The sequence below is a fragment of the Phacochoerus africanus genome, chromosome 2, assembly GCF_016906955.1.
Source record: "Phacochoerus africanus isolate WHEZ1 chromosome 2, ROS_Pafr_v1, whole genome shotgun sequence".
NCBI classification, from domain to species: domain Eukaryota; kingdom Metazoa; phylum Chordata; class Mammalia; order Artiodactyla; family Suidae; genus Phacochoerus; species Phacochoerus africanus.
In genome coordinates this window covers 109,024,870-109,096,958 of record NC_062545.1, presented here as the reverse complement: position 1 = coordinate 109,096,958, position 72,089 = coordinate 109,024,870, and the positions used below count along the sequence as shown (strand labels likewise).

Sequence of the window (72,089 nt, the reverse complement as noted above, 5' to 3'; positions counted from 1 at the left end):
TGCTGCCCAGATGTATAGTAAGTAAAAACCATTATCTATTGATGAGAATAGCAAAAACAAACCAAAATGGGTAAGGACTACCATGCTTGCTTAAATTTATTTTGATTTCAGTGGTATTATTCTTGCCAGGAAAAATATAGGCTAAGCAATAGAAGACTATTTTGGAATTGAGAAACCTGGAGTTTTAAAAAAAAAAACATATCCAAGGCAGCATTTGAAGAGGCACACTGCATCTTGAATTGCATTTTTAAAAGGTTTAGCATCTATTTTACTTAAAAAGAAGCTTACGTCCATAATGGTTACGGGGATGTCCCGAATTTTATGAGGTTCCACATAAGAATTTTGACAGTTCAGGGTAAGTCTTGAAGCCAGTTCACTCTGACCCAAACTTTCCAGCTGCAGAAAGAAACACAGGTAAATTTTCTTTTAATTAATTTTTAAATGAATTTCTTCACATTTACATTAAAGCCACAGATAATCTCTGTCCTTATAAATGTGTGGTGAGGCCAATAAGGTCACCACTGAGGAAACACAACGTCTATGAGACCATGAACTGGACCTTGCAAGTGGTGACATTTTTCTACTCTGGGCACCCGGCCTTCCATAGCCCTCAACGTGAGCTGCCTCTTCAACCAGGTTGGCAGCAAGCCCATTCGAACAGCTCAAAGAGGACAGATAAACATGTAAGTGACCTCAGAGCTGGAAGAGGCTTCAAAAACTGTCTATCCCAGTAGTTCCTAAATGCAACTCCAGACCTGCTACATCACACTCACCTGGGGCCCAGACACCCAGATTCTCAGACCCTTTGGCCATGGATTCCAGATAGGCGGTCTGGTCTGAGACCTTAGAATCTGTAAGTTTTGAGGGGGGCAGGCGGTGCCTGCGGCATGTGCAAGTCTCCAGGCCAAGGATCAAACCTGAGTCACAGCAGTGACCTGAGCCCCACTGCACTACAACACTTGATCCTTAATCTGCTGTGTCACAAGGCAACTCCTAGAATCTGTTATTTTTAAAAGTTCCTCCAAGTGATTCTGATGAAGTACTTAGAAGCCTTGGTATCTGGATGCATTAAAGTTAATATGGAAGACTGCCTAAGAAACACCTCTCATACACACTCGGAAAGACAGATATTTCTTCAGGAACCAAGCAGACATGAGAATTCCCAGTACAAGGTATCCCTACGCCAATGCCATGAGCCTTACCCTGTCCACCATGAAGTCAATGGCATCAGCCATCATAGGGTCCACTGGGCCAGATGAAAAATTTCCAAGAACTATTTTCTTGAGCATAAATGATGGCATCAGCCAAAAGCTGTAAAACAAACAAAACTGATCATTTAAACTTCTAATGCTACACATAAATGGCAAATATTCAATGCTGGAACCCTGCATTAGCTAGGTACTTGGGATCTAGAGATAAAAGGACCTAATCTCCTTCAAAGAGCTAGTTGAAGCATCTAGTTTTTAAATACACATCCTTAAGATCCCAAAGAGTTACGATTTAATATGATTCAACTTTTGAGAATGTGGAATAATTATAAGCAGTATTTCAAAATGCCTTTACTAAGGAAGACATTCTGATGATCCCAAGATTTTTTTTTTTTTCTTTTTTAGGATTGCACCCATGGCATGTGGAAGTTCGCAGGCTAAGGGTCAAATGGGAGCTACAGCTGCCAGCCGACACCACAGCCACAGCAACGCAGGATCCCAGCCACATCTGCAAGCCACACCACAGCTCTCCACAACACTGGATCCCCGACCCACTGAGCAAGGCCAGATACTGAACCTGCATCCTTATGGATACTAGTCAGATTAGTTTCTGCTGCGACACAACAGGGCCTCCCCAAGATTTTATTTTCTAACTGGTCTTATTTCCAATGGTTAACCTACTTTTGGAAAACTGAACACTTAATATATCAACCTTAAGGTCTGTGTCACCTTTTGATGGTTGATATTTAAGACAGATTTCAAAAATAGCAAAATGAAAAGTTATTGTACCTCCTATTACTATCAATAGATTCAATTGAGCTAATTCAAGGCAATTCAATCTTTATGTATTTCTATATGTGTTAATATTTATTCTATTAATTACATTGAGAGCCATATTAGGATAAACATGAATTTCCCTGAACCTATGCTGAAAATGACTTATAAAAGTGCAGACCACTTTCTGATGCATTTTTTCAGTGAGCTTCCCTCACAAGGACCCGCTGGCCCTGTGGCCCTCTTTCAATAAACTTCAATGAAGTTTTTACATTCTCTACCCACCCCCCACCTCCACCAGCCCCAGTTCTTATCTTCTAAAGGTGATGATGCCTTTAGACAGAGGTGTGCTCTGTGAGGGGTGCATCCTATTGGCTTTGCTGGCTCCTGCAGCCTCGGTGTGGCACACAGTAAGCAGACGTTTGATAAAAAGTAGCTGATACACAGGATCACAAACATACCAGGGCAATTCAAACAACATGAAAACTAATCAATGAGCTTTAGCACATCATCTGGACGTGAAGTATCTGTGGCTAAGGTATAAAAGCAACTGCCACACGAATGCTGAGTAAATGACTGAGAAAAGATCAGGAAAAGTTTTTAAAAAATCAAGAGGGCAACATACTAAGCAGATGTGAAAACGATGTTTACCTAGACCATTACATGAAAACCCATCTGATCACACAGGTTGGTTCAGTCTCCAGGCTGCTTTGTAGGGCAGAGCCTAGCCTTGCTAACAATGAAAGAAATGCACATGAAGTCGGCTTTAAGGTACCATTACTAACCTATCAAACTAATTAAAATGATAAAAATCAAGAAGGGAGGACTCAGAGGAAGCAGGTGTCCCGCAGAGCGTTCCATCATTTCCATCTCTCTAAAAAGTGAAAGTGGGAGTTCCCATCCTGGCACAGTGGTTAACAAATCCGACTAGGAACCATGAGGTTGCCGGTTCCATCCCTGGCCTTGCTCAGTGGGTTAAGGATCCAGCGTTGCCATGAGCTGTGGTGTAGGTCATAGACGCAGCTTGGATCCTGCGTTACTGTGGCTGTGGCATAGGCCGTTGGCCACAACTCCGACTAGACCCACAGCCTGGGACCCTCCGTATGCCGAGGGAGCGGCTGTAGAAAAGACCAAAAAAAAAAAAAAGGTGAAAGTGTCAGGGCATGCAGAACATCTGCTGACTAAATGCTCCAGTCTCTCCATTTGGGGAACACACCTCAAGGAAATTACCCAGAAAGGGAAGGAGCAAAAGTAATTTGTATAAAGATTTACATTAGAATATGATCAAAAATTGGGAGAAGCCATATGGCTTAAAAAAAACCATCAGTCAACACACAGAACTGTGTACACAAAACACTTGGCGGAGCAAGAGGATAGTTATCAGTTACATATTATGCTCTGAAGAGAAACTGTAAGCGTAGATACACCTATAGTAGACAAAGCCAGATAATGATTTAGAGGAATAGAAACAGCTGAATTTAGAGTTCTTTGCCTTCTTTTCTTTTGCAAAGACGACTGTTTTTATTTATAAAAAGCAGGACAGTTTTAGAAGACCCAAGTAAAAATGGCCCCTCCCTCACTAATGCATCAAAAAAACAAATGCCAACATTTTAAAAATTGCACTGAACAAAAATAATAAAAATGTTGGCTGAGTGTTTACATTCTTACCTGTTGGCAGTCCACGTTTGATTAAAGATAGAAGTGTCACTGAAGGCATTACAGAGGATGAGGGACTGGACTCTGGGAGATTTGTGAGTGTATTCAGCAAACTTCTGGGCCAAAAAGCCTCCCAGAGAAGCCCCAAAGAGATGAACCTAATAGGAAACAAACACAAGAAGGATCCTAAAAACATCAATCCTGAAGTATCAAAAAAGTGCTTTAATTATCACCAACCACAGAATACTATGTCATTACCAGTCATTAGAAATGTCTATAGCAGGTAAAAATTTAGGAATATTGCATTTAAGTGCAATGTCTACACCCTGTCAAGAAAAAAATACAACTGTGCATATAGGAGTTCCCGTTGTGGCACAGCAGGTTAAAAACCCGACCAGTATCCATGAAGATGTGGGTTTGATCCCTGGCCTCACTCAGTGGGTTAAGGATCTGGCATTGCTGTGAGCTGAGGCACAGGTCACAGCTGAGGCTCAGATCTGGCGTGGCTGTGGCTGTGGTGTAGGCTGGCAGCTACAGTTCGGATTCAGCCCCTAGCCTAGGAACTTCCATGTGTCACTGGTGCAGCCCTAAAAAGGAAAAAAAATTGAAAAAAAAGACTGTGCATATAAATTGCGCAAGTTAAAAATATTCACAGATCACATTAGAAAACGAAACCATTCTGTAATTTCTCCTTGAGAAAACTATGATTCATTATTTCCACTCCCAGGTACATACCCAAGAGAACTGAAAACATGTCTACACAAAAACTTGAACAAGAATGTTCATACCCACATTATTCATAATAACTAAACAATGGAAACAAACCAAATGATGAATGGATAAATATAATGTGTGATATCCATACAGTGGGATATTATTTGACAATAAAAAGGAATCAAGTATTGATACAATCTGCAGCATTGAAGAACTCTGAAAACATTATACTAAGTGAAAAAAGCCAGCAACGAAAGCACATATTACATAATTCTATTTACATAAAATATCCAGAATATGAAAATCCATACAAAGTAGATTAGGTTGCCAGGGCTCAGGGAGTGACTGCTGAGTAAGTATGGAGTTTCTTTTTGGGGTGGAAAATGTTCTAAAATTGACTGTGGTGGAGTTCCCATTGTAGCACAGCAGAAACGAATCTAACTATTAACCATGAGGTTACAGGTTTGATCCCTGGCCTCGCTCAGTGGGTTAAGAATCTGGTGTTGCCGTGAGCTGTGGTGTAGGTTGCAGGCGTGGCTCAGATCCTGTGTTGCTGTGGCTGTGGTGTAGGCGGGCAGCTGTAGCTCTGATTTGACCCCTAGCCTGGGAACCTCCATGTGCCACCGGAGCGGCCCTAAAAAGCAAAAAAAAAATAAAATAGGAGTTCCCATCGTGGCGCAGCAGAAATGAATCTGACTAGGAATCATGAGGTTGTGGGTTCAATCTCTGGCCTTGCTCAGTGGGTTAAGGATCCAGCGTTGCCATGAGCTGTGGTGTAGGTTGCAGATGTGGATCACACGTTGCTGTGGCTGTGGCTGTGGCATAGGCTGGTGGCAACAGCTTCAATTAGACCCCTAGCCCCTATTTGCCGCAGGTGAGGCCCTAAAAAGACCCCCAAAAAATAAATAAATAAAACAATATTGACTGTGGTGATGGTTGCACACATTAAAATGTCAAAAGCCAGTGACTTATACATTTTAAAAGAGTAAACTGTATGGTATGTGAACTATATCTCAAAAGAGCTGTTATTAAGAAATAAAAGAGGAATTCCTGATATGGTACAGTGGGATAAGGATACCATAGCACAGGTTTGATCCCCAGCCCGGCTCAGTGTGTGAAAGGATCCTTGGCAGTGTAGGTCACAGATGTGGCTTGGATTCAATGCCTGGCCCAGGAACTTCCATACGCTGTGCATATGGCCAAAAAAAAAAGGAAAGAAAAGAAAAAAACTGGAGTTCCTACTATGGTGCAACAGGATTGGCGTTGTCTCTGGAGTGCTGGGATACAGGTTCAATCCCTGGCCTGGCACAGTGGGTTAAGAATCCAGCATTACTGCTCTTCAGATCTGATCCCTGGCCAGGGAATTCCGTATGCTTCAGGCAGCCAAAAAAAAAAAAGTAATTAATTAAATAATTAATTAAATAAGACAACATTATACTTTACAATGTAAATGTTGCATTAAAACCACCTGTAATTCATTTCAAGGTACTCACTTTATCCAATTGTAAATGGTCTAAAAGTTTTCTGAATCCATCACAGAATTCAAGATGGTCCCAATAAACTGGATACTGCAACTGGAATAATAATTTTAAAATTTGTTTTAGAAATGGTCAAAGTAAAATGCAATTCATATATATCTGAAAAATTTCATTAATAGCATTTCTTATCTCCTCAAGCTTTGCTCTTTATTCAAAATATATGAAAATAAGGTCTCATCTTCTAAACTTCAAAATTCACATTTTATCTAACAGAATAATTTAAAAAATAAAAAAGCATGCTCTAGTGATAGTATGTAAACAACAATTTCAATTCACATTTACTTCCTTTCCACATAGCTGAGAGACTCTGAAAAAGTCCAAGGGTGAATAAAGCAGAATCCATTCAAGTGAAGAAATACTGTTTTCTTTTTAATCCAATTTCATTCTTTTTTTTATTAAACTATCGTTGATTTACAATGTGCCAATTTCTGCTGTACAGCGAAACAACACATATATATACACACAGGTGCGCGCGCACACACACGCACACTCTCTCCCATTCCCTTTCTTATATTATCTTCCATCATGGTCTATCCCAAGTCACTGGGTATAGTTTCCAGTGCTACACAATAGGACCTCATTGCTTAACCATTCTAAATATAACATTCTAAATATAACAGTTCATTGGGGTTAGATGTACTAACCCCAAAATCCCAATCCATTCTATTCCTTCCCCCCTCACCCTTGGCAACCACAAGTCTGTTCTCTATGTCTGTGAGTCTGTTTCTGTTTTGTAGACAGGCTCATTTATGCCATATTCTAGATTCCACATATAAGTGATAGCATATGGTATTTGTCTTTCTCTTTCTGACTTAGTATGATTAGCTCTAGTTGCATCCAATTCATTCTGAACTGTGGCTCAGGAGAACTAGAAATAAAATCTGTTCTAAAGAGAGTTTCCTCTCTTTGTGGTAGCATTTTTTTTTTTAAAGAAAGTACCCAATAAAACTGTTCCTCCACTTTTGACTTCCTCATTCTATCTGTTTTCTTATAGTACTTTTATCTGTGACCAAAACTTTCAAGTGCTTGATCTTAAGTAGCCTATTAATGTTGATAATAATGCAGAAAAAAAAAGTCACTAATTCCTTTCTAGGGGACTCAAGCTTGTCACCTGAGTTCCCCTCTCTTTAATATATGTAAAACCCATCTGATAGGCTTGTTGTTTTAAGCACTTAGATTCATTTTGTCATTGACAAATCATTGGGATAGATACTGCCATGTAAGTCAGGGGATAATCTCAGATATGATGTTACTTTTACTACTAAAATTCTGATTACTACTAAAATTCCGAGTCCACTACCCTGAGGCAGGATGGAAAACAGACTCTCCCTAGCAGAAAATTTGAAAAGTGATTCAGACGATAGCCTAAAAGAAAGGGGATAACATTTTTATGTCTGGGCCCTAGACAGGTGGCAAAACTGTAAACAACACACACACACACACACACACACACACACCCCTGAGTATGAGTAAGACTGGGACATCTGAACAAGTTCAGTGGATTATAGCAACATCAATGTCTTGGTTATGAAAAAATAAGCAACCCAGTAGAAAAATAGGCAGAAGGGAGTTCCCTGGTGACTTAGCAGTTAAAGATCTGGTGTTGTCACTGCTATGGCACAGATCTGATCCCTGGCCTGGGAACTTCTGCATGCTGCAGGCACAGCCAAAAAGAAAAAAAGAAAGAAAGAAAAGAAGAAAAAAGAAAAACAGGCAGAAGACCTAAATAGACATTTCTCCAAAGAAGACATATACATGGCCAACTGGTACATGTTAGGCTCAACATCGCTAATTATTAGAGAAATGGAAATCAAAACTACCACTTCATGCCTGTCAGAATGGCCACCATTAAAGAAATCTATGCTGGAGATTTATAACAACAAATGCTGGAGAGGGTGTGAAAAAAAGGGAGCCCTCCTACACTGTTGGGAATGTAAATTGGTACAACACTATGGAAAACAGTATGGAGGTTCCTCAGAAAACTCAATGTGGAACTACCATATGACGCAGTAATCCCACTCCTGGGCATATATCTGAACAAAACTAATTCCAAAAGATACATGCACCCCTATGATTATAGCAGCACTATTCACAATAGCCAAGACATGGAAACAACCTAAATGTCCATGGATAGAGGAATGGATTAAGAAGATGTAGTACATTTATACAATGGAATACTACTCAGCCATAAAAAAGAGTGAAATAATGCCATTTGCAGCAACATGGATGCAACTAGAGATTATCATATTAAGTGAAATAAGTCAGAGAAAGACAAGCATCATATGACATTACTTGTATATGAAATATATAAAAATTATACAAATGAACTTATTTACAAAACAAAAACAGACTTCAAAAACAAATTTATGGTTACCAAAGGGGACAGGTCAGGGGTGGACGTGGATTGGGGGTTTGGGATTGGCATATGCACACTACTGTATATGGAATGGATATGGGGACCTGCTATATAGCACAGGGAACTCTACCCAATATTCTGTGATAACCCATATAAGAAAAGAATCTGACAAAAATGTATATGTGTGTATGTATAACTGAATCACTCCGTTGTATAACAGAAATTATCACAACATTGTAAGCCAACTATAATCCAATACAACTTTTAAAAAAACAATGATGGGGTTCCAGTGGTGGCTCACTGGTAACGAACCTGACTAGTATCCATGAGGATATGAGTTCAATCCCTGGCCTCGCTCAGTGGGTTGAGGATCCAGCGTTGCCTTGAGCTGTGGTATACGTCGCAGACTCGGCTCAGATCTGGTGTTGCTGTGCCTGTGGTGTAGGCTGGCGGCTATAGCTCCGATTTGACCCCTAGCCCGGGAACTTCCATATGCTGCGGGTGTGGCCCTAAAAAAAAGAAAGAGAAGAATGAAGTAATGCCATTTTCAGCAACCTGGATGGACCTAGAGATTATCATACTAAATGAAGTAAATCTGAAAGAGACAAGTACCATATGATATCACTTAAATGAGGAATCTAAAATATGACACAAATGAAATTATCTATGAAACAGAAAGATACTCACAGATATAGAGAACAGACTTATGGTTACCAAGGGGGAGTGGGAGTGGGGGAAGGATGGATTGGGAATTTGGGATTAGCATATGCAGACTATTATATAGAGAATGGATAATAACAAGGTCCTACTGTATAGCACAGGGAACTGTATTCAGTGTCCTATGATAAACCATAATCGAAAAGAATATATAATGGAATAATGAATGCATCATGGAATAACTTTGCTGTACAGCAGAAATGAATACACTCTAAATCAACTATACTTCAGTAAAATAAATTTTAAAAATATACCTTGGTTGTGATACCCTGCTACAATTTTATAAAATGTTACTATGGGGAGAAACTGGGCAAAGTATAAAAGGGATATTTCTCTATTATTTCCTGCAAGAATCTATAAATATGTCATTAAAATTTGTTTATTTTTTTATTTTTAGACTATACCTGCAGGATATGGAAGCTCCCGGGCTAGGGGTTGAATCTGAGCTGTGGCTACGCCATAGCCACGGCAACACTGGGATCCATAACCTATTGAGCAAGTCCAGGGATCGAACCCACATCTTCACAGACACTATGTCAGGCTCTTAACCCGCTGAGCCACAATCAGACTCCTCAAGAAAAATTTAAATGAATGATGGATCCACACAACTTAACTGCTATATACTGAAAAATACCTAGTAAGTTTCAGAACACCATGAGGTTGGGCATTCTGATCAAATCTTAAGGCCAGGAGTTCCCATCGTGGCTCAGTGGTTAACAAATCTGACTAGGAATCATGAGGTTGTGGGTTCGATCCCTGGCCTCGATCAGTGGGTTAAGGATCTGGCGTTGCCGTGAGGTGTGGTGAAGGTCACAGACACGGCTCGGATACCACGTTGCTGTGCCTGTGGTGTAGGCTGGCAGCTACAGCTCTGATTCTACCCCTAGCCTGGGAACCTCCATATGCCATGGTTGCGGCCCTAGAAAAGACAAAAAAAAAAAAAAATCTTAAGGCCAAAGTAATTTTAAAGACATTGCTGGCCTTTTCTTTTTTTTGGGGGGGGGGGTCTTTTTAGGGCCACACTTGCAGCATATGTAGGTTCCCAGACTATGGGTCAAATTAGAGCTGCAGCTGCCAGCCTACGCCACATCTGAGCCATGTCTGCAGCTTACACCACAGCTCACAGCGCTGCTGGATCCTTAACTGACTGAACGAGGTCAGGAATTGAACCCGCATCTTCATGGATACTAGTCAGATTCATTTCCCCTGAGTCGAAATGGGAACTCCTGGCTTTTTCTTGATTTATTATGTAGCTAATGAAATAGGGAAGTCCCATTTCAAAAAGCCTGAGGGCGAGAAGAACTATTCAGCCAGAAGGCAAAGCTATGCAACCTGCCAGTTTGGAGCAATAAACACACCATCAACTTTGGAAAATGCTCTGAAGTGAGAGAGATGCCTGGGGACTGTTCAGTTTCCCCCTTCGCCCTGACTGATCAACAGTGACCATGTGGGGAGTTCCTGTCGTGGCTCAGTGGTTAATGAATCCAACTAGGAACCATGAGGTTGCAGGTTTGGTCCCTGGCCTTGCTTGTTAAGGATCCAGTGTTGCCGTGAGCTGTGGTGTAGGTTGCAGACGCAGCTCGGATCCCAAGTTGCTGTGGCTCTGGCGTAGGCCGGCGGCTACAGCTCTGATTAGACCCCTAGCCTGAGAACCTCCATATGCTGTGGGTATGGCCCTAGAAAAGACAAAAAAACAAAAAACAAAGAAACAGTGATCATGTGGACAGGTACTATTGCGACTTAGCCTGCAGAGGGCTGGGATGAGGGCCGTTACTACCCTGCTCTCCTGCAATGCTGTACACTGAGAGGGATTACCAAAAACCCAGAACGAGGGAGGATTGTGCTATAGGGATTCAAACACCTTACGAGGAGCAATTCGAACAATTCGAGAATCTGAAGGCGTTCCCACTGTGGTGCAGTCGGAACAACAGTGTCTTGGAAGTACTGGGTCCCAGGTTCGATCCCCGGCCCAGCACAGTGGGTTAAAGATCTGGTGTTGCCACAGCTGTGGCTTAGGTCACAACTGCGGCTCAGATCTGATCCCTGGCATGGAACTCCATATGCCACAGGAGGGCCAAAAAAAAAATCTGGAGAAATTTAGCCAGAGAAGAAAAGACCTGGGGAGAAGGTGGTAGGCAGCCAACAATAACTAGTTTTCTCAAGAAAGAGAAGGTGGGAGTTCCCATCGTGGTTCAGTGGAAACAAATCTGACTAGCATCCATAAGGAAGCAGGTTTGATCCTTGGCCTCACTCAGTGGGTTAAGGATCTGGTATTGCCATGAGCTATGGTGTAGGTCATAGAGGTGGCTCAGATCTGGCATGGCTGCAGCTGTGGCCTAGGCTGGCAGCTGTAACTCTGATTGGACCCCTAGCCTAGGAACTTCCATATGCCATGGGTGTGCCCTAAAAAAGACAGAAAGAAAAAGAAAAAAGAAAAAAGTTCTTAACCAAATGTAAGGGATATGAGCTAATTAATGAATCTCACCTCAGCTGTCAAAGACATTAAACAAGATTTCAGTCCCCTGGACCTTAACAGATCCCTGTGCTGCCCCCGAAGCAGTGGTGGAATAGAAGCGGGGTGAAAGTAGGATTAGAAATGGGTTCCCCTCCACCGCCTACTGGCTGGGTGACCCTTGGGGATTACTAAAATGGTTTGGATCTCAGTTTCCTCATCTATAAACAAAGACAATGCTTCCCACTTGCCAGACTTAATCAGAAAATGCACATATGAGCTGGAGGTAGAGAAGGTTTCCAGTAGAGGTTTGTCCCCTCTGTGCCTCTGTTTTAGTCCCTCGCCACCTTCTTTCAAAAAACCGCTTTTCACATTTTTTGTTTGTGTTTCTTTAGGGCCGAACACACAGCATATGGAGGTTCCCAGGCTAGGGGTCCAATCAGAGCTGTAGCCGGTGGCTCTGGTTGCTGATACCACAGCCACAGCCACAGCAATGTGGTATCTGAGCTGCATCTTTGACCTAGACCACAGCTCATGGCAACACCAAATCCTTAACCCTCTGAGCGAGGCCAGGGATCGAAACCTGCGTCCTCATGGATACTAGTCGGGTTCGTTAACCACTGAGCCACGACAGGAACTCTTCCCTTTCATATTTTAAAAAAGGAAAACAATATCTTACCTCAATAAAAAAATGCCCATTACTATAGTTAATCAGAACAAAAGCTCATGCACATAAAAACACACACACACACACAAAATGTGGACCTGAGTTTTAATCCTGAATCAGTAATACTTACAGCAATAACCCGGTAACCCCAGCCAGTCAAAGCCAAAATCTGCCGGAAAAATACATCTGCAGTCCCGCTGACGGGAGGGAGAAATATGAGAGGACACCTAATATTTCTGGGGCCTGCATCGTAGAGCGACCAGATCTTACTATCGTCATCATCCACAATAATCTGGAGGAAAAGTTATAAGAAAAAAATGAAAAACCTTTGGATTTGGTTTTATATAGATATTTTTAACACTATAATTTTGCTGACAATTTTAATACCACTGCCTTAGTTGTTACAAGCTAACACGAGGTTCACACCAGACTAGCACATATAATAAACGGCTTTGTTCTTTTCCTTCTTCAGTGCTAACATAGTCCATGGAATTGCTTGATACTCTTCTTCCCAAGAGCTGGTTTTTCTATCAGTTTTGAGTTTTCCTTCCCAGCCATGATTATATGAAATTTATTTTGTTTACCATTAAACAGTAAACTTGGTACATGACATCTTATTTCTTCCCCATATCTCTGGCTACGTGTGTGCGCGCGCGCGCGCACGCACGCGCGCATGCACACGCATGTGGGAGGAAGGCAATTTGCAGAGTCATTCTCCAGCGCTGGCCCAGAGGATTCCCTGAGATCATCAGGGTCAGGCTGTGAACAGGGGAGGCGAAAGGAAGATGAGACTCCGGGCTCCTGGGAGAAACTGGGTAGAGATGGTTCCATTCAGGAGATGCTTCAGAAGCTGACCTAGACCTTGCCTCTGAGGGGGCTGCTGGAGAGGAGGGACCAGGCAGGTGCAGGTGTCTGTCCCCAGGGAATGTTTCAAACCAGTCAGGTGCAGGGAGTGGGCTCAGGGAAAAACTGGTGTTTTGGGGAGAAGGAAGAAAGTTATTAGAAAGCTCCCTGATTTAGTGGTTCTTGACCCAACATGAGAAAAAAAGATGAGCATTAAATGAGCTGAGACCAATCAGGTGTTCAGCACAAAGTTGGGCGGATACGAGTGTTGAAGAGTGTCAACAGTGTCAACTCTTCGTAGTCATTGTAAGATAGTTTAATTTTTGCTCTCTTTGGCTGACTTTTTGCTGGTATTTAGAAGAGTACATTAACTGCCTGAACTCTGACCAATGCCAGTCAATACTTACCCTACCTTTATATTAAAAAGTTCAAGGTTCTATTTTTCTGAGAGCTATGAGCTGGCGGTGCTGCGGGCCCCACAGTGTCACTTTGGGTGGCACATACTAACCAGGATCACTGGCATCACGAGGAGCAGACGAACAGGGCAGGGCAAAGTCCAGAGGGCCCTAACAAATACCTTCTGGACTTCCCCAAGTGGCAGTACATCTCATGATTATATTTTTGCCTTTTGTATTTGCCACTCATATTTTTGCTCTTCATGTCTCTTTTTGCTATGAATGTGGTAAAAAATCTCAATGACCTTTGATAGTGCATAGAGTAAACTCCAATTTTATAGTAAGAAAATGTATGTGAGATAAAGATAGTTAGATCTCTGAAATTTTCTGGGAAATTATTTTCATAATCTAGTCAGGAAGAAAAGTAACAAAAATAGCATGTTTTTTTGTTTTTGTTTTTGTCTTCTTAGGGCTGCACCTGAGGCATATGGAAGCTCCCAGGCTAGGGGTAAAATCAGAGCTGTAGCCCTGGCCTACACCACAGCCATAGCAATGCTAGATCCAAGCCGCATCCGCGACCTACACCACAGTTCATGGCAACACCGGATCCTTAACCCAAAGATGAACTATCTGTGTGATAATTTAAAATGTAGCACAATAAAATTTCAAGCAAACTTTTCATGACTTGTGGACCAAATTGATGAAAGGAGAAAATTACATCAATGAAACTATTTCCTGTAACTAATTCTGAGAATATTTAGATGTATTTGAGTTGTGTTGGGTCCAGTAACTGGCTTACTGAGTGAGTCCATCAAGGGAACTCACGCAAGTTATGTGAGGGGATGGGACAAGACAAAGAGCAGTTCTCCTTGTAGCACAGGCAGTCACTTCTGGGGTAGCAAGAAGAAACAGGGGCTCCCTTTGGTAAGCAGCCAAGAAGTTGTGTCTTTGAAGCCAGGTTAATTTGATTTTAAACCAAACTCTACCAGGCTGTGTGACCTTTAACACGTTAACCTCCACACACCTCAGTTTTTCCATCTGTAAAATGGGCACACCACTACCCACTTTGTTAAACTGTTGAAAGAATTAAGTAAGAGATACGTGGACTTTCTACAACAATGCCAGGTATGTAGCAGGTATTCAGTTTATACTTGGAGACTGTATCTCAAATTTCTATATGAAGAGTAATTCTGTTATTACCTCAAACTTGCATGCTACTGCCACACCTATCTATCCTGAAGAAATATAACAGAGACAGAGATGATCTTCAGGTGACAGGACTCATACTTCTGCAAGAATTGACTCTGACACGACCTTTGTCTAGTGCAATCCCAAACATGTGGGGTTAATTTTGGAGTGAGTCAACAAACTTCAATATAATTGTTTAAGGTTTTTAGACATCCAGGCAAATACAGTTTCCAGGAAGAGTACGTATCATTGAAAACAGAGAATCTGTAACATGCCCCATTGGAAAGCTTAAATCTGAGGAACAGGAAACCGCTTTCCAGTAGACTCTAATTGCACTGACTGCACAATTGCTGTTAGCTTTCTACTAAACTATACAGAGAAGTACACATATTCCTGCTTGCTTAAATATATAAAAGCAATTATAAAATAATGAGTATACTCATTCCTGCTTTTACTCTGAATAAGTCTCAAAAGCTGATTATGCTTGACAGGCAAGAGGTGAACTTTATGCTCTGCAACCCAGAGTCATGATACTTGGCAATACCCTTTACTCTCAAACATTACAGGACAGGATGTCTAAATCACACACAAAAACAATACAAGATTTTGAAAATAAAAGGTGTAGTAAAACCATACATACCTTTTTAAGGGGGACTGTACTTCTAAACCAGTTATAATCAGGAGAGACTTTAATCTCTCCCATGATTAGCTGAAATGGAGGTTAATCCTGAAATAAAAGCATGTGATGTTTCATGTCAAGAATTCATGTTTACATCAGAACTAAATGTAGAGTCTGGTCTAGCTCTACCAACAATACTTTAAAGGGTGAAACCAAGGAAATGGGCTATTTTACCTTGTCAGTATACACTTGAACTACGGAAAACAATTTGGTGAAATCCTATAATCATAGAGCAGGAAGGGCCCTGAGAGAGAATTATTTCAACCCCCTTAGTTCCTCCAGAAGAGGAATCTGGCCTAAAAACTTTAAATGACTTACTCAAGATCCCATGGCTATTGCAAAACCAGGACCACATGCAGAGCAGTCTTTTCTGACACCTGACTGCCTGTCGTAGTTAAAAGATTCCAAACTATAGTAGCATCACCTTTTTTTTTTTTTTTTTTTTTTTTTTTTGCCACACTGGCAGCAACATGGAAGTTCCTAGGCCAGGGATGGAACCTGAGCCACAGTTGCAGCCTGCACCACAGCTGCCACAACGCCAAATCCTTAACCTACTATGCCACAAGGGAACGTCCAGCATTACCTATCCTTTGACAATACCTTAAGAATCCATGTTAATAAAGATGTCCCTGTCTGAAAGAATTCTAGAGAAGAGTCTACACTAGAAAAAGGAGTTAATGTAAGCCTGCTTCCTGATAAATTCATAAAATGCCCAAAATCTAACTCTAGCAGAGTATAACTTCAGAAACTCACATGTAGTTTTTAATGCAAAATATAGTAAAACTTGCTGTTCGTATGGATGTTATTAAAAGTGATATAATGTCCTCTGAAAAACTGATCATAAGATACCAAAATAGACCTGAAGGCACAATAACTAGCAACAAAACATGTGCCTTTAGAAGAAAATGTGTAGTTTTCTGTTATGAGATTAGTGATTTCCAGCTTTTGTAGCTCTGTAACCTTGAAAAAGCCACTTACACTCTTTGGGCTTGTTTTCTCATCTATGACTGTTTCACCACTGTGTCTCCAAAGCAAAGGCGTTATCTATTGACTAAATAAATAGCTATATCCTAAGCTGGCTGAACCAGACAATCCTGGAGTCCCTTTAAACCAGGGTACCTATGAGCACTGGATTGGCTGAGCATCTTCAACTTAAAGGCTGCCCCTCTTTGCTCAGGCATCTGCGTCATCCTAACAGAAACCTGAAAATTATATAGTTCCTTGTTGCACATTCTTATGGCCAAATGAAGAACTTCCACCCATCAGTCTGGAAGGATTCACATGCTTATTTGCATAATGTCCTCCACCCCAAAGCATGCATGGGTTTCCCTTGAGTTTGAGACCCTAGGACTTAACTTTTGGGCTGATTCTGAACTGCCATTTCAGAGGGGCTTCTCTGGACTGATCAGGAGCAGGAGAGTCTAAAGCCAATTAATCTTCTTCCTGGGCCCTCCACATTTGCTCCTTCAGGAACCCAGGGTATTCAGCAGGCACAACTGTGACCTGTAAACTTAAGGTTTACTAAACTGAACCCCAAGGAGATGGTAAATGTGTTATCCAATATTAAACTTGGTTTCACCTTTACATTCTAATAAAGGTCTCTTTTCTCAAGGCCAGGATGGTACTTTTAGAAAAGTTTATTAAAATCTCAAGTGCCTCTAAAGCATCAAGAAAGTCATCAGCTAGTCTTATGCTGAAAAATCAGTGTGCAAAGATGTACTTCTTACTCATACTGAACTAAAGAAATCATTCTCTCCACATCCATTTCCTCTTAACAAATACTAACATGTTAAAAATCAAAGCCATCTGAATTACAGCCTTTCTCTAAGCTGGTCACTGATTTTAACTGAAAGCACAAATAGTTAATTATGGAGTATTTTCTACCTAGACAGACTTGAAATACTCCTATATCACCTAAATATTTCCTAATGAAGACATTTTCTAGTATTACATTACTATAAACAATTACTGTTGTATAGGAGGAAATATCAAAAACATATTTAGATTTAAAAAAAAAACCCTACTCAATAGATTTATAAAACAACTTAGCTAATTAAAGCCAAAAAGTTTGCTTCTAGGTTCACCAAACTTGGGATAAAATATTCATAGTTTGGAATCCATTGCAATGTACAAACCAAACCACCATACAAATACACACACTCCCATCATAATCAGGCACACACATTCACCGTCACTCATCCACTTCTTCCCGCAACAGTTAAGAAGAAAGATGTTCCTTACCACAGTCTCAGTATTATTCACAATCATCCAACATTATAACGATTTATAACTAATCTTGCTGGACGGAGAGATTCCAGCCAACTGTGACTAAATTTTTGTAGAGGCAAGTGATTTTAACACTTGTGCTGGTTTGGCAGGACATGAAAGGTAAGATAGATACCAAATGCTGCATCTGACCAACTGACGTTTAAGTGAAAAAAAAAAAACAAAAAAAACTGCTGCAAAAGGAAAGCAGCTGTGAGTGGTATGAAAAGGCAGTTTGTTCTCCCAGCTCTCTTTCATCCACTACAGGGGAAGGAATACTTCTCCAAGTCACAAGGGGAACATTCTGCATATGGCAAAAAAAAAAAAAAAAAGGTTAACTGAGATTTCGACCAAACTGGTCAGAATTAAAGAAAGAATGTGGACCACAAGCTCAGCACTGATCTGATCTCTCACAATTCGACTCTTCACAAAAACAAAAGCACCTGTTCATGCTGGTGGGAAAGGGACTGCAGGAATTTTGCCTTAATCTTGCCTAAGGAAACCCCTCCTCACGGAGTGCTCTGGACACCTGGGCCTCTCTGCCCCTTGTGCTTGCTCAACAATAAAACTGTGTGCACCAAGAATTATGTGCACTTATGCCTCAAGGTTTCAACAGAACCAGCCAATTTACAGTCCACTTATCCTCAGGGTTTCAACAGAACCTGCCAATTCACAGTCAATGAAATCGCCTTTACAAATGTCTAAGTCATATAACCAGTTTAACTAGTCAGAGGCTTTCTGATCCTTTATCTCAACAATATGATCGACTTATGGACAACCTGTGATTATTATTAACACCATCAATAGCCAAATATTAGAACCTGAGAATCTCTAGGTGATGCCATTGGCTTTTTAATGTAGGCCTCCATACCTCAGCATACCAGTCCAGAACTATTCTTTTTTTAGGTTTCCTCAGGGGAAGATTTATCTCTCTTTTCTTCAAAAACTTATTTCATTACCTTCTAAACCTCATGGGAGTAAACGCTGATTACCTGACATTTCGACTGTGACACCTCATCTTGTATAGATGGCTTATATAAAAGCTTTTGGAAATTTGCACACAGCTATTCGATTACCCCTCAGTCTCTTGAATCTTTGTGCCCAACAGGAGCTGGAACATTGTAGGTGGAGACAAAGCAGCAGCATAAATGCAGAATTTATGACTCCCCAGTTAAAGGAGAAGAGGAAAAGTGAGACAGCCTAGCCCTGCTACTTTCCCCATGCCTCATTCACCAGCCTCACACCTGGCCCCCACTCAGCAATGACAAAGGCATTTATCACTTTCAGCCTGAGGTGCAATCTCCAAAACAACTAGTCTGCTTAGAGTTCTTAAAAGTTTACAGAAAAATATGTTCCTGGGCCGCAGCAGTGTAGCCCCAAGATAGGATTACAGGAATGTACCCAGGTCAAGCGTCCTCCACCTCACCCTAGGCGACTCATACACAGACCTCCACCTTCTCCCACTCCCACTATTGATAGCCACACAAAGGCGGGGTCACAGGCACACGGATCTCCTGCACGAACTCAGAATCGACCTCAGTCAAACAAACACACACAGGGACATCCAATCACGTGCATGGTCACATGAACTGACACAGTCGGATCCACACAAACTCACGCCGACAGAGGCAGCCGCTCACAATACGAACCACACTCACCTGCAGCCACAAACACATCAAACATTCACACCCTCCGCTTCTCAGGGCCCAGCCAAACCCTCACCTTCCGTGGCCGCCTCCAGTTCCCTTTCCCGCCTCCCCAAGGCGGCTTTTCCCTCCAGCACGGGTCCAGCCCAGGGAGTCTGCTGGGCCCGGGTCGGGGCCGGTGGGTGGAGCGCTCTGTACCCGCAAGCGCTGCAGACCTTGGGGGCGCGTTAGAAAGCCGGCCTCCGAGGGGCGGGGCGCGCGGCCAAGCAGGCCTGGGCCACCGCCCTCTCTCGCGAATCTTTCGCGTAGCTGGCCTGAGCCCCGCGCTTCCGGGTTTGGAGGGGCGGGGCCACGTCGCGAGGAAGGGGCGGAGCTGCGTGTCTCCGGCGGTCACCATGGCCACGGGCAGGTTGGACCGCAGGGCTACACTCCGAGAGCTCTCGGTACATCCTGTCTGATGCGGTCTCCGCACTCGCTCAGGCTGTGGCGGCGGGCGCGGGTAAGAGATCCGAGGAAATTCTGGGTCGGTTCTAGGTCACTTATGTGATGTGATCACCGAAGGAGAGGTTGTGGGAGTGGAAGAAAGGGGCACTTGACCCTCGGGACCTGCCTTTGCCTGCAGTTCACGCCCTCTTGGAGGAAACGGATGCTGGACGTTTTCTCTCCGCCGTATAAAGCTTTGAGGGAACCCCTTTGGGTTTCAGTCCTTGATGAACAGGGCTTTGTACACCCTCTTTTCTTGGCAAGGTTTTTTTTCCTTTGCACAGCCACTGACGGCCTTCATAATCCTCCACTGTAACGTTCCCGCCTCCCTTCCCAGGCTTGTGCTGACGTTCTGGGGATTTCCGGGAACAGCTCCCACTGAACCTCCAGCTCCCTCATCGTTTTCCCTTAAAGAAAATAAGAGAATATTAATATATTTGTAAACATTATCCTCAAGTAAGATTTTGCAGAGGTCACGACTCTCTTTTTCAGTAGCATATTTATAGCTGTGATAAGGTAGAATAACATGTTAAATCTCGTTTGGGGAAGTTTTTTAGTGATCCTGCCACAAAGTCTGTTGAAAATGCTTCTTCCTAATCTGTATTAGGGAAAACTTGTACTCTAATAAAAGCCTTTCCCTTTACCCAGGCAATTGTTTTGGGAATTAAGGTCAAGAGAGGATCCCAGTAAACTCTATCTTAAACTATGACCTCTGCCCTCCTGCTCAGGAGCTTTGGATTCCAGTCTAGAACTTGGACGAATCTCAAACGCATTTCTCAAGAACACAATATATCCATCACCCCCCAGCCAAAATCACCTTTCAGTAATAGAGAGATCTTTTATTATAAGCACCACATAGGAACTATACAGGGGATGTGTTTTCACGGAAGAATTTTAACCTCGGACTTTTTCCCAAAAACTTGTGTAATGAATGGGATAACTGGCAAATCACTGGTTGTATATAAAACTCATTATGGGTACCCATTACATTGTTTATCTTCTCCCACAGTGGTCTGGGAGCTGTAATTTTTTTTTTAATTAAAATTTTTCTTTTTAGGGCCAAGCCAGCAGTATATGGAAGTTCCTAGGTTAAGGATCAAACTGCAGCTGCAGCTGCAAGCCTACTCCACAACCATGGCAACACTGTATCTGAGCCCCTCCTGTGACCTATGCTGCAGCTTAGGGTTAAGCTGTGAATCCTTAGCACATGTGACCTATGCTGCAGCTTAGGGTTAAGCTGTGGATCCTTAGCACATGTGACCTATGCTGCAGCTTAGGGTTAAGCTGTGGATACTTAACACAGTGAGCAAGGCCAGGGATTGAACCCACATCCTCATGGATGCTAGTCAGATTCTTAACCAGCCTAGCCACAACAGGAACTCCTGGGAACTTTAATTTAGAGCAAAGGGAACAGAGTGCTTTAACTAATGCCTTAGCTATTATAATCTGGCTAATAATAAATACTAAATGTGTACTGAATGAATTGATGTGCAAATAAAGAAATCAATCCACATGTATTCCTAAATCTGTACTCCTTAGATCCCATACTCCCAGACCTCGCTTGAGTATCAGCCCTAATGAGACTTGAACTATGGATATGTGTAAATGGATTAGAAGTCCTTATTCTGTTAATTTGGTAATATTTTTTAACTTGACTCTTGATAATGGAAAACCATGCAGACTATTGCCTTTGGAATGGATAAGCAGTGAGATCCTGCTGTATAGCACAGGGAACTATATCTAGTCACTTATGATAGAGCATGATAATGTGAGAAAAAAGAATGTATACATGTATGTGTGACTGGGTCACCTTGCTGTACAGTAGAAAACGGACAGAACACTGTAAACTTACAGCTATAATGGAAAAAATAAAAATCATTTAAAATTTAAAAAAAGGAAAACTATTTCACTATGTGGATACACTTTGTTATATGTATACTTTTATTAAAAGAGCAAACCCAAAATAATGAATGTTTTGTTTCCCTTAGAAAAGGAACCCATGGTCATATTTGGTTCTTCACTTGTTCCATAATGTTTGGCAAGCACCTCGTGCATTCCCTAATCTGAACAAGGAACAATTTTTTTTTTTTTTTGGTCTTTTTAGGGCCGCACCCATGGCACATGGAGGTTCCCAGGCTAGGGATCTAATCAGAGCTGTAGCCGCTGGCCTACACCATAGCCACAGCAATGCGGTATCTGAGCCGCTTCTACAACCTACACAACAGCTCATGGCAATGCCAGATCCTTAACCCCCTGAGCAAGACCAGGGGTCAAACCTGTGTCCTCATGGATGCTAGTCGGGTTCATTAACTGCTGAGCCACAACGGGAACTCCTGAACAAGGAATATTTAATATCTGTGAATTCTAGCTGTCCAATAACCACAACTGCAGGGAGCCAACTTTTGACCCAGAGCAAGCAGCGGTGCAGGCAGACCCGGTGGATATGGCTGGGAGGGTTTGCAGCTGTCATTGTTGGGGTATGCCAGCTAGTTCCCACAGCACCAATCCTTGTGTGAGAATCTCACAAACTGGAATGTTCCCAAAATACTCTGAACACGAAGCCAGAAGTAAACAGGTGGCCAGCTGGTTCCTAGAATTTCCCAAACCCAAGCTCTTTCCCTCAAATTGATCTTTTGACAAGATAATATTTTTTTTAAAACACATGCGCAAAATAATTCTAGATATATCTCTTATGCATGTACACAGACCAGAGTAGTGGTTACCTCTGAGGAGAAACTGGGGATGGCTTTAGATTTTAGTATTTCATTTTATATAAGCATCTATCTATATGTTATCATGTGATTTAAAAAATTGCTTAAGAGTTCCTGCTGTGGCACAGTGGGTTAATGATCTGTCTTGTCTCTGTGGCATTGCCGATTGGACTCCTGGCCTGGCACTGTGGGGTAAGGATCCAGGGTGGCCACAGCTGTGGTGTAGGTCACAAATGTGGTTCGAATTCGATGCCTGGCTTGGGAACTTCCATATGCTACGGATGCGGCTGAGAAGGGGGGGAAAATTACTTAAAGGCAACTATATTCTTTGCTTTAAATGCTGCTCTGAACCCTGCTCTAAATCCTTCAATAGCTCCCCATTGCCTTTAAGCTGAAATCCAGGGTGCATAGGCTAGAGCAGATCTGGCTCTCCCAAAGAGCCCAGTATACCCTATGAGGTCTCAAACCCCTAGGTGTTTGTATACAATCTTCCTTCCACTCAGAGTGCCTCCCTACACTTGACTCAGCAGAATGAATTACCCCTATTTTGCCCCAGGAAATACATGTGAAGAAGTAAAAGAGGAGCAAAACAGTTTTTCCACACTAATAGCAATTCTTGGAATGCCATACTTTTAAGGCTTTCTAGAGTACAGTTGACTGCAGTGTTCTATATCAAATATGCTGAGGACCAAGATTGAAAATGAATGCTGTTTGTTCAGTGCCAGACCCAGGCTGTGTCATATACACACTGTACTAGATTGTGGGGATCAGACACCAAGTGGGAATTCTAAAACTGCCCAAGAAAGATACTGACATGACTATTCTATAGCTTGTTACCTAAAGGTCCTATCAAACAAGTTATATACTGTTTTTTATAATTAACAATTTATTATCATCCAGGAGTCAAGAAACCTGAGTTTATCCTCGAGCAAGACATTTTCTCTTGCTGGGTGTGGTTTCCTTCTCCGTAAAATGAGTCCAAAGTTAGACTAAATGATCTCTAAGTTCTTTCCAAGTCTAAGATTTTAGATTATGAGAGCTATATTACAGAATCTTTACAATAGCCTTTCCTCAAAGCTGCTCTTCTCTGATAAACACCCCCTCCACTGTCACACCCTTCCAATCAGAAATTTAAAAAGCAGACTGCACACTATTTTTTTTTTTTTGCTTTTGGAGGCATGTGGAGGTTCCCAGGCTGGGGTCGAATCAGAGCTGCAGCTGCCAGCCTACACCACAGCCACAGCAACGCCAGATCTGAGTTCATCTGCGACCTACACCACAGCTCACGGCAATGAGGCCAGGGATCGAACTCGCAACCTCATGGTTTCTAGTCAGATTCGTTTCCACTGTGCCATGATGGGAACTCCCAAAATTGCTTCTTTATGCTTTGTTGTTTTTGTTCTGGTTTGGTTTTTGGCCATGGCCGTGGCATGTGGAAGTTGGAACCTGCGCCACAGCATAACAACCCCGGATCCTTAACCACAGGGCCACCAGGGAACTCCAAAATTGCCTCTTTATGGAAACAATATTTTGACTTCTTGGGTAAGTTCATGTTTGATCATTACTAACTTTGTAAATCAAAAGTTCCTAAGAAAAGTCACCACATCTTTTGAATCATCTGCTAACTTAGAAGCCCATTAATGTTTCTTCCATAAATAACAATTTGATAATCTACCTTCTAGAAGAGTTGCAATAAAAAAAAAGAATTCTGGGAAGCAAGAGCTATACTATTGTACTAAATAAAGTATATACAAAATAAAGCAGCTTCTATCTGTAGGGTTTTAGAAAAATTTCTGAATTCTTAGAGGTAATAAAGTGTTCAAATAGTAACTAAAGTGGGAAAATCTTTTTGAAATTGTCTAGCCTAATGCCTGCATATAATGGACGCTCAATTAACATGTGCTCCTATTTCTTCATTTCTGAGCAGCAGAGCCTAATGCATAAATCCCTTGATCAAGGATGGAAACATTTGCCATAGAGGCAGGGTAGAAAAATGGTTAGGCCCATAGACTTGTGTCAGAGTATGAAACCTAGCTCCACCTCTTATTAGCTATCTAAGAGTCTGGATATATGAGGATCAGTAACATTATCTGTCTCATAGGGTTATTGTAAAGATAAAATGAAATAGTTCAAATCAAGTCCTTAGAAACATGGCTAGCATTTAATAAACATTGGCTAATAATAATGGTATCGAGAACCTGCTGTGCTCTGGGCACTATGTTAGGTGCATTACATATATTATTTGTATTCCTCATGAGAATCCTTTTAAAGTAGGTACAATTCTCATTTCATAGATAAGGAAATAGATTCAGAGAGGGTGAGTATTCAGCTTAGGCTTAGGGCCAGTGGCAGGGTTCACGTTTGTTCAATCTAAGACTCTGCCTCTCAAAAATCATGTATCTTTATCTTGAAATTGTTTCATAAATGTTAAGAAAAATGGTGAAAATAGGTTGTCCCACCTTTAATACAAAGTTTTTTTAAAAGCAATAAATAGCCTTTCAATAGCTTTTCTCAAGAGCTCCATATTATGCTCAGAAATATTTCTTTTGTCCTTCAAATCAAACCAAGAATAAAATCTTTTTTTTTTTTTTTTAACAAAATCTACTGTAGCCTTCAGGTTCTAGTACTGTCATCAGCTAGCTGGTGCTGGACCCCCATGTCATCATTTCCAAGTTGAAATTTTGAGAGCTAAATCACAGAGACTTTCACACTTTAAAATTCTTTTCCTCCTGTTAGTCTAAAGGCATATCTGCAAAATGATGCTGCCATCCAAAGGAGAAAATATTGTTGCAGGCCCAAAGAAGGCCTTATAGCATCATTAAACTGTGGTAACCAACACAGCTACCATTTATTGTCTACTATGAGCCACATACTTGCCTGGGCATATTCTATATGTTTTTCTCTATTCTTCAAGGCAGGTATTACCCATGTGTTTAAACTGAGAAATCAGAAATAAAATTTTTTAAAGTTTGTCCTGGGTCACCCAACTAGCAACGAGTAACTGAATTCTGTTTTGAGTCTGATATTTTTTCAGCAATGACAAGAATCAAAATAGAAGCATCTTGCAAGAGGCAATGTGTTTGCAAATCCATCCTTTCAGCCAGAGCAGAGAATAGGCTGTGTTCCACCCTTGCAGGGAGGGCCCAGAACCAGGGCCAGCATGTGGCTCCCTGGATACCTCTTAAGCTAGTTGAAGCTGATACTGCTCTAGCACACAAATTGTTCACTGAGTGACAGAATGCAAAGAACCTCCCCGCCCAAAAAAAGAGTTGCCAAAGAATTCTGATGCAAGCTCTGGAGTAGGGCCCAGAAATCTACATTTTAAACAAGTCTTCCAGGTGATTCTGGTTCAGATGAGAAACGCTGCTCATTCTGGGTTGTAGTCTCCAAAGGGATCCTGAAAGAATAGGCCGGTTAGTTTCCTGAGGCCTAACTGGGATGTGTATCATTTTTCAAAGAAGGGACTTGCGGGGAGCCAAGAAAATGCAGGGACTCAAAACAAGGACCTTGCCTAATGGCAAAAAAAAACTTGAAGGCAGGTTCCTAACCAAAGAAGGGAGATCACCTGAATGGTACAAGCTGAAGGTGGGCTTCTGGTCAGGAATAAAAGCTCACCTGAACGGTGCGTGCTGAAGGTGGGCCTCTGGTCAGGATAAAAAGCCTGCCTGCACACGGTACAAGCCAAGGGCAGGCCTCGGGTTACACATCTCTCATTTTGATGTCGATGGGGAAGAATTGGGACTTTCCTGGGAAAACAATTTCCATGTTTGCGCTGGAGAACATGGATTGTTTCTCGAGTGACCTAGTCTTTCCTGTTGTTTTATTTGTTATTCAATTTTCCTCAGTCTTTCCTGATTATTTACTTATTATTCTTATTTTCCATTCTTATTTTCCTGTGGTGATTTGTGATTTAACAAAATTACAACAATAATATAATAAGAATTTCATCCTGAAGGACTTTCCCCTATTTTAATCCAACTTAGTTAAAACATAGTGTTTATCTATTAACTAGTTATATAGTAAACTTTAGAATTAGGATTTTATTTTTTTTATTTACTTATTTTTTAACTTTTTTTTTTTTTTTTGGCTATTTTTGGGCCGCTCCCGCGGCATATGGAGGTTCCCAGGCTAGGGGCTGAATTGGAGCTGTAGCCACCGGCCTACACCACAGCCACAGCAACGCGGGATCCGAGCCGCGTCTGCAACCTACACCACAGCTCACGGCAATGCCGCATCGATAACCCATTGAGCAAGGGCAGGGACCAAACCCGCAACCTCATGGTTCCTAGTCGGATTCATTAACCACTGCGCCACAACGGGAACTCCAGAATTAGGATTTTAATGAGGTCCATAGAAGTTAGCCATATATTATCCAAAAAACCTAGCTGTGAGATTTGTCTTTGATTTTAAAAGCTTTTTAGTGATAGCAAGTTTAATTAAGTTGGTTTATATTTACTTACACTGTCTCCCTGCCATAACGCTTTGAAGATAAGCACCAGTCTACAAAGTTTGTAAATGCCAAATTCTTGTGTTTATGGCCTCTTTAAAGTACTCACTAAGTTTAGTTAAGATAGAGATCTTAAAACAGGATGTAGCTGCTATACCATGTAATAGTCAACCAATATACTTTTAACACTGTAATGTAATCTGCAGTGAAAAACTGTCTATATAATCAACCACTGTTGCCAATAATGTTTGAGCAGTCCAGCACCCTGAAAGAAGGGGCAAAGAGGCTGTCTCCAATGCAAAAGCCGACGTCTGTCCATCTTCTTCGGGAAAGTGCACACTCCCTGGCCGCCAGAGCTGGCCTCTGGCAACAGAGGCTGCCAACATCAAGATGGCATTTCTTTTTTTTTTTCTTTTTGGCTGCCCCGTGGCATACAGCGTTCCTGGGGCCAGGAATTAGATCCCAGCCTAGTTGCAAACTCCACCTCAGCTGAGGCAACAACGGATCCTTAACCCACTGTGCCAGATGGCTTTTTTTTTTTTTAGGGCTGCAGGTGGGGTATATGGACGTTCCCAGGCTAGGGATCAAATCGGAGCTACAGCTGCCAGGCTATGTCACAGACACAGCAATACCAGATCTGAGCTGCATCTGTGACCTATGCCATAGCTCATAGCAGTGCCAGGTCCTCAACCCACTGAGCAGGGCCAGGGATCAAACTTGCATCCTCATGGATACTAGTCAGGTTCATTTCTGCTGAGCCACAATGGAACTCCCAAAGATGGCATTTCTAAACCTGGTGTTTTTCCTCTAGTTCCATGATGAGCTTGAGACTCCCTGGATGGGAAACTGCCCTCTATGAGATGGGCTTGCATTCTTGCCTCAAGATGTCATAGATATAAAAGGTGTTTCATATTGTCTTAAGTGTACCAACCATGCCAATCATGACTGCCAGCTTCCCTTTCCAGTTCACACAGCCTCACCTGCAGCCCCTCAGGTGAAATCACTGGACTTGGATGGGCCTCAGCTCACTGTCTGGCCAAGGACTAGAGGTGGTCTGGCAAAAAAGATTCCACCCAGCAAGGGCAACAGTAATCAGCTAACAACCAGATAGGCTCCACCCAGATTGCAGGGTGGCAGACCTGAGACAAGTTACCACCATGTCATAAGAGATGGGAACTTATAATCATCAATCTGTGCCTTCAGTAAGGTTCCCCACTCCCCATGGCAGAGTCTGAGTGGGTACCTCTCCCTGCAGAAATCACCACCAATGCCCACCCATAAGCTCCCAGAGGACACCAATGCTCCTTCTCTCTGAATTCCTTAACAGGAGCTTAGTGCTAGAGGGGGGAATACATGCTCAAAACACATTAACCAAAAAACAACAACCCAAAGGCATTTTCACAGTCACTGATTCTCACAACGATTGTTTTTCATCTTCCGCCCCATTTCATACATGAGGAAACTGAAGTTCAATGATGTTTAGTAACTTGTTAGAAATAACTAACCAGTGGTGCAGCCAAAACTCTCCATAAAAATATAATACAGAGCTGATAACCTGAATTCTCACATCCACTGCAAGAACCTTTGACATCATTTCCCCCACCCCCATCAACTGCTGCCACAGTTCAGATCTTCGCGTTTCTAACCCGCCAACAGATCTTCTGCCCCAGGCTGTACGTCCAATCTACCTTCCATCCCACTGCCAAAGTTAACTCACCCAAATGCAAATCTAGTCGTATCACTTCCTTGATTGTCTATTGCATACAAGACAAAGGTCCAAATTGTCATGGTGTTCTAAGCCCTTGGTGATCTGATCTTCCAGTCTCATCTCCATCACTCTATTCCATTTCTGTCAATTCTTCCAGTTTCTTTAAAACACTGCTCTTTCTGTTCAACATGCCATTTGCTTCTCTTCCATGATTCACTATTCGCTTTCTCCCAGCCAGCTATACACACACACACAAAATATGTAATATATATATATATATGTGTGTGTATAACTAGCTCATATGTTGAAGAGAGTGCATGTCAAATTTATGGGTAAGGCAGCTCGGATTCAATCCCTGGCCTGGGACCTTCCAAATGCCACAGGTACAGCCACAAAAAATAAAATAAAAAAAAAGAGAAAGTATGATAATAAAAGGCAATCATGCTCCCACCACTCAGCTGCTTAAGAGCCACATGCCCAACACCCCCGTACAAGTGTTCTGGTATGCCTCCGTCCCTCTGCACATGCTGAATGCTCTTCCAGGCCTTAGACTGCATAATAAACTCACTTGGAACCTCAGATTCAGCTTTGGCTCCTCCGGGAAGCCTCCACCGATTCCCTTGAAGAAGACCTAATGCTTCCACTGTACCTCCATTATGGCATTTATAGTAGTATTACATTTGCTTACATTTACCTCTCTGAATCTCCAGAAGTCAACATAAAAGCTGGTTACACAGCAAGTGTTCAATAAATAGGGTATTCATACAACCTGGTTTGCCTGGGAGAGCTCTGTTTATGTTTGTCCAGGAGTAATTAATATAAGTTTTTCCTTTTACTCACAAACATGTCCTATTTTTTTGGCTGGCCCTGCAGCATATGCAAGTTCCCAGGCTAGGGATCAAATCCGAGCCAGAGCCGTGACCTACACCACAGATGCAGCAACACTGGATTGTTAACCACCGCATCAAGCTGGGGATGGAACCAGCACCTCCACCGAGACAAGCCAGGCTGTTAGCCCACTGCACCACAGCGGGAACGCCAAATGTGTCCTAATTTAGATGACAAATGAGGTTGCGGGTTCAATCCCTGGCTGCTCTCAGTGGGTTAAGGATCCGGTGTTGCTGTGAGCTGTGGTGTAGGTCGCAGACAAGGCACAAATCTGGCATTGCTGTGGCTGTGGCGTAGGCTGGAAGCCATAGCTCCAATTAGAACCCTAGCCTGGGAATATTCATATGCTACTGGTGCAGCCCTAAAAGCCAAAAAAAAAACCCCAAAAAAAAAAAAAAAGAATGCTAGCACATTCCTACTTTAAGAAAATCTAGGTGTAAAATGTGAATTTATTGTACAGATCAATGTGACAGAGATTATTACACATTATAAATGTTAACTAGTTCTAGAGAACTAGACAGTAGATAAATTTAAAGAGTTGACTTTAGGAGTTACCACTGTGGCTCAGTGGAAACGCATCTGACTAGCATCCATGAGGACGCAGGTTTCAACCCCTAGCCTCGCTCTGTGGGTTAAGGATCCAGCGTTGCCGTGATGTGGTGTAGGTCACAGACATGGCTCAGATCTGGCATTACTGTGGCTGTGGTGTAGGCCAGCAGCTGTAGCGCCAACTCAACCCCTAACCTGGGAATCTCAATATGCCTCGAGTGTGGCACTAAAAAGAAAAAAAAAAAAAGAGTTGACTTTACTCCTTGTTGAAAATCAAAAATGTAGATTAAATACTGCTGAAATGACAACAAAGTCAATGGGGACATATTATGTCAAAAATTTAATAGATGTACTTTTTGAAAGAACTTATCTTCAGTAATATATACATATACCACTTGTACCCACCCTTAGGGAAAGATACAATCTGCATGTGTTTGATATTATAAATAAAAATTTAATTTAAAACATCTTTTGTTATTCAAATAGAAGAAGCTATTTTTAACTATGGCTAAACAAAAAGTGAAAAGTGAGGTAATTCATCTTGACAATAATCCTCCCTTCCAACAGTGTCATCTTCTTTGAAAGTCAATGTAATTCCTTGTAAATAAGGCTTTTAACAAATTACAAGTATGTAGTTGGTTCTTGTCCATCTTCTTCCTAACTACTTAATGTACTATTGCACTGCAATAATTTTTTTCTTCTGCCTCTTCTTCGGTGGAAGTTTGAGAGTCTGAAATCTGCACTGGCTTGGTTGAACTGGGGAATTTTTCTGGTACCAGTGGTGCAAATATCCATTGTAGAAATCAGTAGCTGTCAGTGTTTTCTTGAGCATTACTGATCGAACACCAATCCAGCCATCCTAAAGGGCAAAAGATAATGAACAGGCAGTGCTGGCAAAACTGGTGGTAAATTTCAGTTTATAAAACTTTTATCATAGGATAAAAAAAAGCAAACCAACAAATCTTTACTAAATGCCTGGCTGCAAAGAGCACTAAATGACATATATGATTCTTTGACTCTGAAAGTTTATTACCAAAGAGTGATAACAAATGTATACACTTATTTAAACCAAAGAGGAGCACAATGAAAAGGCATGTTATATCTCTGTGGTACTTTACAGTTTTCAGAATGTGTCCATGTATCTTCTGGTCATCAAAATATAACCCTTTAACAAGTAGGCAGATCCAATATTATCCTCAGAGGAAACATATTTCAGAGGAGAAAACTGATGCCCAGAAAGCGTGAGTGATTTGTTTGAGGGGAACATAACTGGTGGATTCAAATTCGCATATTGAGACAACCCATTTCTTCTATGAGAGCAAACTGCAGATTTGCAATGTAGATGTATACAGACCCAGAAATATGCACCCAATGCTCTTCCAGGATAAGGTAAAGAGCGATGAAGAGAGGCTGCTGTAGAAGTTGTATATTTACAGCTTGTGTAGATCAGATCAATCTATCACACATTTAAAGTACTCTTTCTTAAGCATGAAACATCACACATTAATACCACATGAAGGGAAACTCTCAGGGAGTGGGAGGAACAGTGGAACACTTCTCAGGATAATGCCACTGTCTTATAAAACAATAATGGTTCCAAAGTCATTTTAAACTGTTAAGAAATCTCTCTAACCACTGTTGAACAGTAAGAGCAAGTAGGATACGTGCACTGTTGAAGTTCAGCTAGATACGCTGATAGGACTGTCTTTGTGATAGCCATAGTAAGAAGATGACTTGTTAATTATATTGTATTACTGAGAATATACAGGTTCTTTTAAGAAAGAACTAAAGTTAGTGAATCTTCTTTCATTGTCTGAGTAATAACATGTTGGCAAAACTTCATCACTTAAAATTATACTAGAAAGTCTACTATTTCCTTCTTTTTCTTTTTTTTTTGTCTTTTGTCTTTTTAGGGCTGCACCCATGGCACATGGAAGATCCCAGGCTAGGGGTCTAATTGGAGCTACAGCTGCTGGCCTACACCACAGCCACAGCCACAGCAACGTCAGATCCGAGCTGCGCCTGTGACCTACACCAAAGCTCACGGCAACACCAGATCCTTAATCCACTGAGAGGGGCCAGGGATCGAACCAGAAACCTCATGGTTCCTAGTCAGATTCATTCCGCTGTGCCACGTCAGGAACTCCAAGATTCTACTATTTCTTGAGAAAATTAAACTCTCCATTGGCTCAATTGGATGGATATGCACTTGAGTAAAGTCCCAATTAAAAATGACAAATGAAGAGTTCAGTGGTTAACGAACCCAACTAGCATCCATGAGGACTCAGGTTTGATCCCTGGCCTTGTCAGTGGGTTAAGGATCTGGCATTGCCATGAGCTGTAGTGTAGGTCGCAGACGCAGCTCAGATCCCAAGTTGCTGTGGCTCTGGCGTAGGCTGGAGGCTACAGCTCTGATTCGACCCCTAGCCTGGGAAACTCCATATGCAGCCAGTGTGGCTCAAAAAGCCAAATGGCCAAAAAAAAAAAAAAAAGAAAGAAAGAAAAGACAAATGATACAAACTATAAATTCACTAAAAAAAGTGTGATAATTTGAAACTAAAAGAAAATGTACCTTACAACAAACCAGCAGTATTTGTGACTTTTTGTGGTATATTACTGATCCTGGAATAACAGCCTGCTCTGTTAATTTTGAATCTAAAAAATGAAGGGAAAAGGGGGGATAAGAGAGAGAATAAATAATTATGCAACTTCATGGTGCTTCTTAAAAATCAAAAAACATTCTGGAAGATAGTACTAATACCGGAGAAGACACATTCACTGATGTCCTGACCTTGCAATCTGAAACTTAGGACAGAGCCATGATGCTGTGTATATCTTGAACCCAAAGGGATCAATGCACACAAGAAGCCATGAGCTATGAGTCTTTTACCCGTTGTCCCAGAGATCAACCTAAAATGTTGAATCTAGAAGTGTTGACCCTTTGGGGGAAATGACTACTGGTGGAGAGATATACAAGAGGCTTAGGATCTAAGCTGAATCTTCCATCTATGACCAAGCAAGTCTCAATTCCTCAGGAACTCTGACACCCTCTGAACTATACCAGCTCCCTCTGTGGCTCACACTTCTCAGTCCACCAGGATGGGAGGGCACTGATAGGCCTCTAAAGGACAAGTGTCATGAAATACTACATCCCGGCCCAGGATTCTTACTAAGCTGCCCAGAGATTTTCATTATGATATTCACCAGAACAAAATCAACCAAGTCATTCTGCACTCCCTGAAAACCTTAACACAGGAAACCACAGAACTCCGTATGGGACAGTAACACTGCTCTGCCCGCTTCCCTTGTTCTTATGATGATTAGAAGAGAAAATACACGTGAATGGACACTGCAAAGATAAGACTATAAATGAATGTAAAATATTACCATTCTTGAACTGAAACAAACAAACTGTTTAGTAAATGGTAAACAGACACATTTTCAAATGGACCACAGTGAAAACATTTTCCACAAGAGCTATTCAAAATAAGTACCAGTGAGAAGTAAACTATTAACTTCCACCAAATCCAGAAGTTTAATGGTATTATTCATCCAGAGGGTCTGCAAAGGGATCTGCAAAAAAAATTAAACAAGGTATGATAAAGAAATAACCCTCAAACACTCAACCCCAAACTCTTTTCACTACCATTTCACATTAATCTGGTCTGACTTCTCTCCCAATTACAGAGGAATTGGGAACTCAATCTCTAAACCTTGTGAAATAGAATATAACATGACCCTCAGTCTCCAGGATTTATAAGATCTTAAAATTAAACACTATTTTAAAATCAACATTAATATCTTTATTAATATTTTTGGTTAAAAATGTATGTTCATTATTTTTTAAAAATGCAAGCATTACAACAACTATGCTTTAAAAAATTAGAAAGTGAAACTATTCTGTATTCCCATCCCCAGGGGTACCCACTGTTAATATTTTGATATGTATATCCTTATATTTTTTATACAAATATAATTATTGCCAAAAATCTAGGACATACTGTTTGACAAAGAACTTTTTACTTAACCATAAACCATGGACAAATTTTCATCAGTACACACTCATTTCACTCTTTTTATCTGCTGCACAGTATTCCCTTCTGTGAAATGTACCATAATATATGCAACCAATTACTTTATGATGGGTATTTCATATTATAAAATTATAAAAATGTTTTAAATGTGATAATAAATAGCTTGGTAGATATATCTTTGAGGACTTTCATTTATTTTTTTTTTTAATGGCCGTATCTGTGTCATATGGAAGTTCCAGGGCCAGGGGTTGAATTAGAGCTGCAGTCGAGGCCTATGCCACAGCCACAGCAATACCAGATCTGAGGTGCATCTGCGACCTACACTGCAGCTTGTGGCAACACTGGATCCTTAACCCACTGAGCAAGGCAAGGGACTGAACCCACATCCTCCAGAGACGTCAGGTCCTTAACCTGCTGAGTCACAATGAGAACTCCCAAGGACTTTTATATTTCTGGAGAATAGTTGTTATTTTAAGTTCAATACCCAGATTAAAGAGCATCAATATCTTGGAGTTCCCTGGTAGCCTAGTGGTTAAGGACTCAGCATGGTCACCGCTGTGATTCAGGTTACGGCTGTGGCTTCAGTTCAGTCCCTGTCTCGAGAAATTCTGAGAGCCAAAAGTGTAGCCAAAAAATCCCCAAAACAAAACAAAGAACATCAACATTTTACTGTTAAACTGCCTTGATGAGAGAAAAAAAATGGCAATCTATTGCTATGTATTATTAGTCAGCCCAAGGAGCAGTCCATATATTATTTGCACATCCAAGTTATTTCTCAGACCTATTTATGTCCTTTGTCCATTAAAAAACAATAAAAACAGGAGTTTCTGCCATGGCACAGTGGGTTAAAAATCCAACTGCAGCAGGTGGGGTAGCTGCAGAGGTGTGGGTTTGATCTCTGGCCCGGCACAGTGGGTTAAAGGATTCAGCTCAGGGTGCAGCTGCAACTTGGATTCAATTCCTGGCCTGCAGCTTCCATATGCTATGGGATAGCCACAAAGAGAAAAAAAAAAAATGAAGAGTTCATCTCATTAATTGGCAAGTGTCTTTTACATTTTTAGGAAATTAGCACTTTAACTACTGGATATATTATGAATATTTTTCCAGTTTGTTGACTTTTAATCTTGGGTACAATAATTTTTTCCATGAAGAAGCTTTGTACTTTCATGGACTAATATTTATCAGTTTTTTTCCCTTATAACTTCACTGGTTCATGTCATGCTTTAAAAGGCCTACCCATCCTCTAAGATTATCAAATATTATAAAATTATTCAATGTGCTTTTTCCTAGCTCTTTGCAGTTTCATTTTTTTACATTTAAATCCGTGATCCATGTAGAATTTATTTTGATTTTAAAAGGTGGGAACTCTGAGGGCTTCCTCTTTTAATAGCTAACAAATTATCCCAACACTACTTACTGGATAATCCATCTTGCCCTTCCTGCCAATGAGAAATGCCTCCATTATCACACTTTGATATAGTCTAACATAAATTCACAGACACCAAGAAATAAGTTCTCTCAAACATCTAAAGCAAACTGATTTTCAGACTGTAGTTCAGTCCTCTGGTTCATGGATGAGTAAAGCAAGGCCCAGCGAAATGCAGCTGTTTCCCCAAGTTTAGACATAGCTAGTTAGTGGCAGAGCCAAGGACCGGAATCTATGTTTTCTCATTCTCAGCTCTGTGCTCTTTTTCATATACCCTCTAAAGAGGGCATTTAATTTTTAGAACGGTTAGATTGTTTTAAAGTTTTGAACATTAAATCAGAGCATTAAATAAATTTGAAGAAAAGTTCACAGGTGTTTGTAACTTTATATATGTCATATTTTGGTACAATATCCTCTTCTATAATTTGCTATTTCTTTCACCTTCTTCCAATAAAATGATTGGAAATGATTTTCATTTATGTTAAGTTTTTTCTTTCAAAGAACCCAAAATATTTTTGAAACATGCTTATGGACTGAAAAACATTTATATTTACTAAGAGCTATAAACATGAAAAGTATACAATCAGAATATACAGTTTTTTTTTCTTTTTAGCCCATACCCATGGCATATGGAAGTTCCTGAGCCAAGGACTGAAGCTGAGCTATAACCCACAGCTGCAGCAATGCCAGATCTTAGCCCACTGCACCAGACCAGGGATCAAAGTGGCACTTCCACAGAGACAGGCCGGGTCATTAACCCACTGCGCCACAGCGGGAACTCCCTAGAATATACAGTTCTTATTCTTGAAGAGGTAAAGCTCCTCCTCATCTTATCATCAAACCATTGCAGAAATGCAAGGGATAGTTAAGAATATAGTCATCTCTGTGTTCATCAACATTACTGTCAAAATCACATGTTGGCATGGATTTAAAGTCAGAGTCTATCTCCTTTGATCTTGACAGTTGTGGAACTGGTCATTAATCTCATTTTAAAGGTAAAAAAGCAAAAGATCAGAGAAGGTAAGGGTCTTGCTCTTGATTAATAAATGGCAGTTCTAGGAATCAAATCTCACCTTCTGGAGTTCCCTGGTGGCCTAACAGTTAAGGATCCAGCACTGTAACTGCTGTGGCTTAGGTTTGATCCCAGGCCCAGGAACATGCACATGCCGTGGGGGCAGCCAAAAAATAAATGAATGAATGAATGAATGAGTGAATAAAGATAAAGAATTAAAAAAAAAAAATCTCACCTTCTGACTCCAAGATAAGCACGCTTTCTGTTATAGTACAAGAATTTCTCAGTGGACAGGAAAGGTGAATTGCAGAAGATAAGAGTTATCGTGTAGCAATGTTTCTCTGTGTTTAATTTTCTGGAGAAATGTCAAACTGTTTTCCAAGATAGCTGCACCAGAAGTTCTGACTAGTATCCACAAGGATGCGGGTTCAATCCCTGGCCTCGTTCAGTGGGTTAAAGATCCAGCATTGCCACAAGATGTAGCATAGGTCACAGATGCAGCTTGGATCTTGGTGTAGCCGTGGCTGTGGTGTAGGTTGGAGACTGAAGCTCTGATTTGACCCCAGCCTGGGAACTTCCATGTGCTGCATGTGCAGCACCGCCCCCCCCCCCAACACCCCCGCAAAATGGAGCTACATCATTTCACATTTCCACCAATTTGAATGAGGGTTTCAAATTCTCCATATCCCTGTCAACACTTGCTAGTGTCGTGTTTTTTAAATTGTAGCGATCCTAGTGTGAAGTGGTATCTCAGTATAGCTTTGACTTGCATTGCTCTAATGACTAATGAAACTGATTACCTTTTCATGTGCTTAGTGGCCATTTATATATTTTCTTAGGATAAATGTCTACTTTAATCCTTTGCTGATTTTCTAATCATGTTACTTATCTTTCTGCTACAGTTGTCAGAGTTGTTTATATATTCTGGATACTAGACCCTCATTTCCAAATATATATATATATTTTTTTGTCTTTTTTTTTAGGGCCGCATCTGCAGCATATGGAGGTTCCCAGGCTAGGGGTCTAATTGGAGCTACAGCTGCCGACCTATACCACAGCCACAGCAACGACAGATCCAGGCCTCATCTGCAACCTACACCACAGCTCATGGCAACACCGGATGCTTAACCCACTGAGCAAGGCCAGGGATTGAACCTGCAGCCTCATGGTTTCTAGTCAGATTCGTTTCCACTGCACCACAACAGGAACTCTCAAACATTTTTTTATTCTGCAGTTTATCTTTTCATTTTCTTGATAGTGTTCTTTGAAACTCAACAGTTTTTGACTTAAAAGTCCAATTTCTCTATTTTTAGTTTGTTGCTTAGGCTTTGGGCATTATATGTAAGAACCAATGCCTACTTCAAGTTCATGAAGATTTATCCCTATTTAAAAAAATTTTTTAATGGCTGCACCCACAGCATACGGAAGTTCCCAGGCCAGGGACTGAATCCAAGCCACAGTTTTGACCTGAGCTGAGCTGTGGCAATGCCAGATTCTTTAACCCACTGCACTGAGTGGGGACTCCAATATATCCCTATATTTTCTTCCAAGAGTTTTCATAGTTTTAGTTCTTACATTTAGGTTTCTGATTTTTTTCTGATTGTGGACATACGGTTGTCCAAGCACCATGTAGTAAAAGGACTATTTTTTCCCCCCATCAAATTAAATTGGCACTCTTATCAAAAATCAAGTGACCATAAAGTAAAGGTGTATTTCTGCACTCTGAATTCTATCCCACTGAGTTATACTTTTTGTCATTATCATATTGTCTTGATTACTATATCTTTGTAGTAAGTTTTGAAATCAAGAACTATGAGCCCTCCAACTTTGTGCTTCTTTTTCAAGATTTTGACTATTTCTGGACCTCATGGGATTCCATATGAATTTTAAGATAAGCTTGTCAATTTCTGCAAAGACAAAAACTAGGTTTCTTTTTCTTTTTTTTTTTTTTTTCGCTTTTTAAGGCCATACCCAAAGCATATGGAAGTTCCCAGGCTAGGGGTCGAATTAAACTACGGCTGCTGTCTTATGCCACAGCCACAGCATCTTGGGATCCAAGCCACATCTGCAATCTACACCACAGCTCACAGCAACGTTAGATCCCCAACCCACTGAGTGAGGCCAGGGATCAAACCCGCATCCTCTTGGATACTAGCTGGATTCGTTTCTGCTGCACCACAATGGGAACTTCTCAACTAGGTTTTTTTATAGGAATTGTGCAGATCAATTTTGGGAATAGTGCCATCTTAATACTAAGTCTTCTAATCCATGAACGCAGAGGTCTTTCCATTTACTTAGCTTTCCTTTACTGTTTAGTAGCTCTTATAGTTTTTTTTGGGGGGATTCTTTATAATTTTCTCTATATAAGATTGTGTTACCTGCAGAGACAGTTTTACATTGTTCCTTTTTCTTACGTAATTCCCCTGGCTGTAACCTCCAGTGCAGTGTTAAATAGACATGGTGAAACTGGACATCTTTGTCTTATTTCTGATCTTAGAGGGAAAGCTTTTGCCGTTAAATATGTTAGTATTGATTTTTTTTTAATAGATGTTCTTAGTAGGTTGAGGAAGTCCCCCTCTGTTCTTAGTTTGTTGAACATTTTTATCATGAAAAGGTATTGGATATTTCAAATGCTTTTTCTGCATTTACTGAGATAATTATGTGGCTTTTATCCTTTATTCTATTAGTGTGGTGTATTACATGGATTGATTTTTTTATGTTGAACCAATTTGCATTCCTGGGCTACATCACACTTGGTCATGGTGTATAATCCTTTTCTATATGTTGTTTGATTCAGCTTGCTAATTCTGTTACGGATTTTTGCCTCTATATTAATAGGGGTTACTGATCTGTAGTTTTCTTTTCTTATAGAGTCTTTATCCGATTTAGCCTACTTGAGTTTTATAGTAGCTACAAACATTCCCTCTGCTTGGAATGCTCTTTTCCTGATCTTGGCATGACTTGCTTCTTTTTTCTTTCAGAGTTAAGCTTAAATGTCAGTTCAGAGAGGCCTTCTCCATCCAGATATCCAGTCTAAAATAACCTCCAGTTAGCCTATCAAAAATTTTCTGATTTTAATTTGAATGAAAGAGCTTATCATACTACCTGATATTTTTCTTATTTAGTTGCTTATTTGTTTCCATCTTCCCACATCACTTCTATCTCTAATACCTAGAACAACACCTGACACATAATAGGCTTTCAAAAAATATTTTAATGAGTGAATGAATAATAACAGATATAATTTAATGAGTACCAGCTCTGTATCAGATACCAAACTAGAGGCTTTATACACTTTATATCATTTTTTAATGAACTAATTTTAATTTTCTAATTTTCAATTGAACTAACCAAAGCCCAGAGGTTAAATAACTTCTCTAAAAGCTAGGAAGTAGTAGAGAGAAGATGGAATCCAGGTCGTCTGGAGCTAAAGTCTGTATTCCTTTCCCTATGCAATTCTGTTGCAGTGAGAAAATTACAGCATTTGAAGTCAGGCAGAAAAAACCCGATTCACACTAACTAGCAATGCGGCCTTGAACAACATTCAATAACCACTCACTGGGTATCTACTTTAACCCTAACTCTAATACCAACCCTAGAGTTCCTGTCGTAGCTCAGAGGTTAGTGAACCTGACTAGCATCCATGAAGACTCGGGTTCAATCCCTGGCCTCGGTCAGTGGGTTAAGGATCTGGCATTGCCATGAGCTGTGGTGTAGGTTGCAGATGTGGCTCGGATCCGGCATTGCTGTGGCTGTGGTGCAGGCTGGCAGCTACAGTCCCAACTGAACCTCTAGCCTGCGAACCTCCATATGCTGCAGGTGTGGTCCTCAAAGACAAAAAAAAAAGAATACCAATCCTAACTTAAGATGGCATAATACCCACAACCTAATGTGACCCTCACTGAAGAACCTTGCATGCTATGGATATTCAACGGCAGTTCTCTATTTTGTCCAACAAAAGTGGTCCATTAAAAACCCCACAGAGTTCAAACAACACAAGACATTGTCAAAATGAAGGGGAAAAAATCCAATAAATTTGTCAAAGAACTGAGAATTTAATTTGGATATTTTAACAAGTAGTTACAACTCCAGTTTGTATGCCATATGTATAAATCAAGGATTTAAGAATTCAATTGTAATAAGTTGGCCAAAGGCAAAAAGAGATACAGAAAAAAGCATTGGATTTGGAGTTAGATTTAGGTGCATTACTTCGTAACTGGACATCTAAAGTTAGTCACTTATTTTCATTCCTCTCATCTATCAGCTGCGATAATAAAACTTGCTTATGGGAAATAGCAAAATATATATTTGAAAATACTTTGTGAATTCAAAGACCCCTATAAAAACTTAAAGTTGAAAGAATATATTTTAAATGAATGTCAGATATACAAAAGAATTGAAAGCAGGAACTCAAACAGACATTTGCACATCCATATTCATAGCAGCATTATTCACAACAGCCAAAAGGTGGAAACAACCCAAACATCCATCCACAGACAAATGGATAAACAAAATGTGGTATATACATACAATGGAAAATTATTCAGCCTAAAAAAATAATGACATTCTGATACAGGATAGTACATGAATGTAACTTAAAAACATATGCCAAGGGAGACAAGCCAGGCACAAAAGGATAAACATTAGGTGATTCCACTTATATTAGGTACCTAGAACAAGCAAATTCAGGAGCCAAAAAGTAGAAGAGTCGTTACCAGGGACTTTTTGGAAGGGGGAATGGGAAACAGTTATTTAATGGATAAGGATTTTCAATCTGAGATGATGAATGTTTGGAGATAGACACTGGCAATAGTTGAACAACATCAATGTACTTAATGGCACTGAACTGTAGACTTAATAATGGTTAAAATGGTAAATTTTAAGTTATACATATTTTACCATAATAAAAGAGTAGATATTTAAAAAAAAATAAATTTCAAGATCCTTAGGTTTTGTTTATGGGATTTATTTCTAAATAAAAATATTTCAAAAGTAAATCATACAAACATATACAACTAGGTAATCAAACTGCAATTTGATTTCAAACTTACTATATTTCCAATGGCACGATAAAGTCTGAATATTTGCTCTGAAGTTTGTTCCTCCCATTTGACACAGCTGGTAGCAGCAGAAATCTTAGGGGCTACAAGATAAAGCCAATAGCAGGAATGAATATCAGGTTCAATGACCATAAAATAACTACTGATAATGAATGATACAAGAGAATTCATTATATTAATTTCTCAACTCTTATATGTTTTTAATTTTCCATAATACAAAGTAAAAATACATACATTAATAATAAATAAAAGTACTAGAAGAAAACAGGTGAATTTCTTTATAACACAGGAGTATAAAAAGTCCTTCAAAATCCAGAAGCAATTAAAGAATGACAAATGTGACTACATAAAAATAAACTCTTGAGGAGTTCCCTTCATGGCTCAGCGGTTAACAAACCCAACTGGCATCCATGAGGACGTGGGTTTGATCTCTGGCCTTGGTCAGTGGGTTAAGGATCCAGCATTGCCATGAGCTGTGGTGTAAGTCACAGACGTGGTTCAGATCCCGAGTTGCTATCACTGTGGTATAGACCGGCAGCTGTAGCTTGTTTTAGACCCCTAGCCTAGGAATTTCCATATGCTGCGGGTATGGCCCTAAAAAGACAAAAAAAAAAAAAAAAAAAAACCTCTTATAAGACAAAAAGAAATGCCATAAATCAAGCCAAAAAACAAATGATAAATGAGGTATTTGCAATTCATACCACAGTAATTTATATCCATTTATATATATTCCATATGAGATACATCTATATTATAAATATAAGTATATACAATTAGTACACACATACATAAAATATATTTATGAGGCTGAATCACTGCCCACTGTGCTGAGAAGGCACTTGTAATATATATTTATATTATATTTAGGGGTACTGTATATCTATTATACAGATTTATTTCTATCTATTACACAAAGTATGCCTAAAAAACAGAAGAAAAAGATCAAAAACCAGATAGGAAAATGGGCAAAAGATATAATAAACTCTTCTCAACCTCACTCAAGGAGCAATGTAAATTAAAATTATTCCAAGACACAATTTCTTATCTATTACAGTAGGAGGTAACATATGCATAAAGTTACCCATAGTGGCACTATTTGAAACAGCATAAGATTACAACCAATCCAAATATCCACCATAAGAGATCTATTGAATAAGTTATGATTTACTCACATAATTAGAACTATGCCACCATAAAAAGAAATAGGAAAATCTCTTCCAATTGATAGGACATGATCACTGGGATATACATTAAACAAAAAAAAAAAAAAAAAAAGGAAGATGCAGAAACCAGCTATAATGGAAAAAATAAAAATCATTATAAAATAAAGAAAGATGCAGAAGAGTGTATATTTTATGCCACATTTTGTGGAAGAAAAAAGGAAAATCAGTTTTAATATATGTGTTTTTGCTTATCTTGATAAAAGGAAACAACTGAAAGGCTAAATCACAAACTAGTAACTCTAGAGGGAGGGATACAGAATTGAAGGAGATAGGGATGGGATGGAAGTAAGACTTCTCTGTGTACCTTTTCAAATAGTTTTAACCTTTGCATCATGTAAATGTTTTGCATATTCAAAAATAAGATTTAATTTTAAAGGGGAAAAAAAGCAACCCTGAAAATTAAAAAAAAAAAACAACTGAAGTAAATAAACTTAACTGTATATCAAACTAGGTAACAAAACCACATGGAAAAAATAATTATCTCCAATAAGTTTTTTTTTTTTTCTTTTTAGGGCTGTGCCTGCGGCATGTAGAAGTTCCCAGGCTAGGGGTCAAATCATAACTGCAGATGCGGTGCCACAGCCACAGCAATGCCAGATCCAAGCCATGGCTGCAACCTAGACCACAGCTCATGGCAGCGCCAGATCCTTTAACCCACTGAGGCCAGGGATCAAACCTGCATCCTCATGGATACTAGTCAGGTTTTAACCCACTGAGCCACAATGGGAACGCCTCTAGTAAGTTTTGAACACAGTACTCTGACTATATACCCTTAGTAAGATATATTTTAAGGGAAAAAAAACGGCAGAAAAATCTTAACTCTTACTTAATGGTTATACTTTTTGTAGAATATTGATGTTGTGATTCTGAAATCATCTTTGCACTGCAAATAGAAAAGTTTAGTATTGATTTTAAAAAGACTTTCCATGTAAGAGAAAAATACCAGAAAAATATGAACTCAAACATTTTTTAAAAACATAACACCCAGGCTTGTCCACTGACATTTCATCGCCAGACGCTTTGTTGTATCAGGTGGTTTATAAATGCCACCTGCCCCCAACTCGAATGAACAAGGGAGAGATGGCTGATTCCAACATGGGACAGAGGATTTACCGGGTAAGCCTGGGACATGCTGTAACAGAAAATAAGGAAGCACTCACACACTAGTTGGGGGTGGGGGCATGTCAAAAGGATGCATGAGCCAACTTTAAGAGGCTCCCACTGGCTAAATTTGGGACCACGTGGGCAGCACAAAGCATTATGAATGAAATTAACTATAAAACAAGGTAAAAATCCACAGGTCAAATGATAATAAATAAAACCCTCATTTGCCACCATAATTGAAGGTGATTATGGCACCAACTCCTTATTTTAAAAATTTATAATTGGAGAAGCAGGATCATGATGGCAGAGGAGTAAGATGTGGTGTTCACCTTCTCCCACAAACACATCAAAAAAAAAAAAAACTACATGTAGAACAATTCATACAAAACATCTACTAAACGCTGCCAGAAGAACTTAAACCTCCAAAAAGGGCAAGAAACCCTCCACATAACCGGGTAGAACAAAGGGGAAAAAAGAGAGAGAGAGTGAGAAGAGAATAGGGAAAAAAAAAAAAAAAAGGAATCAGGACAGGACCAGCACTCCTGAGAGGAAGCTGTGAAAGAGGAAAGGAATCTGCACCCTGGGAGGCCACCTAACTGACAGGGAAATCAGCCAAGACAGAGAGGGAACGTCAAAGCCCCAGAGAAAGGCACAGCAGCTGGACTGAGGAGGGCAAAGCAGAGAGAGCTGCACAGACCGTCTGTACCACCATCCCAGAAACCACAGCCTGAGATACTTGGGAGGGGACTGGGCACTGAGACCCAGGCTCCAGAGGTCAGTTCTGGGGACAGGACTAGTGTTGGCCGTGTGGAGACAGCCTGAGGGTCTAGGGAGTGGTGCACCACAGGCTGGGGAGCAGAGTATCACAGCTGTGAGGGAGGAGCCCCGAGCCCACAAGAGAAGCAAAGCGCCATTGTTGGGAAGGGGGAGACAAGGAGGAGTGGGACTACCATAGGAATATCTTTCTCTACACATGTGTAGGGCTCTTAGGCAGCAGGGTGCATCTTGCACAGGCTACGGAGGCAAACCACTGCAGCCATCTCAGACTCCAGAGTTGGGCATGGCCTGACACTACCAGGAATCCTGATCAGGTACCACCTGCGGCCCCAGAAACCTCAGGGGACACCACAGAGGAAGGCAGTGCAACCCAGCGCCACGCCCTATTGCTCTCACTCCCCTGGGAATGCACACATCCTGCTGTTGCCACTGCCAAAGACTCTGGGCACCACCTACACATGCCTGAGGGTCATTTCCCAGCACCCTGAAACCAGGAGCAACCTGTGCCAACTCCCCACAAGTTCTTGCCACTGTCAAGGCACCAGCAGCCAGGAACTGGCTACAGGCCCTGCCCATTGCCTCCATCTTCCAGGAAGCACATGAAGGCTGTATACCAGCACAACCACTATCAAGCGGATAACAGCCTGTACATAAACCAAGCATTCAAACCAGAAGCAGCTTTCATGTCAAAAAAAAAAAAAAGTAAGCCCTCACAAACTACCCAGGGGTGCTCTCACACATAAACAGCCCTCCAAGACTAAAGTAGTTGTTTTCCCTAAACTCACAGAACAAGAAAAATATAAGCAAAATGAAGAAGCTCAGGAATCATTCCCAGGAAAATAGCCCTGAAGCAACAAACAATGAAACAGATCTCTACATTCTAACAGATACGGAGTTCAAAAAGGTGAGAGTGAGAATTCTGAAGGAATTAAGAGTGGATATGAAGGCACTAAGAGCGAATATGAACAGTAATGTAGATTACTTTAGAAAGGAACTAGAAAATATAAGGAGTCAAGAAAAATTAGAAAATTCACATGCAGACTCAAGCTGAGTTAAAGGCACTGAAGAGCAAAATGAATAATGCAGAGGACTTAACAGAGACTTGGAAGATAGAATAATGCAAATCACCCAATCAGGAGAGCAGACAGAAAACCAAATGAAAAAACATGAAAGCAATATAAGTTATATATAGGATAACATATAGCAGGCTAATCTATGCATAATAGGGATTCCAGAAGGAGAAGAAAAAGAATAGGGGATTGAAAATATATTTGAAGAAATTATGGCTGAAAACTTTCCAAATCTAAAGGAAACAGATATTCAGATACAGGAAGCACAGAGGACCCCAAACAAGACGAACCCAAACAGGCACACACCAAGACATATTATAATAAACATGGCACAAGTTAAAGTGAGGATTCTAAAGGCAGTGAGAGAAAAACTAAGAGTTAGTTATAAGGGAACCCTTATAAGACTATCAGCTGGTTTCTTTACAGAAACACTACAGGCCAGAAGAGAGTGTCATGACATATCCAAAGTTCTAAAAGGGAAAAATTCCCAACCTAGAATACTCTACCCAGCAAGAATATCATTTAAAATAGAAGGAGAAATAAAGAATTTCTCCAACAAACAAAAACCAAAAGAATACAGCAATACTTAAACCTATTCTAAAAGAAATACTGAAAGGTCTCCCAGGAAAGAAGTAAGAAGATATAGGATGGAGGACATCACAATTGGAAAGCAATCACTTAAATAAGCCAGTAGTGTACAGACTTAAAAGATAAAAAAAAATCTATCTGTAAAAGTGACAATAAACACAAGGAACAGCAAAGGGATACACATGAAGATGTAAAAAAAGGAAATCACAATCATAAAATGTGAGGAAGGAAAGAAAAAATCCTGGGTTTTTTTTTCCAGAATATATTAGAGCCTATATGACTATCAGGCTGAAGCCCAAGCAGGTATAGGAAGGGGTTAACGTACTTGAAAAACAGGGCAACCACAAATCAAAGCCAAACAATACATTCACCAAAAATAAAAAGAAGAGGACACAGCATAAAATAAAAGGAAATCATCCAACCAAAACAGAAAGGAACAAAGGAGAAACAGAATCAAGTGGAAAACAAGGTTTAAAATGGCAATAAATACACATTTATCAAAATTACCTTAAATGTAAACAGATTGAATGCTCCAATCAAAAGACACAAAAGGCACAATGGAGTAAAAAAAAACAAAAACAAAAACCCAAGAGCCTACATATACTGCCTACAAGAGACTCACCTTAGGGCAAAGGACACATATAAATTGAAAGTGAGGGGATGGAAAAAGGTTATTTCATGTGAATTGAAAAGACACGAAAGACGGAGTTGCAATAGTCATATCAGACAAAATAGACATTAAAACAAAGGCCATAAGAAAGTGAAAGAAGAACACTATTTAATGTTAAAGATCAATTTAAGAGGATATTACATTCATCAATATATATGCCCCTAATATAGGAGCATCCAAATACATGTAACAAATACTAACAGACATAAAAGGAGAAATTGATGGGAAAACAGTAACAGTAGGTGATTTTAACACTCCACTCACATCAATGGACAGATCCTCTAGACAGAAAATCTTAATAAGACCACAGAGATCCTAAATGACACAATAAAACAGTGAGACTTAATTGATATTTTCAGGACATTATATCCAAAAAAACTAGAATATACATTCTTTTCAAGTGCACATGGAACATCCTCTAGAACTGACCACATACTGGGGCACAAAACTAGCCCCAACAAATTTAAGAGTATAGAAATTATTTCAAGCATCTTGTCTGACCACAATGGCATGAAACTAGCAATTAATCACAGGAAAAGAAATGAGAAAAAATGACTACATGGAGACTAAACAACATGCTACTAAAAAACCAAAAGGTCAATGAGGAAATCAAAAGGGAAATTTAAAAATACCTCAAGATAAATGATAATGAAAACACAACCATTCAAAATCTATGGGATGCCACAAAAGCAGTTCTTAGAGGGAAGTTCAAAGCAATATAGGCCTTTCTCAGAAAACAAGAAAAAATCTCAAATCAACAACTTAACTTACCCCCTAAAAGAATTTTAAAAAAGAACAAACAAAATCTAAATTCAACAGAAGGAAATCATAAAGATCAGAGAGGAAATCAATAAAATAGAGATTCAAAAAACGATAGAAAAAAAATCAATAAAACCAAGAGCTGGTTCTTTGAAAGGGTAAACAAACTAGACAAACTTCTGGCTAGACTCACCAAGAAGAGGGAAGAAAGAACCCAAATTAACAAAACAAGAAATGGAACAGGAGAAATCCCAATGGACACTGCAGAAATACAAAAAACCATAAGTGAATAGTATGAACAATTACATGTCATCAACAAATTTGACAACCTGGTAGAAATGGACAACTTCCTAAGGACATATAGCCCACCAAAACTGAAGCAAGAAGAAATAAATAATTTGAATACATTATTAGAAGTGAAGTCAAATATTTAATTTCAAAACTCCCTACAAACAAAAGTCTAAGACCAGATGGCTTCACAGGCAAATTCTACCAAACATACAAAGAAGAACTTATAACCATCTTTCTTAAACTTTTCCAAAAGGTTGAAGAAGGGACAATCCCAAAGACATTCTGTGAAGCTACCATCACCCTAGTACCGAAACCAAAGATACTACCAAAAAAAAAAAAAAAAATCATATGCCAATATCTTTGATAAATATAGATGCAAAAAATCTCAACAAAATTTTAGCCAACCAAATCCAACAACATATAAAAAAGACCATACACCACAACCAAGTGGGAATCACCCCAACTTCACAAGGATGGTTCAATATATGCAAATCAACCAACATCATACACATTAACAAAAGAAAAGTCAAAAACCACATGATTATCTCAACAGATAAAAAGAAAGCATTTGACAAAATCCATCACTCACTCATGATAAAAACTCTTTCCAAAGTGGATATAGAGGGAACATATCTTAACATAATAAAAGCCATTTATGACAAACCCACAGCCAATATAATACTTAATACAGAAAAGCTGAAAGCCTTCCCACTAAAATCCGGAACAAGATAAGGATGCCCACTCTCACTACTTTTATTCAACATAATATTGGCAGTCCTAACCAAAGCAATCAGACAAACAAGATAACAGGTATTCAAATTGGAAGGGAAGAGGCAAAATTGTCACCTATACAGATGACATGATACTATATATAGAAAATCCTAAGGACTCCACATAAAAACTGCTTGAACTGATCAAGGAATTCAGCAGCAATCAGACAAACAAGATAACAGGTATTCAAATTGGAAGGGAAGAGGCAAAATTGTCACCTATACAGATGACATGATACTATATATAGAAAATCCTAAGGACTCCACATAAAAACTGCTTGAACTGATCAAGGAATTCAGCAAAGTAGCAGGATACAAGACTAACATTCAGAAATTGGTTGCATTTCTGTATACTAACAAATGGAATATTAGAAAAGGAATATAAAAATATAATACGTTTTAAAATTGCACCCCAGGAATTCCCCTTGCAGCTCACCGGAAATGAATCTGACTAGGATCCAGGAGGACGCTGGTTCCATCTCTGGCCTTGCTCAGTGGGTTAAGGATCCAGTGTTGCTGTGGCTGTGGTATAGGTCACAGACGCAGCTCGGATCTGGCATTGCTGTAGCTGTGGTGTAGTCCAGCACCTACCGTTCTGATTCAACCCCTAGCCTGGGAACCTCCATATGCCAAGGGTGAGGTCCTAAAAAGACCAAAAAAAAAAAAAAGTTGCACCCCAAAAAATTAAATACCTAGGAATAAACCTGATCAAGGAGGTGAAAAACTTATATGCTCACAACTATAAAACATTAATCAAGAAAATTAAAGAGAATTCCAAGCTCCTAGATTGGAAGAATAATATCATTAAAATGGTCATACTGGAGTTCCTGTAGTGGCTCAGCAGAAACAAATCTGACTAGCATCCATGAAGATGCAGGTTTGATCCTGGGCTTTAATCAGTGTTAAGGATCCAGTGTTGCCATGAGCTGTGGTGTAGGTATCAGACATGGCTCAGATCCTGAGTTGCTGTGGCTGTGGCGTAGGCCGGCTGTTGCAGCTGCAATTCAACCCCTAGCCCAGGAACTTCCATGTGCTTCAGGTGTGGCCCTAAAAAGAAAAAAAGAAAAAAAAAAAGAAAAAAAAATGGCCATACTACCCAAAGCAATCTACAGATTTAAAGCAATCCCTATCAAAAATGTTACCCACGGAGTTCCCGTCGTGGCGCAGTGGTTAACGAATCCGACTAGGAACCATGAGGTTGTGGGTTCAGTCCCTGCCCTTGCTCAGTGGGTTAACGATCTGGCGTTGCCATGAGCTGTGGTGTAGGTTGCAGACGCGGCTCGGATCCCGAGTTGCTGTGGCTCTGGCGTAGGCCGGTGGCTACAGCTCCGATTCAACCCCTAGCCTGGGAACCTCCATTTGCCGTGGGAGCGGCCCAAGAAATAGCAACAACAACAACAACAAAAAGACAAAAAAAGACAAAAAAAATGTTACCCATGACATTTTTCACAGAACTAAAACAAACAATCCAAAAATGTATATGGAACCATAAAAGACCCAGAATTGCCAAAGCAATCCTGAGAAACAAAAACCAAGCAGAAGGGATAACTCTCCCAGACTTCAGACTATATTACAAACCTATAGTGATCAAGACAGTGTGGTACTAGCACAAAAACAGACATACAGACCCAGGGAACAGAATAGAGAACCCAGAAATAAACCTAGACAACTTTGGTCAATTAATATTTGACAAAGGAGGAAAGAATATAAAATAGGGAAAAGACAGTCTCTTCAGCAAGTGGTGCTGGTAAAACTGGACAGCTGCATGTAAATCAATGAAACTAGAACATACCCTCACACCATGCACAAAAATAAACTCAAAATGGCTTAAAGACATAAAACAAGACACCATAAAACTCCCAGAAGAGAACATAGGCAAAACACTCTCTGACTTCAACTGTACAAATGTTTTCTTAGGTCAGTCTCCCAAAGCAGTAGAAATGAAAACAAAAATAAACTAATGGGACCTAATCGAACTTACAAGCTTTTGCACAGGAAAGGAAAACATAAAAAAGACAACCTACAGAATGGGAGAAAATAGACGCAAATTATGAAACTGACAAGGGCACAATCTCCAAAATACATAAAAAACTCCCTACTCAACAGCAAAAAAAAAATCCAATTGAGAAATGGACAGAAGACCTAAATAGACATTCTTCCAAAGAAGACACATGGATAGCCAAGAGGCACTGGGCTCAATATCACCATTATTAGAGAAATGCAAATCAAAACTATGAGGTACCACCTCACACCAGTCAGAAAGGCCATCATGAATAAGCCCACAAATAACAAATGCTGGAGAGTTTGGAGAAAACAGTATGAAGGTACCTCAGAAAACTAAATATAGAACTACAATATGATATAGCAATCCCCCTCCTGGGCATATATCCAGACAAAACTACAATTCAAAAAGATACATGCACCCCTATGTTCATTGCAGCACTATACACAATAGCCAAGACATGGAAACAACTTCTTAATCCATGGATTAAGAAGATGTGGTACATATACACAATGGAAAACTACTCAGCCATAAAAAAGAACAAAATAATGCCATTTGCAGCAACATAAATGAAACTAGAGATTCTCATAGTGAAGTAAGTCAGAAAGAGAAAGACAAACACCATGTGATATCACTTACATATCACTAAAATATGGCACAAATGAACTTATCTACAGAACAGAAACAAACTCATGGACATAGAGAACAGACTTGTGGTTGCCAAGGAGGAGGGGGGAGGGGGTGGGATGGACTGGGAATTTGGGGTTACTAGATGCAAATTATTGCATTTGGAGTGGATAAGCAATGAGGTTCTGCTGTTTAGCATAGAGAACTACGTCCATTCACTCGTGATGGAACATGATGGAAGAAAAAGAATGTATATATTTATGTATAACAGGGTTACTTTGCTGTACACCAGAAATTGACAGAACATTGTTAATCAGCTACAATAAAATTTTTTTTAAATAAATAAAAATTTGGAGTTCCCGTGTGGCTCAGTGGAAACGAATCTGACTAGTATCCATGAGGACAAAGGTTTGATCCCTGGCCTTGTTCAGTCAGTTAAAGATCTGGCATTGCTGTGGCACAGGCCAGCAGCTGCAGCTTTGATTCAATGCCTAGCCTGGGAACCAACATATGCTGTGGGTATGGCCCTAAACAGACAATAAATAAATAAATAGATAAAAATTTATAATTAGAGAAAGAATTATGTATTTATCCTGCCATTTTTGGATGAAGTAAAATTAGGATGAATTAATGAGGAAAAGCTCTTTTTTTACAGAACAATGCCAACTCTTAAATGTAAAAGGAATTGGAAAATTGCTATTTTGATTTTCATTGAAATAATTCATTCAGGGAAAGAGCATCAATCCATGCTAAAACTGTCATGTGAAAAGCTGTTAGGGAACTGGATACATGCATGGTATGATCCCACAGATTACCTGCCATTTAGAAAGGGAGAAACACATCTTTACACTGGGAAGATCTGGTGGTCGACACCTCAACCAAGTGATCAAACTTAGCTTCACTAGCCTTGATGCAACCTAGTATGAAGGCTTACTGATGTGACACTCTGAGAGTGCAGGGGACAGAGGCGAGACTTCTCTGAGTACATTCTTTTAAATAGTTTTAACTTTTGAGTCATGTAAATAATGTCTTACATATTCAAGATATAAAATTAGATCATAAATAAAAACAAACAGCAATCCGTTAGGTTAAAAACAGACTGAAACAAATAACACCGGAATACTATATCACCTATGAAATACTCTTTCCACAAACTTTAAGCCCAAATCAAATCAAGCCTTTAGAACTTTCAACTTACAGGAACTTTAAGGGCTAGAAAAATACATTAAACGACACTGAATGTAAATAGACAATTGGCCTGGTCTCTTCAAAAAGTTAATGACATGGAGGGAAAAAAAAATAGTGGAGGAATTACTCTAACGGGACTAAAGAGATATACAACTAATTACAACTGGATCCTAGTTTGAAAAAAATATATACAGCTAAAAAAATGTTTTTTAGGAAAATTTAAATATGGACTGGCTATTCAATGCTATTAGGGAACTGTTCATTTTCCTGGGAGATGCATTCATCTCAGGGGTGAAAGGTCTGCTTCCAAATGGTTAAGCATAGATTAAAATATTTATACTAAATAAAGGCACACACATAGAGTGAGAGAAAATATGGCCAAACATTAATAATTGTTAACTCTGAGTTAAAGAGGTATCCAGTGCTTTTTAACTTGCCTGTGTTTGGTACTTTTCAATATAAAGAGTAGAAAAAATGTTTTTAATCCTTCATGAGGCTACAGGTGAAGAGGAGAACACATCTTACCAACCATTCTTTGGAAAACAACAGGCAAGTGGACACCCACTCTTTAGTCAAAATTAAGGGAAACGTGCAAGTGAGGAAGTCAGAGTGTCCAGCTGCCATCAGGACAAACAAGACCCTAGGAAAGATGTCAGAGTCTCTGCTGTCCTCACTTACCATGTGTCACCCCTTCTGCTGGCTGCTGTCTTCCACTGTTCAAACTTTCAGGTAAATTCTTCAAAACTGAAATAAGCTTAAAAAAAAAAGTAGAACAATACATTCAAAAAGAAAAGAACAATGTCATCATCTGTAATACAACTGATAGCAATAGCTACCTCCAAGGCTTGTTGGGAAGGTGAAAAAGAAGTCTATAAAAGTATCTAAACCAGTCCCAGCACACAAGCCAGTGCTCAATAAATGTCAGCCATTATTATAATAGCATTTCCAAGGTGCCTAGAATGGGAAGCATGATCTATATACCTAGGGGGAAAAGTTTTCCTCTATAGAAAATTTAGTTCATATGAAAATCATTAATTTGGTCATTGCATTACTCAAATGCTACTGTATGCAGATTCAATGAAAAAGCCACAGGGCTCATTTATGACTAGCAGGTCAGCAGAATTCCAGTGCAGATGGATGCAAATGACTGGAACACAGCCACAAAAGTGAGAGGAAAGCTGAGATTCACTTAGGAAATGCTGTTGGTTCACTTCACAGGAGCCAAAGTTAAGTCTATGAGACTAAGGAGAGTGAAAGTGGGAAGAACAGTCTAAAATCCTCACTGTGAAATGTAGTAGACCATATACGATCATGCATTTCATTTGAAAGCCTTTATTAAGTACCTATGTAAATTCTCAAAGACTAACATGAGATCACAAAAGCCAACCTAATTTTTAGGAAACTGGGGATAGAAATCACTTGTTAAAAAGCAGTTTAAAATTACACATAAAATTGTCCTTTTCATTATAACCATGTGGGAAAATGAGGAACAAGCAGGGGGATATTGGAGAACTGTACCATGTCAGCACCCAGTCTTGACAGCACTGCTTCCAATTCCTTCGAGGTGGTTTTTGGCGGCACAGGAATCATTTCCTGTTTCAGAATTGGGCCTACATCAAATCTACCAAAAAATCAAAAGCAAAAAAATAACATGACTATTTCTTAATATCAATATGTTTGTCTACATGAGTATTTCATACCACAGGGATAGTAGCCATGAATGTGACCATTAGCCATGGGCCAGGAAGAAATATCTGTTTAAAGAAGGGAGAGCAAAATCTGCCTATATTGAGATTTAAAGGTTTTTTTTTTTTCCTAAAAGAAAAAGGTATAAAGTTACATCTCAGGGATTTAATTGCAGTTATAAATAATTCTACCATTAGCAATAAATAGTACCAAAAAAAAAATCTGTATTTATATAATGAAACCATAGAGCAAAGGATTTCTTTTCCAAGCAAGTACAGTTACAGAATTTATAATCATTCCTTTCTATATTTCCTTTTTCAAGAAAGACAAGAGTTTTACCTGACTCATTATCACTGGTGATTATGAGTAGGTGCAAGTGTATCTGCATTTCCACAGTCTTACATTTTACATCAAGCTCTGCCAAAACTAGCCATCAGCTTTTATTAGAAATACATTTTGTTTAAAATATTTAACCTTGTGGTCTGATAACTTTATTCTTAATTGATGAATAAAATGTTTATTATGAAAGGTTACACATAGTCTAGAAACAGAATGATAGTCTACGGAATTTCCATATACATATTCAGATTTGAGAATTACCTAAGTTCTGTGACTCTTGTTTCATCTGTCCCTCCTCCTCCTTTTTTTTTTTGAAGTAAATTAAAGCAAATCGCAGATATCAACTTGTTCTACTGAACCTGTGAACTTTTGTTTTCTATGGGGACATTAGGTGATAACAGGCAGAGGCTTCATATAATCCTAGAACAATTTAAAATTATTGTTTCTTAGATTGTAGGTATGATTTGAAAACCTAAACATTTAGATTTCTCACTGTGGTGCCATGGGGTCAGTGGCATCTCTGCAGCACCAACACACTGGTTTGATCCCCAGTCCGGCACAGTGGGTTAAAGGATCCAGTGTAGGCTGCAACTGTGGCTCAGATCCGATCTCTCCCCCAGGCACTGCCATATGCCACAGGATAGCCAAAAAGGAAAAAGCCAACAGCCTTAAACATTTAAGACCATTACGTAACACAATGTTATACAACATATTCTTACTTCAGGTTCCCAAAATTGTTTGACCATAGAAACCAAGGCCAGCAGAACTGAGATTCCTAACAAACAATATACAACAATCTAGCTCTCATTCATTCAATGTCATTTATAGAAATCCAGTTGTTAATAACATAATTTATTTCAATGAACAAGTGTAAAGAGACACTGTGTAAATACCAAAATCACATGTGGTTTATGTTAGAAACCAGAAGAAAAAGAAAAAGTGCCCCAGAGTTAGAGAAATTAGTGAGCAGCACCCCTTCTGCTTCCCCCTAGGCAGATTGACAGCAAAATTCAAAATCACAAAAAGCCTCAAGAAAATATACTCTACCTTTTAGGTCTAATTTGCATAATCGTGACTCCAGTAATTGTGTCTCCATGAAGAACAGTATGGATTATAGGGGCTGGACCACGCCATCTTGGGAGGCAACTGGGATGGACATTCAATATGCCGCTGAGTTAGAAAAGGCAGAAATTAGTATGCAAGTGGGTTTTTATCATTCAGGTTATGCTATCTAAACTAATATGCTACTTTTCATTATTTAACTTTCCCAGAAATTTTGAAAATCAGTTAAATCTAGTCTTGTGCCATCTGAAGCAGAAGCCAGGGTTAAGTTCACTTAGCATAAGAGACCAATGAAACTCAATTAAAAACAGAGCAAGAACAACTATTCAGAATGGATTAACAATGAGATCCTGCTGTGTAGCACTGAGAACTATGTCTAGATACTTACAACGCAGCACAACAATGGGAGAAAAAATTATGTATACATGTAAGTGTAACTGGGTCCCCATGCTGTACAGTGGGAAAAAAAATGTGTTGGGGGAAATAACAATATAAAATTTTTAAAAATTAAAAAAAAAAAAAGAACAACTATTCACTGTTCCAAAGATGTTCCACAAGAGCTCATGATGGGAGTTCCCGTCGTGGCTCAGTGGTTAACGAACCCGACTAGGAACCATGAGGTTGCGGGTTCGATCCCTGGCCTTGGTCAGTGGGTTAAGGATCTGGCATTGCCGTGAGCTGTGGTGTAGGTTGCAGACGCAGCTCGGATCCCGCATTGCTGTGGCTCTGGCGCAGGCCGGGGGCTACAGCTCCGATTAGACCCCTAGCCTGGGAACCTCCATATGCCGCCAAAGTGGCCCTAGAAAAGGCGAAAAGACAAAAAAAAAAAAAAAAAGAAAAAAAGAGCTCACGATGTCTAGGAATTTTTAAATAAAAAACTTATTTTTCACTATATGAAAAGAACCATTCAAACCCAATTGTGCCTCTCATGGATGATGTGAATTATATTTACAGTTAATTACTTTCACTTCACTTAGTTTGCATACAGAATTGCTAAAAAAGGCATCTCAAAGCCCCATCAGATGGTTTATCCACTTCTGCTGTTCAACCCAATATACCTTCCACCCATTAATGAGCCATTTAGGTAATTCACTAATCTGTCATTAGTTTAATGATGAGTATGCATCTGAGTGTGTCTTATAATTTAAATTCCACTGTTCAGCTCAGTCTCATTCATCTAACAAATATTTACTGGGCATAATCCATGTTCTGGTGCTGTTCTAAGTGCTGGTGATACAAGCAACAGTGAACCAGACGGGGGAAAAAAAAAAAAGTGCCCTCATAGGCCAATATAAGGATTTGACTTATTTTTTTTTTTAGGGCCGCACCCGAGGCATATGGAGGTTCCTAGGCTAGGGGTCTAACTGCAGCTACAGCTGCCAGCCTACACCACAGCCACAGCAATGCCAGATCCAAGCTGCATCTGTAACCTACACCAGAGCTTACAGCAATGCCGGATTCTTAACCCACTGAGAGAGGCCAGGGATTGAACCCAAAACCTCATGGTTCCTAGTTGGATTCATTTCCTCTGTGCCACAATGGGAACTCCAAGGACTTGACTTTTATTCTGAGTAAGATGGAAAACCACCAGAGAATTTTGAGCAGAGTGATATGATCTGACTTATGCTTTAAAAGGATCACTTGGGTATTGGGTGGGAAGAGACTGGTAGGACCAAAGACAGAAGTGGAGACCATTTAGGAGACTACTGAAGTACAAGAGCCAAGAGTGGTGGCAGTGGAAGTGAGGAGAGACAGTCATCCTAGTCATATTTCAAAGGCAGAGACAATAGGATTTTCTAATGCATTGGATGCGTGGTGTGAGACAAGGAATAGAGAAAAACGCCAAGGCTTTGAGTCGGAGCAACTAGAAGGCCAGAGTTTCCACGTACTGAGATGAAGACTTTGGGAAGGAGCAGGTTTGGGGTGAAAGTTCAGGAATGTAGTTTAGGACATCTTAAATGTAAGGTACCTATCAGACATCCAAGCAGAGCTGTGGAGGAGGCATGGGTACCAAGGTCCTGGAGTTCAGGATTAGCTGAACTGGAGGGACAAATTTGGGAGTTGTCAGCAGATTTAAATGAGGAATTTAAATGAGGGTGGGTGAGAGCCCAGAGACAGCAATAAAGAGCATCATATATTTTAACGACTCATAACGTTAATAACATTTTTTATTTTAAGAGAAAATACTAAAGAAAGAATTAGAGCTCAATTTATTGCACTTTAGATACCAGGTGCATTACAAAGACTGAGCTCTCTTCACTGTTATTTCCCTACAAATAAAACTTACTAGGGAAATTTAAGAATAAGAGCCTCACTCAAAAGTCGGCCAAATGAAGCCACCACTCCAACATCATATTCTCCAGATCCCACATCTGGCCACTCATACACTGGAAGCTGAGACTGGACAGCAAATTGCTTCACTGGCAGTCCTTTCGGTGATGGGGAGGGCACTGTGACCACCTCCAACTTTTCAATTAACTCCTCCTCCTTGTTTTCCCTAAATTGGAAAGAGCAAAAAAAAAGTGACAGTGTTAAGACCAAAATGTAAAGCTAAACTACTCCACACATTTCTAAGGCATTTTTAAGATTAAATTCACAAAGCACTTAAGGGAAAACGATTAATACTAGTGCAACTGAGAGACGAGGTTTTACTTTTTATTTAATTTTAATTGTTTTAAAGAGCCACAAGTGGCTACTGGCTACTGCTACAGTTCTAGAAATTTCCTATTCATACTAAAACTTATACAGTACAGACATTTTACACAATTGGGATATAATATATACTGCTCCACATTTAACTTTTCTCAACACCATGTATACTATTATGTGAGTCTTTTTGAAAAAAATGGGTTAAATATACATTTGCTTGTATATCCATCAAACACTTCTAGAATAAGAAGCTGAAAACTGGCTATCTTTGAAGGGAGGAACTGGGAGACAGAGATGGAAGGGACTGACTTTTCATCGTATCCTTTGAATTTTTTACTATAATTACGTTATTTGAATAGATACTTAAAATCTGTGTCTATATAGATACACACACGTCATGGACATCATCCTATGACACTACATGTAGCACCACCTCATTTTTTTACCTGCTGTATAGTATTCCAGTGCCCAGAGCTGTTCAGTTATTTAGAAGGTATTGCATCATGTTGAGGAGTTATGAGAAAAGGAGTAGACAGGAGGGCCCAAAAGAGAAAGTGCAGGAGTACTGGCACTACCAAGTAAAGCATCAGGATACGTGCAGGGAGAGATGGAGGAAGCAATAAGGGGAATGCAGCACGTGGAGAGTGCGCTATGGAGGGTGTGCGGAGGAAACATGTGTGAAGACAGTGTTATAGAAGGTGTTACATGTGTGGAGGGAGAATACCAGCGGAATCATGAAAGAGTCATTATGAGGGTCTGCTGTGAAGTATCTGCAGGGAAGACTTGAATGGAGTTGTCAGAAATGAGTGTGAGGGTGCATCAGGAAAAAACAAGAGTGAGGAAATAAAAAATGTAGGATAGTTTCCTTAAGCGCAAAACGGCCTGGAAGGTGGTGGGACTGGACAGAGGGTGCCTGTAAAGCGGCCAGCACCAGCCAGGCGCTGCGGAGAGAGTAGGGCGTGTAGACCCGACAGGGCCAGCCCGGCGCTCACAGGCTGACCCCGCGCACCTACCGGGGACGCCAAGATCTGGGCCCACACTCCTCTCGAGGGCCAGGATTTAATCTCTGGCCCTGACCAGGAGTCGAAACCCTCGAGGCCAGCCGGAGGGGCTCCAGAGCCATGCCCTCAGCACCCGGACCACCCAACCCCCGGCCCCGGTACCTGGCGGCGTGCAGCGCCCGCAGCGTTTCCCGGGCGAACTGGTCAGTGCCGAAGAAAAGCACCCGCCAGGGCGGCTTCTCGCGGACCCGGGCGCCCCATCCGTCCTCCCCGCCAGGGGACCCACTTAGCCCGGCCAGCGCTGGCCACTGCGGGATCTGCCTTCGGCCTGCGCAGCCACCGACAGGCAGGGTCCCCCAGCAGCGCCGCAGAAACACTCTCATCGCCTCCGCCTGCGGCCTACACTACGCAGGCGCATAGGAGTGCGAGGAGGGCGCCTGGCGGGTGGGGCGGAGCCCGGGAGGAAACCCGATGGGCGAGGTCTTTCAGCGACTGGGGCGGGGCCTGCCTGATCAGTGGCTTGGCCCATCTGTGTTGAACTGTTGATGTTTACCTGTTCAAGCGTCCCCGTGACTTCCGCTGCACTGGTTTGCACGATTTCACTAATCTCCCCCAAATAATTCTTTTTTATTCTTATGGCCGCTCCCCACGGCGCATGTAAGTTTCAGGGCCAGAGATTAAATCCTGGCCACACCTGCGACCTTTGCCGCAGCTGTAGCAATGCCAGACCCTTTAAACCCACTGCACCAGGCCAGAGATGAAACCCGCACCTCTGCAGCAACCCTAGCAGCTGCAGTCGGATTCCTAACCCAAATTCACCTGTGTGTTGAATAAAAAAGAGGAAGGAGTCCCTGGTGGCTCACTGGGTTAAGGATGCTATGCATTGTCACTGCTGTGGCTCTGAGGGTTTGATCCCTGGCTCAGGAACTTCGGCATGCTGCAGGTGTGACAAACAAACAGCCACCACAAACAAAACCAAAGAGGAGTGGGGGTGGGACTGCATTTCCGGTGGTTTTATTTTGCTAATCTGATCATATATGAGAAGGGGAGCAGGATGGGATTCCAACCTCTACCAAGTAAATTCTCTTCCAGTACTCTCTTTTAGGGTAAGTGGAATATGATTCTAATATTTTTTATTCTAATATCTTTAAAATTGTCTTTTTCCATATAACATGTCTTACAAATACAAGCCAAACAGTCATTTGAGTTATTACCTTAGAATCTGGCTGCTGTCTAAAGTGTGACTCTTGGAGTTCCCGTCTTGGCTCAGCAGAAATGAATCTGACTAGCATCCATGAGGACCCAGGTTCAATCCCTGGCCTCGCTCAGTGGTTTAAGGATCCAACATTGCCGGGAGCTGTGGTGTAGGTTGCAGATAAGGCTAGGATCCGCGTTGCTGTGGCTGTGGCGTAGGCTGGCGGCTACATCTCTGATTTGACCCCTAGCCTGGGAACCTTTGTATGCCGCAGGTGTGGTCCTAAAAAGACACACACAAAAAGGGTGACTCTTCATGTTTGTGTTTATGTAATTCCTCTGCTTATGTTAGAAAGCCTGCATTATGCGCAATTTTCAGCAGCCCAAATTCTCTACAGGTAGCCCCGCCCAACAGAGCTGCCTTGAGCTGTTCATAGCGCCCTCTGCCAAACACAGCGCTGGCTCAGTGTGAGGGGCCAATACCAGCCCCTTCCTCCAGGGAGCTGCCTTCTACCATTGACATATAATTTTCTAGCGGATGGACTCTTTTTAGAAAACTACTTTTTAAAAAACTGAACATAGGGAGTTCCCATTGTGGCTCAGTGGTTAACGAATCCGACTAGGAACCATGAGGTTGCAGGTTCGATCTCTGGATTTGCTCAGTGGGTTAAGGATCCGGTGTTGCCGTGAGCTGTGGTGTAGGTTGCAGACTCAGCTCGGATCCCGCGTTGCTGTGGCTCTGGCGTAGGCCGGCAGCTACAGCTCCGATTAGACCCCTAGCCTGGGAACCTCCATATGACACAGAAGTGGCCCTAGAAATGGCAAAAAGGCAAAAGTAAATAACTGAACATGGAAAAAAATCTGTTTAATAAATTAACTGAACATGGTATTATTGTACAGCTGACTTTTTCCCAGGATGCTAAAAAGGAGATTTTTCTGAATTTCTTGGTGGTAAATTGGGAATGGGGGGAGGGGGTAAGTCCATTTCCTAGCCCAAACAAATCCATGGCTGGAGCTAATATAAAACACACAGAGAAGATGAGGCCATCAGCCCCTAATGGCAAGAAGTTTTAGGTAATAAGACATCCGGGAGTTCTCTGGTGGCCTAGTGGTTAAGGATTTGGTGCTGTCACTGCTGTGGATTGGGTTAGATCCCTGGCCCTAGATGCAGATCTAGGTTAAATACAGATGATCTGCATGCCTTCAGCAAGGCCAAAAAAAAAAAAAAAAAATTCAGAAAGCACATTCAAGGGAAGGGAACTGGGCTATAACAGAATCCTGATAGTGCTAATTTGGCTGGTGCTCCAGTTTCCAGAAATTTCTCTCCCCTGATGAATGGAGTATGTGTGCATTTGAATCAGTGAAATTACTCCAGGTTCTGAACACTTGGTGGTAACCATGATGACGTTTCAGCTTTGAATGTTTTAAAACTGAAGTGATGAGACAAGCAAGTGGAGCCATTTGGTAGAAATCTAGAATGTGGGAGTGGCTTCCACAACTGAGTTAGGGGTGTGAGAGAGCTGATCCAGAAGTGGGAGGAAGCAGGAAACATCTCTTCCTGTCCCCCATGATCTCACTCTAAACCTGAGTAAGGAGACACGCCACAGATTAAGTCTGTGTGTGAGAGAGTAAGAGAGACAGATTAGCCTGTTGGCACTAAGAGTCAGAAGGAGCAGCCAGAGCCCTGCCTGGGAAGGATGGAGCTGGGGCACTAGAGGAAAATGGTCAGAGATCTGGTTAGTAAGGTGGCCAATGCCTGAGTCCACAAGAATTCCCGAGTGTGGCCTGGAAGACAATGCCACATGTGGCCAGGGGTAGGTTTGCTATACACAGGCATTGGGTCAGTGGCAGTGGCAGGAACTGAACCGAGGGACGCAGCCACTGGTACCTTAGGGATGCATTCCATATACTGCCATCTACTGCCTGTGGTTGCATCGGTTGCATCAGAAGTCCACAAGAGGGCGCTGTGCGATGAGTCTTGCGGACAATTACACAAGCCCCAGAGTTTCTGACTCCTCCCACCCGGCTGTCCTTAGTGCCCTTTGTGGTCGCATTAGATATCACTTCCTAATTTGTCCAGCCGCTCAGTAAAGCAAGGTTGAGTCTTTAAGGCCACCCCTTGGAGAAAGACCGGGACATGCTGGCCATCCTATACCTGCCCTCAGCTCTTACAGATGACACACAAATGCTAAAGAAGCTGTTCAGTACTACAGACTCCCCCAGCAGGAACCTGAGATGCCTTTCAGTCCCAAGGGAGAGCTTAAGAGGCAGCGTGAAGTCACAGGACGGGGTGTCCTTGAGGAGAGAGTCTGAGAGCTCACATGACAGTTGAAGGATGCCAGAGTCCCAGGAAGGGAAGCCAGATGTGCTACTATAGGAATGAGAAACAGCCTAGGGTTAAGAGAAAGGGATAAGAAACTTTCTCTTTAATGCAGATAGTCAATCTAGTAAACCTAGGGAAATAACAAAATAGGCTTAGAGATCAAATCATAAAATCCTTGGTTTCCCAACCTCTTCCCTCCAGGCAAGAGAGCTGTGGGATACTAACAAAGGGAGGAGTACAAGTCTTTTATAAAGTAACTTGCCTAGCTCCACAGGGAAATTGGCAAGATTGTAAAGCCTCACACATTGAATTGAGCTCACAATTTGAATGGTCTAGAGTGGTCATCGTTAAGGTAAATTTAGAATAAGGGTCTCAAGAACTCTTGTTGGGAAAATAAAAAGAGAAATAAAGAAATGAGTGCTCAAAAAAGAACGATGGTATTGAGTTAATAGAAGGGGCCTGGTTACTAAGACAATATAGGGAATGAAAGACATCCAAATAGATATTAGGATAGCACTAGAATCGTTCTGCATAAGCCTGTTCTTTTGTTTTTGTTTTGCTTTTTAGGGCCGCACCTGTGACACATGGAGGTTTCCAGGCTAGGGGTCTAATCGGAACTACAGCTGCCAGCCTACACCACGCCACAGCAAAGTCAGTTCCGAGCTGCATCGGCGACCTACACCACGGCTCACAGTAATGCCAGATCCTTAACCCACTGAGTGAGGCCCGGGATCGAACCCCAACCTCATGGTTACTAGTCAGATTCGTTTCCATTGTGCCACAACAGGAACTCCTCTGTATAAGGCTTTTTAATCAATATATTAAAAGTTGGAGTTCCCGTCGTGGCGCAGTGGTTAACGAATCCGACTAGGAACCATGAGGTTGCGGGTTCGGTCCCTGCCCTTGCTCAGTGGGTTAACGATCTGGCGTTGCCGTGAGCTGTGGTGTAGGTTGCAGATGCGGCTCGGATCCCGCGTTGCTGTGGCTCTGGCGTAGGCCGGTGGCTACAGCTCCAATTCGACCCCTACCTAGCCTGGGAACTTCCGTATGCCGCAGGAGCGGCCCAAGAAATGGCAAAAAAGGCAAAAAAAAAAATACTTCGGAGTTCCTGCTGTGGCACAATGTGATCAACATCTCTGGAGCACTGGGATGCAGGTTTCATCCTCTGTGGACACAGTGGGTTAAGGATCTGGCATTGCTGCAGCTTCGGTGTATGTTGCAATTATGGCTCAGATCTGATCCTTGTCTGGTGAAGTCCCTGTGCTGCAGGGTTGCCAAAAAAGAAAATAATAATTAGGGAGTTCCTGTTGTGGTGCAGCGGAAACAAATCTGACTAGGAACCTTGAAGTTGCACGTTCGATCCCTGGCCTCGCTCAGTGGGTTAAGGATCTGGCATTGCCATGAGCTGTTGTGTACATCACAGATACAGCTCAGATCTGGTGTTGGTGTTGCTGTGGCTGTGGCGTAGGCCAGCGGCTACAGCTCCGATTAGACCCCATGCCTGGGAACCTCCACATGCTGCAGGTGTGGCCCTAATATATATATATATATGCACATATATATATATGCACACACTATTTCACTTAATATTCTTAATTATAGTAAATACTTGGACAAGTATGTTTGTGTTAGATATGATTTAAAGCTATTGTGTATATTCCCAAAAGACTAACACCCAGAGTAGATCAAGAATTCTCACAGATTAAAAAAGGCAAATAACCCAATGGAAAAAAAGAGTTGGGCACCTTGTAAAAAAGGATATTCAAAGAATCCATAAGCATATCAGTCATTAAGGAAATGCAAATTAAAACCACAGTGAGATATAAACAGGTGACTATCAGAATGGCTAAAACCAGAAAGACAGATAATACCAAATGTTAGCATTGATGCAAAATAACTGGAATTCTCATCCTATTGGTGGGGGAGCCATTCTGGAAAATTATTTGGCAGTATCTACTAAGGCTGAACATAAGCCTATCCTGTGACTTAGCAATTCCACTCCTTGTGTACACACATTCACCAAAAGACAAACTCACAAATGTTCATGGCAGTACTCTTCCTAACAGCCCCAAACTGGAAACAGCTTCAAAGCTGTCAGCAACAGAACGGGCAAATAATTTATGGACTAGTCACAAATGGAAAACCATGTAGCAGCTATTCCTGCATGCAACATGGGGAGCTATCACACCACCTTGAGTGAAATAAGCCAGATACAAAAGAGTGTATTCCATATGCTTCCACTTACGTTAAGTTCAAAACACACAAAACAAATTCATGGTTTTAGAACCAAGATAGTTGCTACCCTTGGAGGTGGTTTGGTGCTGATGACTGGAAGGAGCATGAGAGGGGTTTCTAGGGGTCTGCTCAGTTCCATTTCTCTATCTGGAGGCTGATTATGCAGGTGTGCTCAGTTTGTGAAAATATCAAGTACCACATTTATGACTTATAGATTCTGTGTGATATGAGGCTCTAATTTGATCACAAAGTGAGTAAAATGCCAGTATAACATTTTAGCTCACATAGGCTTGGATTTATATTCTGATAAGCCTAATTAATTGGTGTTTTCTAAATTTCTCATGCTTGTCTATCCAAACTACATAAGTAATCATTCTTTACACCAAAAATATAAAGCTATATAGACATAAACATGGGGTCTCAACTAAATTTAACTGTAATAACTAGTGTGATACATAAAATTCAGGCAATGTTGCAAACCACATGGAACCACAGAATTACTCTGCTTGCAATACCTGAGTAAAAGTTAGGGTGTGTATTTGATATCAGTAGTGAATAATTTATTATTTAGTGTCAGTTTAAACAGTAATTCTAAGATCACTAACTTTAAGAACTTAGACACATTGATTAAGAAATGATTTTTCGGGAGTTCCCGTCGTGGCGCAGTGGTTAACGAATCCGACTAGGAACCATGAGGTTGCGGGTTCGGTCCCTGCCCTTGCTCAGTGGGTTAACGATCTGGCGTTGCTGTGAGCTGTGGTGTAGGTTGCAGACGCGGCTCGGATCCCGCGTTGCTGTGGCTCTGGTGTAGGCCGGTGGCTGCAGCTCCGATTCGACCCCTAGCCTGGGAACCTCCATATGCCGCAGGAGCGGCCCAAGAAATAGCAAAAAGACAAAAAAAGATTTTTCGTTAATGGACGCATTTTAAGAAATTAAAAGGAATAGATGGCAGCCAAGGGCAAGCCTCCCAGGGTTACAACCTCCATGTTCTCACCCAGGCATTAGCTTCCTAGAGGTAGGGCTGTTGGCCCCATTTAACAGAGCAGACACTAAACTCAGGAAAAATAATTTGCTCAAAGTCATATACTTGGTAAGTAAAGGAGCTGGGACAAGACCCAGGCCTCTGTGTATTTAATCCAGTCATCTTCCTCTATGAAATGAACATATCCTTAACCTGCCTCATAAGGTTGCTGTAAAGATGAAACTCGATTTTCTTTAACTTTATATCTATATGGCCTTCCAGTGTGCTCTACACTATTCTCGTGCTTTATATATATTAACTCATCCTAGTTCAAAAACAGCATCCTGGGCCTTCCTCCACTGCTGTGGGGAATTGCTCTGGGCAGTGGTTGGCGGGTATGTGTACAATTTAGCCTTTAGCACCTTTAAAATATGTCAACTTTTTTTTTTTTAATGGCCACACCCTCGGCATGCAGAAGTTCCCCAGGCCAGGGATGGAATCGAGCCGAGCTGCAGCTACAGCAGTGCCGGATCCTTAACCCACTGCACTGGGCCAGGGATTGAACCTACACCTCCAGTGACCTGAGCTGCTGCAGTTGGATTCTTAACCCACTATGCCACAGTGGAAACTCCTGTGTGAACTTTTGGACCAAGTCTCGTAAGTCATGCAAAGGAAATAATTAAGGGTGTCTTTGAAAAAATTTAACCATAAGGGTGATCACTGCAGTTTTTATAATGACAAAAAAATGGAAACACTAATGTTCAAATATAATGGGTTCATTAAATAAATGATAGCACATCAAGACAAACTGAACTGACATGGCTCAGTTTTAAATGGTGTGTGGCACACCCTTCTATGTTATCTGGCTCTGATTCTAAGGGAGTTATTTTACAACTCTGTAAAAGTACAACTGATAGCAACATGAAATATCTCTTGCTTAGGGACACGTAAGTCCTGCCCTGTCCTGTCCTGCTCAAGTGTCTTCCCTCCCCCACTGCAGAAGAGGCTGGGTTTGCCTCTGTTTGCAACATTCACGCCAATATTCTTGATCTACAAATGTCCGTTCTTTGGATTTTCTTTTGAACTGGTTATATCATCTTCCTGATTCTCTCAATGATTAATGAGTTAAATAAAATCTTTACCAAAGATAAAAAAAAAGGAATAGAGACAGAAAAAAATACAAGTTCTTGAACACTGCACAATCCCTTTTACAAGTCACTAAAGATCACAAAAGGCCAAATAAATGTATGATTCCATTTATATGAATGTCCAGAACAGGCAAGTCTACAGAGACAGAAAGTAAGGCAGGGGTAGTTGTTGGTAGATTTGAGGGGTGCCTCTAAGGGGTAACAGGGTTTCTTTTGGGGATTATAGAAATGCTCTGAAATTGGGAGGAGTTCCTGTCATGGCCCAGGGATAACAAATCCAACTAGGAACCATGAGATTGTGGGTTTAACCCCTGGCCTCGCTCAGTGGGTTAAGGCTCCAGCATTGCCATGAGCTGTGGTATAGGTCACAGACACGGTTTGGATCTAGTGTTGCTGTGGCTCTAGTGTAGGCTGGCGGCTACAGCTCCAATTAGACCCCTAGCCTGGGAACCTCCATATGCTGTGGATGCGACCCTGAAAAAAAAAAGAAATGCTCTGAAATTGGTTGCACTGATGGTTGCACAAATCTATGAACTTATTAAAAGCCATTTAAATGCACACTTTAAATGACTGAATTGTTTAGTCTATCAAATATATTTAATAAAGTTGTTAAATCATTTTTTTATGTACTCTTGTCTGTATGGAATTACTTTTTTTGTCATATTCAAATTACAAGAGTAAAATCAATGTAGTTTAGAGTTCTGTCCACCACTTTGGATCCGCTTCTGTCTCTTCTTCCACAAGGTTGCTCATCAGACCCCAGCAGCCAAAATGGTGACGCAGCTAGAGACCAAGTATGCTTTTCAGGAAGGCTTGAACAGTGCAGGAGTCAAACTGCACTGTTTTGCTCCTGTGGTAGTCGATTTTCTCCTGTAGTAGTTTCTCTCCTGTAGTAGTTGATTTCTCAGCCATGTAGTATGGGCCTTGCAAAATGATCAAAACTTTCTTCCATTCTCTTTCTGAAAAGAGAAAATCATAGGATTATCTCAATAAATGCAGAAAAAGCACCTGATAAAATTCAACACCATTTATGATAAAAAAAAAAAACCTCTCAATAAAATAGGTATAGAGGGAACAAATTTCAACATAAGAAGAGCTATATGACAAGCCCACAGCTAACATCATACTCAATGATAAAAAAGCTCAAAGCTTTTCCTCTAAGATCAGGAAGAAGACTAGGATGCTACTCTTGGCACTTTTATTAAACATAGATTTGGAAGTCCTAGCCAGAGCAAGAAGGTAAGAAAAAGAAACAAAAGGCATCCAAACCAGAAAGGAAGGAGTAAAACTGTCAATATTCTTAAGCCACTGCACCACAGTAGGAACTCCAGTCATATGATTTTCATTCTTCATTTTGTTACCGTGTCACATTGATTTGTAGATGTTGAACCATCCTGGCATACCTGAGATATATCCCACTTCATCATGGTCTATGACTCTTTTATGACTCTTTTAATAAATTGTTAAGTGATAAAGAAAACTCTAAAGACTCCACCCCAACACTGTTAAACAAAACAGTTAAGTTGCAGGATACAATATCAATACAATTGACCCCTGAACAACACAGGTGCGAACTTCATGAATCCACTTATATGTGACAATTTTTCAGTAAATATGGAGTTCCTATTGAAGTTCAGCAGTAATGAACCTGACTTGTATCCGTGAGGACAGGAGTTCGATCCCCGGCCTCAATCAGTGGGTTAAGGATCTGGTGTTGCCATGAGCTGTGGTATAGGTCACAGAGGCGGCTCGGATCTGGCATTGTTGTGGCTGTGGTGTAAGCCAGCAGCTGTAGCTCTGATTCGACCCCTAGCCTGAGAACTCCCATATGCCCTAGGTGTGGACCAAAAATAAACAAAAATAAACACATACTACAGTACCACACAGTCTTGGTTGACTGAATCTGCAAGTGGGGAGGGCCAGCTATAAAGCCATACACAGATTTTTGACTATATGTGTGGAGTCAGTGCCTGAACCTCTACAGTGTTCAAGGATCGACTGTATTTTATATATATAGTTTTATATATATAGTTTATATATATAGTTTTGTTTCTATACACTAGTAACAAAATAGCAAAAAGAGAAATTAAGAACACAATCCCATCTACAAATGCATCACAAAGAATAAAATACCTAAGAATAAATTTAACCGAGGTGAAAGACCTGTGTACTGAAAACTATAAGATCTCAATAAAAGAAACTGAAGACACAAATAAATGCATAGCTATTCCATGCTCACATAATGGAAAAATTAATATTTTTAAAATGTCAATACTAGCAAAAGCAATGAACCGATCAATGCAATCCCTATCAAACTTCCAATAGCATTTTTTTTTTACAGAAACAGAATAAACAATCCCAAAATTTGTACAAACACAGAGAATACCTTGAATAGCCAAAGAATCTTGAGAAAGAACAAAGCTGGAAGCATCACATTCGCTGATTTCAAATAATATTACAAGCTATAATAATCAAAACAGTAAGATAACTCATAAGACAGACACTAATCAATGGAACAGAAGATGGAGGCCAGAAATACACCCATGCACCTATGGTCAATTAATTTGCAACAAATGAGCCAAGTATACACAATGGGAAAAGATAGTTTCTTTGATAAATGATGTCACATGCAAAAGAATGAAATAAGACCACTATATTTTCTATATTTTTTTGTCTTTTGTCTTTTTAGGGCCACAACCATGCCATATGGAGGTTTCCAGGCTAGGGGTCTAATTGGAGCCATGGCCATCAGCCTATGCCAGAGCCATAGCAACACGGGATCCAAGCCCCATCTGCGACCTACACTACAGCTCACAGCAGGCACCTACATCCTCATGGATGCTAATCAGATTCGTTTCCACTGAGCCACAACAGGAACTCCAAGACCACTATTTTACACCATACACAAACATTAACTCAAAATGAACCAAGTATTTGAACACAAGACCTGAAATAAAACTCCTAAAAGAAAACACACATGGTAAGTTCCTTGGTATCAGTATTGGCAATAATTTCTTGATACCAAAAGCAATGGCAATAAAAGCAAAAACAAACAAGTGGGGCTAAGACAAATTAAAAAGCTCCCATACAGCAAAGGACATCACTGAATGGAAGAAAATATTTGCAAATCATTTTTGATACAAATACCTAAAATGTATTAAGATAGCATAAAGCTGAACAGCAAAAAAACAATTTAAAAAATATACATTTTTTTCAAAGAAGACATACAAAGGACCAACAGCTACATGAAATGGTCCTCAACATCACTAATTATCAGGAAAATGTAAATCAAAGCCACAATGAGTTCACGTTTGTTAGAATGGCTATTATCAAAAAGACAACAGGAGTTCCCATCGTGGCGCAGTGGTTAACGAATCCGACTAAGAACCATGAGGTTGTGGGTTCGATCCCTGGCCTTGCTCAGTGGGTTAAGGGATCTGGCGTTGCCATGAGCTGGGGTGTAGGTCGCAGACATGGCTCGGATCCCATGTTGCTGTGGCCCTGGTGTAGGCCAGAAGCTACAGCTCCAATTCGACCCCTAGCCTGGGAACCTCCATATGCTGCAGGAGTGGCTCAAGAAATGGCAAAAAGACAAACAAACAAAAAAACACCAGAAAATGGGCATAAAGGGAAGCTTTATGAAGGCTACATATGACAAACCAATAGCTAACATCACTGTCAATGGTGAAAAGCTGAAAAAATTTGTGGTAAGATCAGGAACAAGACAATGATGTCCACTGTCAATTTTATTCAACATAGTTTTGGAAGTCCTAGCCATGGCAATCAGAGAAAAAAAAGAAATAAAAGGAATCCAAATTGGAAAGGAAGAGGTAAAGCTATCACTGTTTGCAGATGACATAATACTATACACATAAAATCCAAAAGATGCTACCAAAAAACTGTTAGAGCTCATCAATTATTCCAGTAAAGATGCAGGATGCAAAATTAATACACAGAAATCTTTCGCATTCCTATACACAAACAGAGAAATATCAAAAAGAGAAATTAAGGAAACAATTCCATTTACCATCACATCAAAAAGAAAAAAATACCTAGGAATAAACCTACCTAAGGAGGAAAGACTTGTACTCTGAAAACTTCAAGATACTGATGAGGGAAATAGAAGATGACACAAATGGAAAGATATACCATAATCTTGGATTGGAAGAATCAACATCATTAAAATGGCTATACTACCCAAGGCAATATACAGATTCAACACAATCTCTATCAAATTACCAATGGCATTTTTTACAGAACTAGAACAAAAATTGTTTAAATTGCATAGAAACACAAAAGACCTTGAATGGCCAAAGCAATCCTTAGAAAGAAAAATGGAGCTGGAGGAATCAGGCTCCCTGACTTCAGACTATACTACAAAGCTACAGTCATCAAAACAGTATGGGGGTGCAGGGAGAGAACCAGAAATATACATCAATGGAACAGGAAAGAAAGCCCAGAAATAAACCCAGGCACCTATGGTCAACTAATCTATAACAAAGGAGACAAGAATATACAATGGAGAAAAGACAGTCTCTTCAGTAAATGGTGCTGGGAAAACTGGACAGCTACATGTAAAAGAATGAAATTAAAACACTCTCTAACACCATACACAAAAATAAACTCATATGGATTAAAGACCTAAATGTAAACCAATACTATAAAACTCTTAGGGGAAAACACAGACCTCCTAAAGCAATGAAAATAAAAACAAAAATAAACAAATGGGGCCTAATTAAACTTAAAAGTTTTCTTATACAGCAGAGAAAACCATAAACAAAATGAAAAGACAACCCAAGGAATGGGAGAAAATATTTGTAAATGAAATGACTGACAAGGGATTAATCTCCAACATATTTAAAAAACTCATTTAGTTCAATAGCAAAAAACCCCCCAAACAACCCAATAAAAAAATGGGCAGATCTAACAGACATTTCCCCAAAGAAGACATATGGATGGCCAAAACCCACATGAAAAGATACTCAACATTGCTAATTATTAGAAAA

At 40.5% G+C, this 72,089-nt stretch overlaps 2 protein-coding genes across 3 annotated transcripts in view; both read right to left on the bottom strand.

Moving 5' to 3' along the window:
• The window catches only part of SPG21 (SPG21 abhydrolase domain containing, maspardin), a 23,734-nt gene extending 4,430 nt beyond the window's left edge, over nt 1–19,304 (bottom strand). Inside the window, exons 1-7 of the mRNA XM_047765656.1 lie at nt 19,175–19,304; nt 15,149–15,235; nt 12,213–12,374; nt 5,846–5,926; nt 3,651–3,796; nt 1,203–1,311; nt 289–396 (exon numbers count right to left, since the gene is read on the bottom strand). Coding sequence (XP_047621612.1) covers nt 289–396; nt 1,203–1,311; nt 3,651–3,796; nt 5,846–5,926; nt 12,213–12,374; nt 15,149–15,211 — 669 coding nt within the window. The 5' untranslated portion in view covers nt 15,212–15,235; nt 19,175–19,304. The remainder of the gene's footprint in view (nt 1–288; nt 397–1,202; nt 1,312–3,650; nt 3,797–5,845; nt 5,927–12,212; nt 12,375–15,148; nt 15,236–19,174) is intronic.
• A 10,907-nt stretch (nt 19,305–30,211) lies between these two features.
• Nucleotides 30,212–59,653, bottom strand: MTFMT (mitochondrial methionyl-tRNA formyltransferase). Of its 2 annotated transcripts, XM_047765642.1 has the most exons (9): nt 59,385–59,653; nt 57,860–58,069; nt 55,558–55,680; nt 54,004–54,106; nt 53,164–53,239; nt 41,408–41,499; nt 33,379–33,457; nt 32,457–32,539; nt 30,212–30,743 (listed from the first exon to the last, which is right to left on the bottom strand). In XM_047765642.1, exons 1-9 carry the CDS (start codon nt 59,603–59,605, stop codon nt 30,558–30,560), a joined length of 1,173 nt encoding a protein of 390 aa, XP_047621598.1. In that variant the 5' UTR covers nt 59,606–59,653; the 3' UTR covers nt 30,212–30,557. The 2 variants fall into 2 exon arrangements, with proteins under 2 accessions (XP_047621598.1, XP_047621606.1); XM_047765650.1 differs by lacking the exon at nt 32,457–32,539 and having other exon boundaries at nt 30,557–30,743.
• Between the last annotated feature and the right edge of the window lie 12,436 nt (nt 59,654–72,089).

Excerpts from the sequence above, each read along its gene's own strand:
- MTFMT (XM_047765642.1), bottom strand. The coding sequence starts at position 59,605 with ATGAGAGTGTTTCTGCGGCGCTGCTGGGGGACCCTGCCTGTCGGTGGC. Across the intron at positions 58,070-59,384 it reads CGGGCGCTGCACGCCGCCAG|GGAAAACAAGGAGGAGGAGT; the intron begins GTACCGGGGCCG and ends TTTCCAATTTAG. Across the intron at positions 32,540-33,378 it reads TAATAGTTTACTTCTCACTG|ATTCAAAATTAACAGAGCAG; the intron begins GTACTTATTTTG and ends TTCATTTTTTAG.